Below are 72089 nucleotides of genomic sequence, written 5' to 3' on the forward strand. Positions count from 1 at the left end.
ACCATGTCTGGATTTTCCAGAGGAATTTCAGAGACTTTTGAAGGTGGTGAGTGTGAAAGCATCACACAGTCATGATCACCCCACGCGCCCTCATCTAAGGAATCAGACATTGCAGCCATCATTAACGATGAGGGGTTGGTGATCTTTGCCCTTTTCAGGGTGATGTTAGGAGCTGTGAGAGTATTTGAGCAGTTACTGTGATCACACGAGCTGAGGACAACAAAGAGAGAACAGCATGAGGACAATGTACAGTGAGATGTTGCGTCAACACTATCGGAGCACAGGCAGTAACAACTAAAAATGTAGCTTGAACAGCACGAAGACATGGACCAAAACCGCTAGCATTCACGTCCAACTTAGCTGAATAGTATTGGACTGGACGCAATTGGCCACCATGATCCTGCATCAGACATGCAGTCATGAACCCCGCATGCTCATGCACATATTGGGTGAACGGCAGCTCAGGTTGCGCAAAACCTAAAGCAGGTGCAGATGTAAGAGCAGCTTTAAGGTTGGTAAATGCTGTTTCAGCTGACTCAGAAAACTGAATACTGTCTGTCTCATTTGGAGATCCTTTCAACAAATCATATAGAGGCTGAGCTATTCGGGCATAATCCTCAATCCAGGGGCGACAGTAGTTACACATACCCAGGAATGAGCGGAGCCCTTTCACTGTTGATGGAGCAGTGAACATTTGTACTGCTGCAACCCGATTAGGGAGGATGGATCTCTGTCCTGCTGTTACTGATTGTCCTAGAAACTGTACAGAATTGGTGGCTAGTTGAGCTTTGGCAATGTTAGCTTTATGACCATGTGCACTAAGATGTGTCAGCAGCGCTAGTAACTCTCTGTTATGCACTTCATGATTGGGTGAGACTAAAAGAATGTCATCAATAAATTGGACAAGGCTAGACTCCTTAACTGGACATTCTGGCCCTGACAGGTGACGCCTTAATGCTTGATGATATATTGTTGGGCTATTATGCAGACCCTGTGGCAGACGCGACCACAAATACTGATCACCATCGAAAAAGAAAGCTAACCATGGCTGGCTGTCTGGGTGTAAAGGAACAGACCAAAACCCATTAGCCATATCAATGACTGAAAACACTGTATGTGAAATAGGGATTCCATCAAAAACAGTGCTGGGGTCAGCTACTCGAGGTGGGATGCGATCAATGCATGTATTGGCAACACGATAATCGACTGTCAGACGCCAAAGAGTTTTTGGTGCATTTCCTGTTGCATCTCTCTGGGCCCCGCCTTTCCTGACAGGCCACAAGGGAGAGGAAGAGGAGCTATGTGCCTTAATCAAAATATCTCGGCTTGCCAAATCAGTGATTACAGGCCGAATCCCCTCAATAGCTTCCTGTGAAAGAGGGTACTGTTTGGTCATAGGTGGGGGTTTTCCAGTGAGCCGCACTGGTTCAATGTCCAATAGACCACAATCGTTCTTATCTTTAGCCCAAATAGGGTGATTAGCAATCATGGGATCCATCACCTGAGATGTAAAAACAGAGAGTTTAGGTTCAGCTGCTTCAAAATCCAATTGCATGTGTAAACGTGAGATAACATCAATGCCCAAAATAGGGCAAGTATTAATTTCTGCTACCATTAGAGAGACATCTAGTGACCTAGGGCCAAAACATAAGCAGACAGGCTCTGTTATGTAAGTATGACAGCTTTCCCCAGTCACACCAGCAATGATAGTGTTTGATTTGGTTAAATGAAGACCCAGCTTCTTAGCCATCTCTAATGGAATTATAGAAACTTGTGCACCTGTGTCAATTAAAAAGCTACATTCCACACCATTAACAGTGATCACAACATACAGTCTGTTATCTCGCTCATAGGTAACTGGCTGCAAATAGGCTCTCACAGCTTTCATATCTAAAAAGACTGAGGCGAAGGGGGAGGAGGCAAACCAAGTGACGTTGCCTGGGAAGCACGTTGCAAGATCTGAATGATCTGCCCTGCCACGTCAGGCGAAAGAGCTCCGCCCCTCAAGTCAGGCTGAGAACCTCCAAAGTCAAAAGCACATTTCTGCTTTTTCATGTCTGCCTTTCGCTTCCGGCAAGCCTTGTACCAATGTCCGGGCTTATGACAATAGCGGCAAACATCACGTGGAACAGATTGAGCAGTGTCCACCTCTACAGCAGCTTGCATCAACGCAGACACATGTGTTTTCACATTAGAATCTCTTTCATATGCTGAAAGACTGTCAGAAAGATCATTAAGTGTGGATTTCCGCCACTCAGGTTTCAGAAGCGGCAACACCTTGCGTAACTCAGCACGTAAGCCATCAGCCCACTGCGCAACGGGAATTCGGCTGGCCATCACCTCGTCTGTAGAGCTCAAGCCATTCCCACCATACAACATAAACACATGGGCATAGCGCTGAGTGTATTCAAGGACAGACTCATTTTTTGCCTGCTGACAATCCACAATCCACAACTTTACGCTATTACTCCATGGTAAAGAACCAGGGCCCTCATTTATCAACAGTGCGTAGAAAAGGTTCTATATTTTGTCCAACGAATGAAATTTAGAATGTGCCTAAGTACAAGAAAATCCGCATTTATCAAACGTGCGCACGCAGTTCTTACGCACATGAGTAAGCAATCATTGTTGATAAATACCACATGTGCGTAAGTACCATGCTCGTTCACATTCATGGTCATTAGCATTCGGAAATGCCTCCAATTAACCATATATGGTGACAACACTTCCCTTTAAAAATTATGTGATTGTGTTTTTTCCTCACTGCAATAATGGCAAAGAGAAAAGAAGAGGAACTTCACAAACACAGAATTAGAGATACTTGTAAATGAAGTTGAATCCAACCAACAGATATTGTTTAGTTCATTCGCTGCAGGAGGAATTACAAATAAAAGAAAAAATGCTGCATGGGAGAATGTCACCAATGCAGTTAATTCCGTTGGGTCTGAGGAGAGAACTGTCCCAGAAATAAAAAAAAAAATGGTTTGATATTAAAGTATTGGCTAAAAAACGTGTCACAGCACACAGACGAGAAATGTCTGCAACTGGAGGAGGACAGACAACAACGGAACTTTCCCCATTGGACAACCGCATAGCCTGCATCATCGGAGACACGGCTCTGTCCGGGATTACTAAGGACGGTGACACTGATGCTCTTGCGACAGAACAAACCGGGCCATCTAACACCCAAAGTGAAGATAAAATAAACCAACTGAAATAGGATATTGTGTTTGCATACATTTTATTTCAATTTGTAAACTGTTAATGAAATCATTCATAGGATAAACTCAATTAAATTAATGTGAACATGTGTTTCCTTAATAGCGACACCCGTTGTGCCTGAGGAGCTTGAGGAGCCGGGCCCATCCATTGCCCCTTCCATGCGCCGTGCGCCAAGAGTGCTGAGTGAGGCGGTGCTACAAAATCAAGAGGAAACAACAAAATCCATTAATGACCTAAAGGATCAACTGAGCAACATAACGAATGTATTGATTCAAATCAACGAGTCTCTGAAACAGATTGCCTCTTGCGCAAATACAATTGCTAATAAACCATAAACCGCTGACTAATGTGATTTCAGTTATTTGTTTCCACGAAGCTGCAAAACACAAAATGAAATTGCTGTAATGTTTCTGCACCCGACCAATGGCCAGACTTACCTAAAATGTCTGTATGATCCTCTGTCTTGTCTGAATGCCAGCGGCATAAGGAGGTGGCAGGGGCACTGCATCGGGCATAGGGCCGTCTGGTCTTGGGGGTTCCTGCAGAGGGATACCCTGTCTGATGGCCAAGTTGTGTAGCACACTGCAAGCCATGATGATTTTGCATGCTTTTTCTGGCTGATACTGCAGTGTCCCTCCCGTGCTTGACAGACACAGCCATCGTCCTTTCAGCAGGCCTATTGCGCGCTCAACTGTGCTCCTTGAGCGCGCATGTGCACGGTTGTACGCCTGTCCCTGCTCGGTCCTCGGGTTGGTTAGGGGGGTCATTAGCCATGGCTTTAGCGGGTAACCTTGATCACCTAATGAAATAGTTTTAAGTAATTGTACAAAGCCCTACAATAGCATTTTAAACATGTTGTAGCCTTAAATTCACCAATGAGCCAGCCATCCTCAACAGCGCCTTCTTGAAGACGCACACCCACAGAGCTATTCTGCAGAACGAACGAGTTGTGTGTTCCTCCAGGCCACCGCGCAACGACGTTTAATAACAACAAATTTGCATCACAAATTATTTGCACGTTAACAGAATGAAACCCTTTTCTATTTACAAAATTAAATTCATTGGTTGATGGTGCTTTTATGGCGATGTGGGTGCAGTCTATAGCTCCAATTATGTTTGGGATTCTAGCAATGGCATGAAAGTCCCGTTTTATTGCGGCTTGTTGAGGATTTCGATAAGGGAACTGGATGTAGGTTGGGGCCAAGGAAATAATTGCATCCAACACTGCCGGCATGATCCTACTCACTGATGGCTGGGATATATAACAGATAAACATATAACAGATAAGTATTTCATACTACCTTATAATATATTCACTCGAAACGCGTGTTATATCGTTTTCGTATAAGTTTTAATAGTTTTGCAGCACACCGCTTCTAGCCAGCTTTTCATTAGCATCGCTAGCCCGTTAGCCCGGCTATCACAAGTTTGTTTACGCTCTTTCGCACCGGTTATTTCTATTTTTAGACACCATGTCGGTTGGGTCTCTGCCCCTGTGTGCAGGTGAGGAGACATTGGAGCTGCACTCGGTGGACTTGGAGATGGAGGCCGTGGAGAAGCTGATCCGCGACCTACAGGTGAAGCTGGCCCGGCTACAGCAGCGGAAAGCCACGCTGGAATCGTCGCGGACCGACGCTCACCTGTCCCAGGTAAATTCTCGGCATGAGAATTCTCCGACAACCTCTACTCCGCGTGCTTCTCTGCCCAGGTCCAACGCACCGAGAACGCAGCCTGCCCAGCTTTCCTTCACCCCGGCGCCGGGATACCACGAGGCCTGGAAACTTCAGCAGCGGAAGACGCGCGCCAAGCCCCGGGCAAGGACCTCTCCTCCTCCGCCACCACCCGTCTTCGAGATCTCAACCCGAAACCGCTTCGCTCCTCTCCGTGAGACGGCACACGACGCGCTGGTCATCGGGGACTCCATTGTCCGGCACGTGCGTGCTACCACAGCTAAAGGTAAGGCGTACACGCGCTGTTTACCTGGTGCACGTGTTCTTGATGTTGCTGCACAGGTGCCTGCGGCCCTGAGGAAGAACATTCGAGCTGTGGTTCTCCATGCTGGCACCAACGACATCAGGCTGAGGCAGACGGAGATCCTAAAGAAGGACTTCAGGAGCCTGGTTGAGAAGGTCCGCAGCACATCACCCATGACAAAGATCGTCGTATCTGGACCACTTCCGACATTTCAGAGAGGAATCGAGAGGTTCAGTAGATTATTTGCCTTCAATGAATGGTTACAATCTTGGTGTCAACAACAGAGATTACCCTTTGTTGATAACTGGAATGTTTTCTGGGAGCGTCCTAGGCTCTACCGCACAGATGGCCTGCACCCTAGCAGAGCTGGAGCAGCGGTCCTCTCTGACAACATCTCCAGGACATTACGAACCATCTGACTTGCGGTAAGTCATACCTCAGATTCTTTAGATATCAGCCACAATACAACTCACCATACTAATAGACGCACACACATAGCTTGTACTATAGAAACTGTGTCTATTCCCCGATTAGTGAGAAAAAAGAATAAATTCGTTAAATCCAGCCGAAACAATCTGGTAACCATTAAACCAGAAAAAGGCCAAATAAGTAATCGAAGTCTACCTCTAAAGTTTGGACTTCTCAACATTAGATCCCTTACGCCTAAAGCACTTATTGTTAATGAAATTATATCAGATCATTGCCTTGACGCACTCTGCCTCACTGAAACCTGGCTTAAACCAAATGAATATATTGGTCTGAATGAGTCTACTCCATCAGGATATTTTTATAAGCACGAGCCCCGTCTAATTGGTCGCGGTGGTGGTGTCGCCACTATCTACAAAGATGTACTCACTGTTACTCAGAAAATAAGGCCCAGGTTTAACTCATTTGAAGTGCTCGTCATTAATGTTGCACTTAATGAAATACATAATAAACCCGCGCTATATTTTACTCTGGCCACCGTGTACAGACCCCCAGGGCCATATGCCGATTTTCTAAAAGAATTTGGACATCTGCTATCAGACCTAATTGTTAACTCTGACAAAGTGTTGATAGTAGGTGACTTTAACATTCATGTAGATGATGCTAATGACACTTTAGCCCTCGCAATTATGGACTTACTAAATTCCTTTGGGGTTAAACAAAATATAAATAGATCAACTCACCGCTGTAATCATACACTAGATTTAATTATATCTCATGGTATAGATGTCACTAATATAGAGATTTTAACTCAAAGTGATGATATCACAGATCATCACCTCCTGATATATACTCTACCCGTAGAACAGATTAGCTGTGTCTCTCCACGTTATCGATTTGTTAGAAATATGAATCCGACTACTAAAGACAGATTCACAAGTAATCTACCGGATCTGTCCCAAATTCTTATTAGACCCCTAAATGCAGACGATCTAGACGAAGTGACCAGCAGCATGGGTACTATTTTTACCAGTACATTAGACACTGTTGCTCCCATCAGATTAAAAAAAGTCAGAGATAAAACACTTGCTCCTTGGTACAATAGTCATACTCGCGCCCTAAAGAGAGCAACCCGTAACCTTGAGCGAAAATGGAGAAAAACTAAATTAGAAGTTTTTCGAATTGCGTTTAAAGACAGTATGTGCAGCTATAGACGGGCTCTAAAAACCGCTAGGACTGAGCATCTTAGCCAACTGATAGCAAGAAACCAAAACAATCCCAAGTTCTTATTTAGTACAGTAGCCTGCCTAACAAAACCTAAGATGCCTGCAGAGAGTACTCCACAACATTTTAGTAGTGAAGATTTTATGGACTTCTTTAATGAAAAAATCGATAGCATAAGGAAGAAAATAACAGAGGTTCAACCTCTAATAGCATCTCATGATCTAGTTCAGCCAAGAGCTTCACATTTAGATTTTCAGTGCTTTACAGGTATAGGACAGGAAGAGCTGTATAAACTTATCACCTCAGCTAAATCAACAACGTGCCTGTTAGACCCAATACCAACCAGATTTTTAAAAGAAGTGATGCTTACAGTTGGAGAGCCAATTCTAAACATTATTAATTCTTCATTATATCTAGGTCACGTCCCTAAACCTTTGAAGCTGGCAGTTATTAAGCCGCTTCTTAAAAAATCTAATTTGGACGCGAATGAAATAACAAATTATAGACCGATTTCAAACCTTCCGTTCATATCAAAAATATTAGAAAAAGTAGTATCAGCTCAAATATGCACATTCTTGCAGGAAAACAACATCCTAGAAGAATTTCAGTCAGGTTTCAGGCCACATCATAGTACAGAAACTGCACTAGTTAAGATTGCAAACGACTTGTTTTTAGCTTCAGACCAAGGCTGCATCTCAATATTAGTCTTACTTGATCTAAGTGCTGCATTCGACACCATAGATCATAATATTCTCATAGACCGCCTACAAAATCATATAGGTATTCAGGGGCAGGCATTAAAATGGTTTAGATCATACCTGTCTGATCGATACCATTTTGTAGATCTAAATGGAGTACCGTCTGATGTAATGCCAGTGAAATATGGTGTCCCACAAGGGTCAGTTTTAGGACCTCTCCTGTTCTCAATTTACATGCTTCCCCTGGGAAACATCATTAGAAGGCATGGGATTAGTTTCCATTGTTATGCTGATGATACCCAATTATACATCTCAACAAAACCAGATGAAATACCCAAGTTGTCTAGATTAACAGAGTGTGTCCAGGACATAAAAGATTGGATGACCAATAACTTTCTTTTACTAAATTCAGATAAGACAGAGATATTGCTCATCGGCCCAAAAACCAGCACACAACAGCTTTCACAATTCAGCCTGCGTTTAGAAGGATGTACTGTTACTACTAGCTCAACAGTAAAAGACCTGGGCGTGATATTAGAGAGCAACTTGTCTTTTGAAAATCATATTTCCAATATCACAAAAACAGCCTTTTTCCATCTTAGAAATATTGCCAAACTTAGGAGTATCCTATCCGTATCTGATGCAGAAAAGCTAGTTCATGCATTCATGACCTCCAGACTGGACTATTGTAATGCACTACTAGGTGGTTGTCCTGCATCCTCAATAAACAAGCTACAGTTAGTCCAAAATGCAGCCGCCAGGGTTCTCACTAGATCCAGAAAATATGATCATATAACACCTATATTATCATCCCTGCACTGGCTACCTGTTCAATTTAGAATTAATTACAAAATAGTACTACTTACATACAAGGCTTTAAATGGTTTAGCTCCCTCATACCTAACCAGTCTTTTGATACGCTATAATCCACCACGTCCCTTAAGATCACAAAACTCCGGACTTCTGGTAATTCCCAGAATTTTAAAATCTACAAAAGGGGGCAGGGCATTTTCATATTTGGCTCCAAAGCTTTGGAATAGCCTTCCAGACACTGTTCGGGGAGCAGACACGGTTTCCCAATTCAAAAGTAGGCTCAAGACGTATCTCTTTAATCTGGCATACGCGTAACTCAACCCATAACCTCATACTCCATTACACTTATCCTGAATGGCAACTACGCTAATTCTCTCCATCTTTTCTGTATTTTTCTACCCATCCTGAGACATCTGGAGATTGTGCCAGCTTCAGTAGACAAAGGCCAACCCTGCGAGGTTTCTAAAGCATCTTGAGAAGGACCTGCTCCAGCTAGATTCTGCTTTATGATGGCTGGAGCTACACATCCTGCTCCTGTGCTTCCAGTGATCTGACCCCATCTGCCCTCTGCACCTACTGCTGAACTGAATCTACACAACTTCTGATATATTGAACTTTCACCTGCACAACACACTTGATGTTATTTCTATCTGTTATCACCCAGATGAGGATGGGTTCCCTGTTGAGTCTGGTTCCTCTCAAGGTTTCTTCCTATTGCCATCTCAGGGAGTTTTTCCTTGCCACTGTCGCCGTCACCCTTGGCTTGCTCATCAGAGACATTTCATTCATCATTCATTCATTTAATTATTATCTAGACACATTTTTCTCACACATACACACTTCCAAATATTTTCTTTTCTTTTCTTTCTTAAAAAAAAAAAAAAAAAAAAAAAAATCTTTCATTTTTTTTCTTGTGAAGCTGCTTTGGGACAATGACCATTGTTAAAAGCGCTATATAAATAAAATTGAATTGAATTGAATTGAATATACCACATATGTCTCCAACCTCACGCTGAAATGTGCCAGTAGCTAAAAATCCAAGGGTGGACAGGAGTTGGATGTGCACGGGAATGGCTGTCGTGCGATTTGTTTCTCTCTCCAACACTGGTCCTAAATCACGACACAAATCCAGCAGTACATTTTTCGGAAAGCGGTACCTACTTAGAAGCCACTCTGTGCTCTCGCCAAGCAGATCAGCGCGATCTTGGAAAACGCGCTCTCTACGGAGCGCATTGTTTGCCAAGTCTTCCAATAACGCAAGATAAGCCATTGCACTGAGACAAATATATTTCACATCTGTCTTTTATAGGGTTTGACACCAATTAAGCATCGTGTTTAAAACTAGACAAATTATAAATTGAGTGTTTTAAAGGAAACACAGGACATATGTGGATTGCTTAATGCTTACTTTGACACTCTTAAATGCTTTTTATGTGTAGTGTCGCTATTCTACCACTAGATTATCTGCGTAAGCATGCTCAGAGGTGTGCTTATATTTACACACATTTCTACGTATAAGTACAACTTGGTGAATCCCACACTTTGCGTGAAATTGTTCTTACGTACTCACTACGCACAAATCTGTCCATACGCACCATTGATAAATGAGGGCCCAGGTGATTCACACATTGATACAGTTATTACTCTGGATTGGATGTAGGTCAATTGTGGTTTCTTTGTGGTACTGGCAAACCACAACTTTTACTAGTATGATCATGCATTTTACTGACTAAATGTGGAATAGTTTATCCATGTTTTATAAACTTGTAATATGCTGTTCATACCTAGGCAAGTAGCATGCCTGCAGATCCACACTTTGTCTTTTGCAGTGGAAATTCGTTGAAAGTTGCCCCAACTTGCTTGCACTTACAGTAAAAATGTAGTAAATGTGCAACAATTAGGGTAACATTCAGTGATACAATGTGGAACACACTTAATTTAGTAACATTTGAAACACAGATGATACTACCCAAAAGAGGACCATATCCTGATTCTGTGAAATATGAGCTTCAACATAAGGGAATCTAAACCCATTGTTTTGTGTAAAGCATTATAAGCCTGGCTCTGTAAAAGTTGTACATTTTTTCATTCAGGTGCTTAAATGACTAAAAACTACCCCAACAAATAGCACTTACCAAATTTTTCAGACAGGTCAGAACCATTGTTAGGGTATCAACTGTGATAATGATGCCAACTGCTAAAAAAAATTTTTCTTTGAAGTTTCACATTCAATAAGTAGCCTTCCAAATAAATATTTATAAAACAAAGACATGACAGCTTTTGTAGATAATTTTAAAAAGCTGCCATATACCAACATCTACAGATCATCTGAAGTTATTAAATAAGGTGGATAAAGTGTGACACACAGATGAGGCTGCCCCAAAGAGAAGCACTTATGAATATGCTGTAAAACAGTGCTCCTATTTGAAGTAATCTAATTGTGATTACTATTTAAGATACTATGTTGGAAAATGTTGTCCAAAATTTCATGATTGTATCAACAATTTACTTGAGCTAGATTTCATTTTTTGCAGTGGAAACTTACCAAAGGTCGCCCCAACTTGTTTGCACTTACATTACAAATGAGGTAAATGTGTTACAGTTAGGGTAACATTCAGCAATTCAATGCTGGTCTAACTGAAATGATGTTCCATAGACAGACGAAACTGCCCCAAAGAGTAGCACTTACTGAATCTATGAAATCCGTGCTGCTGTTTGAAGCGATCTCAATCTATTGCTCAATCTTTTGAAGACATCTGAAGTCTGATATTATATACAGTAAGTAGTTTCTTAAAAGGTAAAAGGTCTTCTTTACATTCAGTTGCTTAAATCACTAAAAACTACCCCAACAAATAGCACTTACCAAATGATTCAGACAGGTCAGAACCATTGTTAGGGTATCAATTGTGACCATCAGGCTAACCTACTACTTTGCTCAATGTTCACTTACAATAGTCAGCAATAAAAGCACAATAGAATAGAATCGTTACATACCTCTTTTGTAGAAATTCTTCATTGGGTATCTACAAAAATCTACAGAAGAATTCACAGAAGACGAAAAAGTCCAAGACACAGATGAGAATGCCCCAAAGAGAAGCACTTATGAATCTGCTGTAAATCAGTGCTCCTATTTGAAGTAATCTAATTGTGATTCCTGTTGAAATTACTCAATGTTGGCCAAAATCAAATTGAATTATTAACTGACAAAAAGGACAGTTCTTTGTTCAGGTCAACTCAAATCACCCCAACAAATAGCACTTACCAATTTATTTAGGAAGGTCAGCACCATTGTTGGGGTATCAGTTTTGACAATAAAACAGACTCCTTTGTAGATTCTTTTGCCTGATTTCCCACTAAATTGTGTCAAAATTTACCTGTAGACTTTTTCAAAAACTTTGCCCTGACGCTTAACCAGTTGTATACTATTTCATTCTGAAGAATTATGGCTTACCAATGTTTCATTTAAATGGTCAGGGTCAACCCACATTTTGAGGTGGTTCACAGTCCAACCCACACCATTCACACAATAGAAGTGATGATGGGCTATTACTCCATGGTAAAGAACCAGGTGATTCACACATTGATACAGTTATTACTCTGGTTTGGATGTAGTTCAATTGTGGTTTCTTTGTGGTATTGGCAAACCACAACTTTTACTAGTTTGATCATGCATTTTACTGACTAAATGTGGAATAGTTTAACCATGTTTTATAAACTTGTAATATGCTGTTCAAACCTAGGCAAGTAGCATGCCTGCAGATCCACACTTTGTCTTTTGCAGTGGAAATTCGTTGAAAGTTGCCCCAACTTGCTTGCACTTACAGTAAAAATGTAGTAAATGTGCAACAATTAGGGTAACATTCAGTGATACAATGTAGAACACACTTAATTTAGTAACATTTGAAACACAGATGATACTACCCAAAAGAGGACCATATCCTCATTCTGTGAAATATGAGCTTCAACATAAAGGAATCTAAACCCATTGTTTTGTAAAAGCATTATAAGCCTGGCTCTGTAAAAGTTGTACATTTTTTCATTCAGGTGCTTAAATCACTAAAAACTACCCCAACAAATAGCACTTACCAAATTTTTCAGACAGGTCAGAACCATTGTTAGGGTATCAACTGTGATAATGATGCCAACTGCTAAATAGTTTTTTTTTTTTTGAAGTTTCACATTCAATAAGTAGCCTACCAAATAAATATATATAAAACAAAGACATGACAGCTTTTGTAGATAATTTTAAAAAGCTGTCATATACCAAGATCATCTGAAGTTGTTAAATAAGGTAGATAAAGTGTGACACACAGATGAAACTGCCCCAAAGAGAAGCACTTATGAATATGCTGTAAATCAGTGCTCCTATTTGAAGTAATCTAATTGTGATTACTATTTAAGATACTTTGTTGGAAAATGTTGTCCAAAATTTCATGATTGTATCAGCAATTTACTTGAGCTAGATTTCATTTTTGCAGTGGAAACTCACCAAAGGTCGCCCCAACTTGTTTGCACTTACATTACAAATGAGGTAAACGTGTTACAGTTAGGGTAACATTCAGCAATTCAATGCTGGTCTCACTGAAATGATGTTCCATAGACAGACGAAACTGTCCCAAAGATTAGCACTTACTGAATCTATGAAATCTGTGCTGCTGTTTGAAGCGATCTCAATCTATTGCTCAATCTTTTGAAGACATCTGAAGTCTGATATTATATACAGTAAGTAGTTTCTTAAAAGGTAAAAGGTCTTCTTTACATTCAGTTGCTTAAATCACTAAAAACTACCCCAACAAATAGCACTTACCAAATGATTCAGACAGGTCAGAACCATTGTTAGGGTATCAATTGTGACCATCAGGCTAACCTACTACTTTGCTCAATGTTCACTTACAATAATCAGCAATAAAAGCACAATAGAATAGAATCATTACATACCTCTTTTGTAGAAATTCTTCATTGGGTATCTACAAAAATCTACAGAAGAATTCACAGAAGACGAAAAATTCAATGCTGGTCTCACTGAAATGATGTTCCATAGACAGACGAAACTGTCCCAAAGAGTAGCACTTACTGAATCTATGAAATCTGTGCTGCTGTTTGAAGCGATCTCAATCTATTGCTCAATCTTTTGAAGACATCTGAAGTCTGATATTATATACAGTAAGTAGTTTCTTAAAAGGTAAAAGGTCTTCTTTACATTCAGTTGCTTAAATCACTAAAAACTACCCCAACAAATAGCACTTACCAAATGATTCAGACAGGTCAGAACCATTGTTAGGGTATCAATTGTGACCATCAGGCTAACCTACTACTTTGCTCAATGTTCACTTACAATAATCAGCAATAAAAGCACAATAGAATAGAATCATTACATACCTCTTTTGTAGAAATTCTTCATTGGGTATCTACAAAAATCTACAGAAGAATTCACAGAAGACGAAAAATTCAATGCTGGTCTCACTGAAATGATGTTCCATAGACAGACGAAACTGTCCCAAAGAGTAGCACTTACTGAATCTATGAAATCTGTGCTGCTGTTTGAAGCGATCTCAATCTATTGCTCAATCTTTTGAAGACATCTGAAGTCTGATATTATATACAGTAAGTAGTTTCTTAAAAGGAAAAAGGTCTTCTTTACATTCAGTTGCTTAAATCACTAAAAACTACCCCAACAAGTAGCACTTACCAAATGATTCAGACAGGTCAGAACCATTGTTAGGGTATCAATTGTGACCATCAGGCTAACCTACTACTTTGCTCAATGTTCACTTACAATAATCAGCAATAAAAGCACAATAGAATAGAATCATTACATACCTCTTTTGTAGAAATTCTTCATTGGGTATCTACAAAAATCTACAGAAGAATTCACAGAAGACGAAAAATTCAATGCTGGTCTCACTGAAATGATGTTCCATAGACAGACGAAACTGTCCCAAAGAGTAGCACTTACTGAATCTATGAAATCTGTGCTGCTGTTTGAAGCGATCTCAATCTATTGCTCAATCTTTTGAAGACATCTGAAGTCTGATATTATATACAGTAAGTAGTTTCTTAAAAGGTAAAAGGTCTTCTTTACATTCAGTTGCTTAAATCACTAAAAACTACCCCAACAAATAGCACTTACCAAATGATTCAGACAGGTCAGAACCATTGTTAGGGTATCAATTGTGACCATCAGGCTAACCTACTACTTTGCTCAATGTTCACTTACAATAATCAGCAATAAAAGCACAATAGAATAGAATCATTACATACCTCTTTTGTAGAAATTCTTCATTGGGTATCTACAAAAATCTACAGAAGAATTCACAGAAGACGAAAAAGTCCAAGACACAGATGAGACTGCCCCAAAGAGAAGCACTTATGAATCTGCTGTAAATCAGTGCTCCTATTTGAAGTAATCTAATTGTGATTCCTGTTGAAATTACTCAATGTTGGCCAAAATCAAATTGAATTATTAACTGACAAAAAGGACAGTTCTTTGTTCAGGTCAACTCAAATCACCCCAACAAATAGCACTTACCAATTTATTCCAGAAGGTCAGCACCATTGTTAGGGTATCAGTTTTGACAATAAAACAGACTTCTTTGTAGATTCTTTTGCCTTATTTCCCACTGAATTGTGTCAAAATTTACCTGTAGACTTTTTCAAAACTTTGCCCTGACGCTTAACCAGTTGTATACTATTTGATTCTAAAGAATTATGGCTTACCAATGTTTCATTTAAATGCTAAGGGTCAACCCACATTTTAAGATGGTTCACAGTCCAACCCACACCATTCACACAATAGAAGTGATGATGGGCTATTACTCCATGGTAAAGAACCAGGTGATTCACACATTGATACAGTTATTACTCTGGATTGGATGTAGTTCAATTGTGGTTTCTTTATGGTATTGGCACACCACAACTTTTACCAGTTTGATCATGCATTTTACTGACTAAATGTGGAATAGTTTATCCATGTTTTATAAACTTGTAATATGCTGTTCAAACCTAGGCAAGTAGCATGCCTGCAGATCCACACTTTGTCTTTTGCAGTGGAAATTCGTTGAAAGTAGCCCCAACTTGCTTGCACTTACAGTAAAAATGTAGTAAATGTGCAACAATTAGGGTAACATTCAGTGATACAATGTAGAACACACTTAATTTAGTAACATTTGAAACACAGATGATACTACCCAAAAGAGGACCATATCCTGGTTCTGTGAAATATGAGCTTCAACATAAAGGAATCTAAACCCATTGTTTTGTAAAAGCATTATAAGCCTGGCTCTGTAAAAGTTGTACATTTTTTCATTCAGGTGCTTAAATCACTAAAAACTACCCCAACAAATAGCACTTACCAAATTTTTCAGACAGGTCAGAACCATTGTTAGGGTATCAACTGTGATAATGATGCCAACTGCTAAATAGTTTTTTTTTTTTGAAGTTTCACATTCAATAAGTAGCCTACCAAATAAATATTTATAAAACAAAGACATGACAGCTTTTGTAGATAATTTTAAAAAGCTGTCATATACCAAGATCATCTGAAGTTGTTAAATAAGGTAGATAAAGTGTGACACACAGATGAAACTGCCCCAAAGAGAAGCACTTATGAATATGCTGTAAATCAGTGCTCCTATTTGAAGTAATCTAATTGTGATTACTATTTAAGATACTTTGTTGGAAAATGTTGTCCAAAATTTCATGATTGTATCAGCAATTTACTTGAGCTAGATTTCATTTTTGCAGTGGAAACTCACCAAAGGTCGCCCCAACTTGTTTGCACTTACATTACAAATGAGGTAAACGTGTTACAGTTAGGGTAACATTCAGCAATTCAATGCTGGTCTCACTGAAATGATGTTCCATAGACAGACGAAACTGTCCCAAAGAGTAGCACTTACTGAATCTATGAAATCTGTGCTGCTGTTTGAAGCGATCTCAATCTATTGCTCAATCTTTTGAAGACATCTGAAGTCTGATATTATATACAGTAAGTAGTTTCTTAAAAGGAAAAAGGTCTTCTTTACATTCAGTTGCTTAAATCACTAAAAACTACCCCAACAAGTAGCACTTACCAAATGATTCAGACAGGTCAGAACCATTGTTAGGGTATCAATTGTGACCATCAGGCTAACCTACTACTTTGCTCAATGTTCACTTACAATAATCAGCAATAAAAGCACAATAGAATAGAATCATTACATACCTCTTTTGTAGAAATTCTTCATTGGGTATCTACAAAAATCTACAGAAGAATTCACAGAAGACGAAAAAGTCCAAGACACAGATGAGACTGCCCCAAAGAGAAGCACTTATGAATCTGCTGTAAATCAGTGCTCCTATTTGAAGTAATCTAATTGTGATTCCTGTTGAAATTACTCAATGTTGGCCAAAATCAAATTGAATTATTAACTGACAAAAAGGACGGTTCTTTGTTCAGGTCAACTCAAATCACCCCAACAAATAGCACTTACCAATTTATTCCAGAAGGTCAGCACCATTGTTAGGGTATCAGTTTTGACAATAAAACAGACTCCTTTGTAGATTCTTTTGCCTTATTTCCCACTGAATTGTGTCAAAATTTACCTGTAGACTTTTTCAAAACTTTGCCCTGACGCTTAACTAGTTGTATACTATTTGATTCTGAAGAATTATGGCTAAGCAATGTTTCATTTAAATGCTCAGGGTCAACCCACATTTTGAGGTTGTTCACAGTCCAACCCACACCATTCACACAATAGAAGTGATGATGGGCTATTACTCCATGGTAAGGAACCAGGTGATTCACACATTGATACAGTTATTACTCTGGATTGGATGAAGTTCAATTGTGGTTTCTTTGTGGTATTGGCACACCACAACTTTTACTAGTTTGATCATGCATTTTACTGACTAAATGTGGAATAGTTTATCCATGTTTTATAAACTTGTAATATGCTGTTAAAACTTAGGCAAGTAGCATGCCTGCAGATCCACACTTTGTCTTTTGCAGTGGAAATTCGTTGAAAGTTGCCCCAACTTGCTTGCACTTACAGTAAAAATGTAGTAAATGTGCAACAATTAGGGTAACATTCAGTGATACAATGTAGAACACACTTAATTTAGTAACATTTGAAACACAGATGATACTACCCAAAAGAGGAGAATATCCTGATTCTGTGAAATATGAGCTTCAACATAAAGGAATCTAAACCCATTGTTTTGTAAAAGCATTATAAGCCTGGCTCTGTAAAAGTTGTACATTTTTTCATTCAGGTGCTTAAATCACTAAAAACTACCCCAACAAATAGCACTTACCAAATTTTTCAGACAGGTCAGAACCATTGTTAGGGTATCAACTGTGATAATGATGCCAACTGCTAAATAGTTTTTTTTTTTGAAGTTTCACATTCAATAAGTAGCCTACCAAATAAATATATATAATACAAAGACATGACAGCTTTTGTAGATAATTTTAAAAAGCTGTCATATACCAAGATCATCTGAAGTTGTTAAATAAGGTAGATAAAGTGTGACACACAGATGAAACTGCCCCAAAGAGAAGCACTTATGAATATGCTGTAAATCAGTGCTCCTATTTGAAGTAATCTAATTGTGATTACTATTTAAGATACTTTGTTGGAAAATGTTGTCCAAAATTTCATGATTGTATCAGCAATTTACTTGAGCTAGATTTCATTTTTGCAGTGGAAACTCACCAAAGGTCGCCCCAACTTGTTTGCACTTACATTACAAATGAGGTAAACGTGTTACAGTTAGGGTAACATTCAGCAATTCAATGCTGGTCTCACTGAAATGATGTTCCATAGACAGACGAAACTGTCCCAAAGATTAGCACTTACTGAATCTATGAAATCTGTGCTGCTGTTTGAAGCGATCTCAATCTATTGCTCAATCTTTTGAAGACATCTGAAGTCTGATATTATATACAGTAAGTAGTTTCTTAAAAGGTAAAAGGTCTTCTTTACATTCAGTTGCTTAAATCACTAAAAACTACCCCAACAAATAGCACTTACCAAATGATTCAGACAGGTCAGAACCATTGTTAGGGTATCAATTGTGACCATCAGGCTAACCTACTACTTTGCTCAATGTTCACTTACAATAATCAGCAATAAAAGCACAATAGAATAGAATCATTACATACCTCTTTTGTAGAAATTCTTCATTGGGTATCTACAAAAATCTACAGAAGAATTCACAGAAGACGAAAAATTCAATGCTGGTCTCACTGAAATGATGTTCCATAGACAGACGAAACTGTCCCAAAGAGTAGCACTTACTGAATCTATGAAATCTGTGCTGCTGTTTGAAGCGATCTCAATCTATTGCTCAATCTTTTGAAGACATCTGAAGTCTGATATTATATACAGTAAGTAGTTTCTTAAAAGGTAAAAGGTCTTCTTTACATTCAGTTGCTTAAATCACTAAAAACTACCCCAACAAATAGCACTTACCAAATGATTCAGACAGGTCAGAACCATTGTTAGGGTATCAATTGTGACCATCAGGCTAACCTACTACTTTGCTCAATGTTCACTTACAATAATCAGCAATAAAAGCACAATAGAATAGAATCATTACATACCTCTTTTGTAGAAATTCTTCATTGGGTATCTACAAAAATCTACAGAAGAATTCACAGAAGACGAAAAATTCAATGCTGGTCTCACTGAAATGATGTTCCATAGACAGACGAAACTGTCCCAAAGAGTAGCACTTACTGAATCTATGAAATCTGTGCTGCTGTTTGAAGCGATCTCAATCTATTGCTCAATCTTTTGAAGACATCTGAAGTCTGATATTATATACAGTAAGTAGTTTCTTAAAAGGAAAAAGGTCTTCTTTACATTCAGTTGCTTAAATCACTAAAAACTACCCCAACAAGTAGCACTTACCAAATGATTCAGACAGGTCAGAACCATTGTTAGGGTATCAATTGTGACCATCAGGCTAACCTACTACTTTGCTCAATGTTCACTTACAATAATCAGCAATAAAAGCACAATAGAATAGAATCATTACATACCTCTTTTGTAGAAATTCTTCATTGGGTATCTACAAAAATCTACAGAAGAATTCACAGAAGACGAAAAATTCAATGCTGGTCTCACTGAAATGATGTTCCATAGACAGACGAAACTGTCCCAAAGAGTAGCACTTACTGAATCTATGAAATCTGTGCTGCTGTTTGAAGCGATCTCAATCTATTGCTCAATCTTTTGAAGACATCTGAAGTCTGATATTATATACAGTAAGTAGTTTCTTAAAAGGTAAAAGGTCTTCTTTACATTCAGTTGCTTAAATCACTAAAAACTACCCCAACAAATAGCACTTACCAAATGATTCAGACAGGTCAGAACCATTGTTAGGGTATCAATTGTGACCATCAGGCTAACCTACTACTTTGCTCAATGTTCACTTACAATAATCAGCAATAAAAGCACAATAGAATAGAATCATTACATACCTCTTTTGTAGAAATTCTTCATTGGGTATCTACAAAAATCTACAGAAGAATTCACAGAAGACGAAAAAGTCCAAGACACAGATGAGACTGCCCCAAAGAGAAGCACTTATGAATCTGCTGTAAATCAGTGCTCCTATTTGAAGTAATCTAATTGTGATTCCTGTTGAAATTACTCAATGTTGGCCAAAATCAAATTGAATTATTAACTGACAAAAAGGACAGTTCTTTGTTCAGGTCAACTCAAATCACCCCAACAAATAGCACTTACCAATTTATTCCAGAAGGTCAGCACCATTGTTAGGGTATCAGTTTTGACAATAAAACAGACTTCTTTGTAGATTCTTTTGCCTTATTTCCCACTGAATTGTGTCAAAATTTACCTGTAGACTTTTTCAAAACTTTGCCCTGACGCTTAACCAGTTGTATACTATTTGATTCTAAAGAATTATGGCTTACCAATGTTTCATTTAAATGCTAAGGGTCAACCCACATTTTAAGATGGTTCACAGTCCAACCCACACCATTCACACAATAGAAGTGATGATGGGCTATTACTCCATGGTAAAGAACCAGGTGATTCACACATTGATACAGTTATTACTCTGGATTGGATGTAGTTCAATTGTGGTTTCTTTATGGTATTGGCAAACCACAACTTTTACCAGTTTGATCATGCATTTTACTGACTAAATGTGGAATAGTTTATCCATGTTTTATAAACTTGTAATATGCTGTTCAAACTTAGGCAAGTAGCATGCCTGCAGATCCACACTTTGTCTTTTGCAGTGGAAATTCGTTGAAAGTAGCCCCAACTTGCTTGCACTTACAGTAAAAATGTAGTAAATGTGCAACAATTAGGGTAACATTCAGTGATACAATGTAGAACACACTTAATTTAGTAACATTTGAAACACAGATGATACTACCCAAAAGAGGACCATATCCTGGTTCTGTGAAATATGAGCTTCAACATAAAGGAATCTAAACCCATTGTTTTGTAAAAGCATTATAAGCCTGGCTCTGTAAAAGTTGTACATTTTTTCATTCAGGTGCTTAAATCACTAAAAACTACCCCAACAAATAGCACTTACCAAATTTTTCAGACAGGTCAGAACCATTGTTACGGTATCAACTGTGATAATGATGCCAACTGCTAAAAACTTTTTTTTTTTCTATGAAGTTTCACATTCAATAAGTAGCCTTCCAAATAAATATTTATAAAACAAAGACATGACAGCTTTTGTAGATAATTTTAAAAAGCTGTCATATACCAAGATCATCTGAAGTTGTTAAATAAGGTAGATAAAGTGTGACACACAGATGAAACTGCCCCAAAGAGAAGCACTTATGAATATGCTGTAAATCAGTGCTCCTATTTGAAGTAATCTAATTGTGATTACTATTTAAGATACTTTGTTGGAAAATGTTGTCCAAAATTTCATGATTGTATCAGCAATTTACTTGAGCTAGATTTCATTTTTGCAGTGGAAACTCACCAAAGGTCGCCCCAACTTGTTTGCACTTACATTACAAATGAGGTAAACGTGTTACAGTTAGGGTAACATTCAGCAATTCAATGCTGGTCTCACTGAAATGATGTTCCATAGACAGACGAAACTGTCCCAAAGAGTAGCACTTACTGAATCTATGAAATCTGTGCTGCTGTTTGAAGCGATCTCAATCTATTGCTCAATCTTTTGAAGACATCTGAAGTCTGATATTATATACAGTAAGTAGTTTCTTAAAAGGAAAAAGGTCTTCTTTACATTCAGTTGCTTAAATCACTAAAAACTACCCCAACAAGTAGCACTTACCAAATGATTCAGACAGGTCAGAACCATTGTTAGGGTATCAATTGTGACCATCAGGCTAACCTACTACTTTGCTCAATGTTCACTTACAATAATCAGCAATAAAAGCACAATAGAATAGAATCATTACATACCTCTTTTGTAGAAATTCTTCATTGGGTATCTACAAAAATCTACAGAAGAATTCACAGAAGACGAAAAATTCAATGCTGGTCTCACTGAAATTCTCGCCAAGCAGATCAGCGCGATCTTGGAAAACGCGCTCTCTACGGAGCGCATTGTTTGCCAAGTCTTCCAATAACGCAAGATAAGCCATTGCACTGAGACAAATATATTTCACATCTGTCTTTTATAGGGTTTGACACCAATTAAGCATCGTGTTTAAAACTAGACAAATTATAAATTGAGTGTTTTAAAGGAAACACAGGACATATGTGGATTGCTTAATGCTTACTTTGACACTCTTAAATGCTTTTTATGTGTAGTGTCGCTATTCTACCACTAGATTATCTGCGTAAGCATGCTCAGAGGTGTGCTTATATTTACACACATTTCTACGTATAAGTACAACTTGGTGAATCCCACACTTTGCGTGAAATTGTTCTTACGCACTCACTACGCACAAATCTGTCCATACGCACCATTGATAAATGAGGGCCCAGGGCCCAAATGGGGCCCAAGTAGCATGCCTGCAGATCCACACTTTGTCTTTTGCAGTGGAAATTCGTTGAAAGTTGCCCCAACTTGCTTGCACTTACAGTAAAAATGTAGTAAACGTGTTACAGTTAGGGTAACATTCAGCAATTCAATGCTGGTCTCACTGAAATGATGTTCCATAGACAGACGAAACTGTCCCAAAGAGTAGCACTTACTGAATCTATGAAATCTGTGCTGCTGTTTGAAGCGATCTCAATCTATTGCTCAATCTTTTGAAGACATCTGAAGTCTGATATTATATACAGTAAGTAGTTTCTTAAAAGGAAAAAGGTCTTCTTTACATTCAGTTGCTTAAATCACTAAAAACTACCCCAACAAGTAGCACTTACCAAATGATTCAGACAGGTCAGAACCATTGTTAGGGTATCAATTGTGACCATCAGGCTAACCTACTACTTTGCTCAATGTTCACTTACAATAATCAGCAATAAAAGCACAATAGAATAGAATCATTACATACCTCTTTTGTAGAAATTCTTCATTGGGTATCTACAAAAATCTACAGAAGAATTCACAGAAGACGAAAAATTCAATGCTGGTCTCACTGAAATGATGTTCCATAGACAGACGAAACTGTCCCAAAGAGTAGCACTTACTGAATCTATGAAATCTGTGCTGCTGTTTGAAGCGATCTCAATCTATTGCTCAATCTTTTGAAGACATCTGAAGTCTGATATTATATACAGTAAGTAGTTTCTTAAAAGGAAAAAGGTCTTCTTTACATTCAGTTGCTTAAATCACTAAAAACTACCCCAACAAATAGCACTTACCAAATGATTCAGACAGGTCAGAACCATTGTTAGGGTATCAATTGTGACCATCAGGCTAACCTACTACTTTGCTCAATGTTCACTTACAATAATCAGCAATAAAAGCACAATAGAATAGAATCATTACATACCTCTTTTGTAGAAATTCTTCATTGGGTATCTACAAAAATCTACAGAAGAATTCACAGAAGACGAAAAAGTCCAAGACACAGATGAGACTGCCCCAAAGAGAAGCACTTATGAATCTGCTGTAAATCAGTGCTCCTATTTGAAGTAATCTAATTGTGATTCCTGTTGAAATTACTCAATGTTGGCCAAAATCAAATTGAATTATTAACTGACAAAAAGGACAGTTCTTTGTTCAGGTCAACTCAAATCACCCCAACAAATAGCACTTACCAATTTATTCCAGAAGGTCAGCACCATTGTTAGGGTATCAGTTTTGACAATAAAACAGACTTCTTTGTAGATTCTTTTGCCTTATTTCCCACTGAATTGTGTCAAAATTTACCTGTAGACTTTTTCAAAACTTTGCCCTGACGCTTAACCAGTTGTATACTATTTGATTCTAAAGAATTATGGCTTACCAATGTTTCATTTAAATGCTAAGGGTCAACCCACATTTTAAGATGGTTCACAGTCCAACCCACACCATTCACACAATAGAAGTGATGATGGGCTATTACTCCATGGTAAAGAACCAGGTGATTCACACATTGATACAGTTATTACTCTGGATTGGATGTAGTTCAATTGTGGTTTCTTTATGGTATTGGCAAACCACAACTTTTACCAGTTTGATCATGCATTTTACTGACTAAATGTGGAATAGTTTATCCATGTTTTATAAACTTGTAATATGCTGTTCAAACTTAGGCAAGTAGCATGCCTGCAGATCCACACTTTGTCTTTTGCAGTGGAAATTCGTTGAAAGTAGCCCCAACTTGCTTGCACTTACAGTAAAAATGTAGTAAATGTGCAACAATTAGGGTAACATTCAGTGATACAATGTAGAACACACTTAATTTAGTAACATTTGAAACACAGATGATACTACCCAAAAGAGGACCATATCCTGGTTCTGTGAAATATGAGCTTCAACATAAAGGAATCTAAACCCATTGTTTTGTAAAAGCATTATAAGCCTGGCTCTGTAAAAGTTGTACATTTTTTCATTCAGGTGCTTAAATCACTAAAAACTACCCCAACAAATAGCACTTACCAAATTTTTCAGACAGGTCAGAACCATTGTTAGGGTATCAACTGTGATAATGATGCCAACTGCTAAATAGTTTTTTTTTTTTTTGAAGTTTCACATTCAATAAGTAGCCTACCAAATAAATATATATAATACAAAGACATGACAGCTTTTGTAGATAATTTTAAAAAGCTGTCATATACCAAGATCATCTGAAGTTGTTAAATAAGGTAGATAAAGTGTGACACACAGATGAAACTGCCCCAAAGAGAAGCACTTATGAATATGCTGTAAATCAGTGCTCCTATTTGAAGTAATCTAATTGTGATTACTATTTAAGATACTTTGTTGGAAAATGTTGTCCAAAATTTCATGATTGTATCAGCAATTTACTTGAGCTAGATTTCATTTTTGCAGTGGAAACTCACCAAAGGTCGCCCCAACTTGTTTGCACTTACATTACAAATGAGGTAAACGTGTTACAGTTAGGGTAACATTCAGCAATTCAATGCTGGTCTCACTGAAATGATGTTCCATAGACAGACGAAACTGTCCCAAAGAGTAGCACTTACTGAATCTATGAAATCTGTGCTGCTGTTTGAAGCGATCTCAATCTATTGCTCAATCTTTTGAAGACATCTGAAGTCTGATATTATATACAGTAAGTAGTTTCTTAAAAGGAAAAAGGTCTTCTTTACATTCAGTTGCTTAAATCACTAAAAACTACCCCAACAAGTAGCACTTACCAAATGATTCAGACAGGTCAGAACCATTGTTAGGGTATCAATTGTGACCATCAGGCTAACCTACTACTTTGCTCAATGTTCACTTACAATAATCAGCAATAAAAGCACAATAGAATAGAATCATTACATACCTCTTTTGTAGAAATTCTTCATTGGGTATCTACAAAAATCTACAGAAGAATTCACAGAAGACGAAAAATTCAATGCTGGTCTCACTGAAATTCTCGCCAAGCAGATCAGCGCGATCTTGGAAAACGCGCTCTCTACGGAGCGCATTGTTTGCCAAGTCTTCCAATAACGCAAGATAAGCCATTGCACTGAGACAAATATATTTCACATCTGTCTTTTATAGGGTTTGACACCAATTAAGCATCGTGTTTAAAACTAGACAAATTATAAATTGAGTGTTTTAAAGGAAACACAGGACATATGTGGATTGCTTAATGCTTACTTTGACACTCTTAAATGCTTTTTATGTGTAGTGTCGCTATTCTACCACTAGATTATCTGCGTAAGCATGCTCAGAGGTGTGCTTATATTTACACACATTTCTACGTATAAGTACAACTTGGTGAATCCCACACTTTGCGTGAAATTGTTCTTACGCACTCACTACGCACAAATCTGTCCATACGCACCATTGATAAATGAGGGCCCAGGGCCCAAATGGGGCCCAAGTAGCATGCCTGCAGATCCACACTTTGTCTTTTGCAGTGGAAATTCGTTGAAAGTTGCCCCAACTTGCTTGCACTTACAGTAAAAATGTAGTAAATGTGCAACAATTAGGGTAACATTCAGTGATACAATGTAGAACACACTTAATTTAGTAACATTTGAAACACAGATGATACTACCCAAAAGAGGACCATATCCTGATTCTTTGAAATATGAGCTTCAACATAAAGGAATCTAAACCCATTGTTTTGTGTAAAGCATTTACCTTTTACCTGGCTCTGTAAAAGTTGTACATTTTTTGATTCAGGTGCTTAAATCACTAAAAACTACCCCAACAAATAGCACTTACCAAATTTTTCAGACAGGTCAGAACCATTGTTAGGGTATTAACTGAGATAATGATACCAACTGCTAAAAACTTTTAATTTTTTATGAAGTTTCGCGTTCAATGAGTAGCCTACCAAATAAATATTTATAAAACAAAGACATGACAGCTTTTGTAGATAATTTTAAAAAGCTGTCATATACCAAGATCTACAGATCATCTGAAGTTGTTAAATAAGGTAGATAAAGTGTGACACACAGATGAGACTGCCCCAAAGAGAAGCACTTATGAATATGCTGTAAATCAGTGCTCCTATTTGAAGTGATCTAATTGTGATTACTATTTAAGATACTTTGTTGGAAAATGTTGTCCAAAATTTCATGATTGTATCAGCAATTTACTTGAGCTAGATTTCATTTTTGCAGTGGAAACTCACCAAAGGTCGCCCCAACTTGTTTGCACTTACATTACAAATGAGGTAAACGTGTTACAGTTAGGGTAACATTCAGCAATTCAATGCTGGTCTCACTGAAATGATGTTCCATAGACAGACGAAACTGTCCCAAAGAGTAGCACTTACTGAATCTATGAAATCTGTGCTGCTGTTTGAAGCGATCTCAATCTATTGCTCAATCTTTTGAAGACATCTGAAGTCTGATATTATATACAGTAAGTAGTTTCTTAAAAGGAAAAAGGTCTTCTTTACATTCAGTTGCTTAAATCACTAAAAACTACCCCAACAAATAGCACTTACCAAATGATTCAGACAGGTCAGAACCATTGTTAGGGAATCAATTGTGACCATCAGGCTAACCTACTACTTTGCTCAATGTTCACTTACAATAATCAGCAATAAAAGCACAATAGAATAGAATCATTACATACCTCTTTTGTAGAAATTCTTCATTGGGTATCTACAAAAATCTACAGAAGAATTCACAGAAGACGAAAAAGTCCAAGACACAGATGAGACTGCCCCAAAGAGAAGCACTTATGAATCTGCTGTAAATCAGTGCTCCTATTTGAAGTAATCTAATTGTGATTCCTGTTGAAATTACTCAATGTTGGCCAAAATCAAATTGAATTATTAACTGACAAAAAGGACGGTTCTTTGTTCAGGTCAACTCAAATCACCCCAACAAATAGCACTTACCAATTTATTCCAGAAGGTCAGCACCATTGTTAGGGTATCAGTTTTGACAATAAAACAGACTCCTTTGTAGATTCTTTTGCCTTATTTCCCACTGAATTGTGTCAAAATTTACCTGTAGACTTTTTCAAAACTTTGCCCTGACGCTTAACTAGTTGTATACTATTTGATTCTGAAGAATTATGGCTAAGCAATGTTTCATTTAAATGCTCAGGGTCAACCCACATTTTGAGGTGGTTCACAGTCCAACCCACACCATTCACACAATAGAAGTGATGATAGGCTATTACTCCATGGTAAAGAACCAGGTGATTCACACATTGATACAGTTATTACTCTGGATTGGATGTAGTTCAATTGTGGTTTCTTTATGGTATTAGCACACCGCAACTTTTACCAGTTTGATCATGCATTTTACTGACTAAATGTGGAATAGTTTATCCATGTTTAATAAACTTGTAATATGCTGTTCAAACCTAGGCAAGTAGCATGCCTGCAGATCCATACTTTGTCTTTTGCAGTGGAAATTCGTTGAAAGTTGCCCCAACTTGCTTGCACTTACAGTAAAAATGTAGTAAATGTGCAACAATTAGGGTAACATTCAGTGATACAATGTAGAACACACTTAATTTAGTAACATTTGAAACACAGATGATACTACCCAAAAGAGGACCATATCCTGATTCTTTGAAATATGAGCTTCAACATAAAGGAATCTAAACCCATTGTTTTGTGTAAAGCATTTACCTTTTACCTGGCTCTGTAAAAGTTGTACATTTTTTGATTCAGGTGCTTAAATCACTAAAAACTACCCCAACAAATAGCACTTACCAAATTTTTCAGACAGGTCAGAACCATTGTTAGGGTATTAACTGAGATAATGATACCAACTGCTAAAAACTTTTAATTTTTTATGAAGTTTCGCGTTCAATGAGTAGCCTACCAAATAAATATTTATAAAACAAAGACATGACAGCTTTTGTAGATAATTTTAAAAAGCTGTCATATACCAAGATCTACAGATCATCTGAAGTTGTTAAATAAGGTAGATAAAGTGTGACACACAGATGAGACTGCCCCAAAGAGAAGCACTTATGAATATGCTGTAAATCAGTGCTCCTATTTGAAGTAATCTAATTGTGATTACTATTTAAGATACTTTGTTGGAAAATGTTGTCCAAAATTTCATGATTGTATCAGCAATTTACTTGAGCTAGATTTCTTTTTTGCAGTGGAAACTCACCAAAGGTCGCCCCAACTTGTTTGCACTTACATTACAAATGAGGTAAACGTGTTACAGTTAGGGTAACATTCAGCAATTCAATGCTGGTCTCACTGAAATGATGTTCCATAGACAGACGAAACTGTCCCAAAGAGTAGCACTTACTGAATCTATGAAATCTGTGCTGCTGTTTGAAGCGATCTCAATCTATTGCTCAATCTTTTGAAGACATCTGAAGTCTGATATTATATACAGTAAGTAGTTTCTTAAAAGGAAAAAGGTCTTCTTTACATTCAGTTGCTTAAATCACTAAAAACTACCCCAACAAATAGCACTTACCAAATGATTCAGACAGGTCAGAACCATTGTTAGGGAATCAATTGTGACCATCAGGCTAACCTACTACTTTGCTCAATGTTCACTTACAATAATCAGCAATAAAAGCACAATAGAATAGAATCATTACATACCTCTTTTGTAGAAATTCTTCATTGGGTATCTACAAAAATCTACAGAAGAATTCACAGAAGACGAAAAAGTCCAAGACACAGATGAGACTGCCCCAAAGAGAAGCACTTATGAATCTGCTGTAAATCAGTGCTCCTATTTGAAGTAATCTAATTGTGATTCCTGTTGAAATTACTCAATGTTGGCCAAAATCAAATTGAATTATTAACTGACAAAAAGGACGGTTCTTTGTTCAGGTCAACTCAAATCACCCCAACAAATAGCACTTACCAATTTATTCCAGAAGGTCAGCACCATTGTTAGGGTATCAGTTTTGACAATAAAACAGACTCCTTTGTAGATTCTTTTGCCTTATTTCCCACTGAATTGTGTCAAAATTTACCAGTAGACTTTGTCAAAAACTTTGCCCTGACGCTTAACCAGTTGTATACTACTTCATTCTGAAGAATTATGGCTTAGCAATGTTTCATTTAAATGCTCAGGGTCAACCCACATTTTGAGGTGGTTCACAGTCCAACCCACACCATTCACACAATAGAAGTGATGATAGGCTATTACTCCATGGTAAGGAACCAGGTGATTCACACATTGATACAGTTATTACTCTGGATTGGATGTAGTTCAATTGTGGTTTCTTTATGGTATTAGCACACCGCAACTTTTACCAGTTTGATCATGCATTTTACTGACTAAATGTGGAATAGTTTATCCATGTTTAATAAACTTGTAATATGCTGTTCAAACCTAGGCAAGTAGCATGCCTGCAGATCCACACTTTGTCTTTTGCAGTGGAAATTCGTTGAAAGTTGCCCCAACTTGCTTGCACTTACAGTAAAAATGTAGTAAATGTGCAACAATTAGGGTAACATTCAGTGATACAATGTAGAACACACTTAATTTAGTAACATTTGAAACACAGATGATACTACCCAAAAGAGGACCATATCCCGATTCTGTGAAATATGAGCTTCAACATAAAGGAATCTAAACCCATTGTTTTGTGTAAAGCATTATAAGCCTGGCTCTGTAAAAGTTGTACATTTTTTCATTCAGGTGCTTAAATCACTAAAAACTACCCCAACAAATAGCACTTACCAAATTTTTCAGACAGGTCAGAACCATTGTTAGGGTATCAACTGTGATAATGTTGCCAACTGCTAAAAACTTTCACATTCAATAAGTAGCCTTCCAAATAAATATTTATAAAACAAAGACATGACAGCTTTTGTAGATAATTTTAAAAAGCTGTCATATACCAAGATCATCTGAAGTTGTTAAATAAGGTAGATAAAGTGTGACACACAGATGAGACTGCCCCAAAGAGAAGCACTTATGAATATGCTGTAAATCAGTGATCCTATTTGAAGTAATCTAATTGTGATTACTATTTAAGTTACTATAATGGAAAATGTTGTCCAAAATTTCATGATTGTATCAGCAATTTACTTGAGCTAGATTTCATTTTTGCATTGGAAACTCACCAAAGGTCGCCCCAACTTGTTTGCACTTACATTACAAATGAGGTAAATGTGTTACAGTTAGGGTAACATTCAGCAATTCAATGCTGGTCTCACTGAAATAATGTTCCATAGACAGACGAAACTGCCCCAAAGAGTAGCACTTACTGAATCTATGAAATCCGTGCTGCTGTTTGAAGCGATCTCAATCTATTGCTCAATCTTTTGAAGACATCTGAAGTCTGATATTATATACAGTAAGTAGTTTCTTAAAAGGTAAAAGGTCTTCTTTACATTCAGTTGCTTAAATCACTAAAAACTACCCCAACAAATAGCACTTACCAAATGATTCAGACAGGTCAGAACCATTGTTAGGGTATCAATTGTGACCATCAGGCTAACCTACTACTTTGCTCAATGTTCACTTACAATAATCAGCAATAAAAGCACAATAGAATAGAATCATTACATACCTCTTTTGTAGAAATTCTTCATTGGGTATCTACAAAAATCTACAGAAGAATTCACAGAAGACGAAAAAGTCCAAGACACAGATGAGACTGCCCCAAAGAGAAGCACTTATGAATCTGCTGTAAATCAGTGCTCCTATTTGAAGTAATCTAATTGTGATTCCTGTTGAAATTACTCAATGTTGGCCAAAATCAAATTGAATTATTAACTGACAAAAAGGACGGTTCTTTGTTCAGGTCAACTCAAATCACCCCAACAAATAGCACTTACCAATTTATTCCAGAAGGTCAGCACCATTGTTAGGGTATCAGTTTTGACAATAAAACAGACTCCTTTGTAGATTCTTTTGCCTTATTTCCCACTGAATTGTGTCAAAATTTACCTGTAGACTTTTTCAAAACTTTGCCCTGACGCTTAACTAGTTGTATACTATTTGATTCTGAAGAATTATGGCTAAGCAATGTTTCATTTAAATGCTCAGGGTCAACCCACATTTTGAGGTTGTTCACAGTCCAACCCACACCATTCACACAATAGAAGTGATGATGGGCTATTACTCCATGGTAAGGAACCAGGTGATTCACACATTGATACAGTTATTACTCTGGATTGGATGAAGTTCAATTGTGGTTTCTTTGTGGTATTGGCACACCACAACTTTTACTAGTTTGATCATGCATTTTACTGACTAAATGTGGAATAGTTTATCCATGTTTTATAAACTTGTAATATGCTGTTAAAACTTAGGCAAGTAGCATGCCTGCAGATCCACACTTTGTCTTTTGCAGTGGAAATTCGTTGAAAGTTGCCCCAACTTGCTTGCACTTACAGTAAAAATGTAGTAAATGTGCAACAATTAGGGTAACATTCAGTGATACAATGTAGAACACACTTAATTTAGTAACATTTGAAACACAGATGATACTACCCAAAAGAGGAGAATATCCTGATTCTGTGAAATATGAGCTTCAACATAAAGGAATCTAAACACATTGTTTTGTAAAAGCATTATAAGCCTGGCTCTGTAAAAGTTGTACATTATTTGATTCAGGTGCTTAAATCACTAAAAACTACCCCAACAAATAACACTTACCAAATTTTTCAGACAGGTCAGAACCATTGTTACGGTATCAACTGTGATAATGATGCCAACTGCTAAAAACTTTTTTTTTTTCTATGAAGTTTCACATTCAATAAGTAGCCTTCCAAATAAATATTTATAAAACAAAGACATGACAGCTTTTGTAGATAATTTTAAAAAGCTGTCATATACCAAGATCATCTGAAGTTGTTAAATAAGGTAGATAAAGTGTGACACACAGATGAAACTGCCCCAAAGAGAAGCACTTATGAATATGCTGTAAATCAGTGCTCCTATTTGAAGTAATCTAATTGTGATTACTATTTAAGATACTTTGTTGGAAAATGTTGTCCAAAATTTCATGATTGTATCAGCAATTTACTTGAGCTAGATTTCATTTTTGCAGTGGAAACTCACCAAAGGTCGCCCCAACTTGTTTGCACTTACATTACAAATGAGGTAAACGTGTTACAGTTAGGGTAACATTCAGCAATTCAATGCTGGTCTCACTGAAATGATGTTCCATAGACAGACGAAACTGTCCCAAAGAGTAGCACTTACTGAATCTATGAAATCTGTGCTGCTGTTTGAAGCGATCTCAATCTATTGCTCAATCTTTTGAAGACATCTGAAGTCTGATATTATATACAGTAAGTAGTTTCTTAAAAGGAAAAAGGTCTTCTTTACATTCAGTTGCTTAAATCACTAAAAACTACCCCAACAAGTAGCACTTACCAAATTTTTCAGACAGGTCAGAACCATTGTTAGGGTATCAATTGTGACCATCAGGCTAACCTACTACTTTGCTCAATGTTCACTTACAATAATCAGCAATAAAAGCACAATAGAATAGAATCATTACATACCTCTTTTGTAGAAATTCTTCATTGGGTATCTACAAAAATCTACAGAAGAATTCACAGAAGACGAAAAAGTCCAAGACACAGATGAGACTGCCCCAAAGAGAAGCACTTATGAATCTGCTGTAAATCAGTGCTCCTATTTGAAGTAATCTAATTGTGATTCCTGTTGTAATTACTCAATGTTGGCCAAAATCAAATTGAATTATTAACTGACAAAAAGGACAGTTCTTTGTTCAGGTCAACTCAAATCACCCCAACAAATAGCACTTACCAATTTATTCCAGAAGGTCAGCACCATTGTTAGGGTATCAGTTTTGACAATAAAACAGACTTCTTTGTAGATTCTTTTGCCTTATTTCCCACTGAATTGTGTCAAAATTTACCTGTAGACTTTTTCAAAACTTTGCCCTGATGCTTAACCAGTTTTCTACTATTTGATTCTGAAGAATTATGGCTTACCAATGTTTCATTTAAATGCTCAGGGTCAACCCACATTTTGAGATGGTTCACAGTCCAACCCACACCATTCACACAATAGAAGTGATGATGGGCTATTACTCCATGGTAAAGAACCAGGTGATTCACACATTGATACAGTTATTACTCTGGATTGGATGTAGTTCAATTGTGGTTTCTTTATGGTATTGGCACACCACAACTTTTACCAGTTTGATCATGCATTTTACTGACTAAATGTGGAATAGTTTATCCATGTTTTATAAACTTGTAATATGCTGTTCAAACTTAGGCAAGTAGCATGCCTGCAGATCCACACATTGTCTTTTGCAGTGGAAATTCGTTGAAAGTTGCCCCAACTTGCTTGCACTTACAGTAAAAATGTAGTAAATGTGCAACAATTAGGGTAACATTCAGTGATACAATGTAGAACACACTTAATTTAGTAACATTTAAAACACAGATGATACTACCCAAAAGAGGACCATATCCTGATTCTGTGAAATATGAGCTTCAACATAAAGGAATCTAAACCCATTGTTTTGTGTAAAGCATTATAAGCCTGGCTCTGTAAAAGTTGTACATTTTTTCATTCAGGTGCTTAAATCACTAAAAACTACCCCAACAAATAGCACTTACCAAATTTTTCAGACAGGTCAGAACCATTGTTAGGGTATCAACTGTGATAATATTGCCAACTGCTAAAAAGTTTTATTTTTCTAAGAAGTTTCACGTTCAATGAGTAGCCTACCAAATAAATATATATATATATAATACAAAGACATGACAGCTTTTGTAGATAATTTTAAAAAGCTGTCATATACCAACATCTACAGATCATCTGAAGTTGTTAAATAAGGTAGATAAAGTGTGACACACAGATGAGACTGCCCCAAAGAGAAGCACTTATGAATATGCTGTAAATCAGTGCTCCTATTTGAAGTAATCTAATTGTGATTACTATTTAAGATACTTTGTTGGAAAATGTTGTCCAAAATTTCATGATTGTATCAGCAATATACTTGAGCTAGATTTCATTTTTGCAGTGGAAACTCACCAAAGGTCGCCCCAACTTGTTTGCACTTACATTACAAATGAGGTAAATGTGTTACAGTTAGGGTAACATTCAGCAATTCAATGCTGGTCTAACTGAAATGATGTTCCATAGACAGACGAAACTGCCCCAAAGAGTAGCACTTACTGAATCTATGAAATCCGTGCTGCTGTTTGAAGCGATCTCAATCTATTGCTCAATCTTTTGAAGACATCTGAAGTCTGATATTATATACAGTAAGTAGTTTCTTAAAAGGTAAAAGGTCTTCTTTGCATTTAGTTGGTTAAATCACTAAAAACTACCCCAACAAATAGCACTTACCAAATGATTCAGACAGGTCAGAACCATTGTTAGGGTATCAATTGTGACCATCAGGCTAACCTACTACTTTGCTCAATGTTCACTTACAATAATCAGCAATAAAAGCATAATAGAATAGAATCATTACATACCTCTTTTGTAGATATTCTTCATTGGGTATCTACAAAAATCTACAGAAGAATTCACAGAAGACGAAAAAGTCCAAGACACAGATGAGACTGCCCCAAAGAGAAGCACTTATGAATCTGCTGTAAATCAGTGCTTCTATTTGAAGTAATCTAATTGTGATTCCTGTTGAAATTACTCAATGTTGGCCAAAATCAAATTGAATTATTAACTGACAAAAAGGACAGTTCTTTGTTCAGGTCAACTCAAATCACCCCAACAAATAGCACTTACCAATTTATTCCAGAAGGTCAGCACCATTGTTAGGGTATCAGTTTTGACAATAAAACAGACTTCTTTGTAGATTCTTTTGCCTTATTTCCCACTGAATTGTGTCAAAATTTACCTGTAGACTTTTTCAAAACTTTGCCCTGACGCTTAACCAGTTGTATACTATTTGATTCTGAAGAATTATGGCTAAGCAATGTTTCATTTAAATGCTCAGGGTCAACCCACATTTTGAGGTGGTTCACAGTCCAACCCACACCATTCACACAATAGAAGTGATGATGGGCTATTACTCCATGGTAAAGAACCAGGTGATTCACACATTGATACAGTTATTACTCTGGATTGGATGTAGTTCAAATGTGGTTTCTTTATGGTATTGGCAAACCACAACTTTTACCAGTTTGATCATGCATTTTACTGACTAAATGTGGAATAGTTTATCCATGTTTTATAAACTTGTAATATGCTGTTCAAACCTAGGCAAGTAGCATGCCTGCAGATCCATACTTTGTCTTTTGCAGTGGAAATTCGTTGAAAGTTGCCCCAACTTGCTTGCACTTACAGTAAAAATGTATTAAATGTGCAACAATTAGGGTAACATTCAGTGATACAATGTAGAACACACTTAATTTAGTAACATTTGAAACACAGATGATACTACCCAAAAGAGGACCATATCCTGATTCTGTGAAATATGAGCTTCAACATAAAGGAATCTAAACCCATTGTTTTGTGTAAAGCATTATAAGCCTGGCTCTGTAAAAGTTGTACATTTTTTCATTCAGGTGCTTAAATCACTAAAAACTACCCCAACAAATAGCACTTACCAAATTTTTCAGACAGGTCAGAACCATTGTTAGGGTATCAACTGTGATAATGTTGCCAACTGCTAAAAACTTTCACATTCAATAAGTAGCCTTCCAAATAAATATTTATAAAACAAAGACATGACAGCTTTTGTAGATAATTTTAAAAAACTGTCATATACCAAGATCTACAGATCATCTGAAGTTGTTAAATAAGGTAGATAAAGTGTGACACACAGATGAGACTGCCCCAAAGAGAAGCACTTATGAATATGCTGTAAATCAGTGCTCCTATTTGAAGTGATCTAATTGTGATTACTATTTAAGATACTTTGTTGGAAAATGTTGTCCAAAATTTCATGATTGTATCAGCAATTTACTTGAGCTAGATTTCATTTTTGCAGTGGAAACTCACCAAAGGTCGCCCCAACTTGTTTGCACTTACATTACAAATGAGGTAAATGTGTTACAGTTAGGGTAACATTCAGCAATTCAATGCTGGTCTAACTGAAATGATGTTCCATAGACAGACGAAACTGCCCCAAAGAGTAGCACTTACTGAATCTATGAAATCCGTGCTGCTGTTTGAAGCGATCTCAATCTATTGCTCAATCTTTTGAAGACATCTGAAGTCTGATATTATATACAGTAAGTAGTTTCTTAAAAGGTAAAAGGTCTTCTTTACATTCAGTTGCTTAAATCACTAAAAACTACCCCAACAAATAGCACTTACCAAATGATTCAGACAGGTCAGAACCATTGTTAGGGTATCAATTGTGACCATCAGGCTAACCTACTACTTTGCTCAATGTTCACTTACAATAATCAGCAATAAAAGCACAATACAATAGAATCATTACATACCTCTTTTGTAGAAATTCTTAATTGGGTATTTACAAAAATCTACAGAAGAATTCACAGAAGACGAAAAAGTCCAAGACACAGATGAGACTGCCCCAAAGAGAAGCACTTATGAATCTGCTGTAAATCAGTGCTCCTATTTGAAGTAATCTAATTGTGATTCCTGTTGAAATTACTCAATGTTGGCCAAAATCAAATTGAATTATTAACTGACAAAAAGGACAGTTCTTTGTTCAGGTCAACTCAAATCACCCCAACAAATAGCACTTACCAATTTATTCCAGAAGGTCAGCACCATTGTTAGGGTATCAGTTTTGACAATAAAACAGACTTCTTTGTAGATTCTTTTGCCTTATTTCCCACTGAATTGTGTCAAAATTTACCTGTAGACTTTTTCAAAACTTTGCCCTGACGCTTAACCAGTTGTATACTATTTGATTCTAAAGAATTATGGCTTACCAATGTTTCATTTAAATGCTAAGGGTCAACCCACATTTTAAGATGGTTCACAGTCCAACCCACACCATTCACACAATAGAAGTGATGATGGGCTATTACTCCATGGTAAAGAACCAGGTGATTCACACATTGATACAGTTATTACTCTGGATTGGATGTAGTTCAATTGTGGTTTCTTTATGGTATTGGCACACCACAACTTTTACCAGTTTGATCATGCATTTTACTGACTAAATGTGGAATAGTTTATCCATGTTTTATAAACTTGTAATATGCTGTTCAAACCTAGGCAAGTAGCATGCCTGCAGATCCACACTTTGTCTTTTGCAGTGGAAATTCGTTGAAAGTTGCCCCAACTTGCTTGCACTTACAGTAAAAATGTAGTAAATGTGCAACAATTAGGGTAACATTCAGTGATACAATGTAGAACACACTTAATTTAGTAACATTTGAAACACAGATGATACTACCCAAAAGAGGACCATATCCTGATTCTGTGAAATATGAGCTTCGACATAAAGGAATCTAAACCCATTGTTTTGTGTAAAGCATTATAAGCCTGGCTCTGTAAAAGTTGTACATTTTTTCATTCAGGTGCTTAAATCACTAAAAACTACCCCAACAAATAGCACTTACCAAATTTTTCAGACAGGTCAGAACCATTGTTAGGGTATCAACTGTGATAATGATGCCAACTGCTAAAAACTTTTTTTTCCTATGAAGTTTCACATTCAATAAGTAGCCTACCAAATAAATATATATATATAATACAAAGACATGACAGCTTTTGTAGATAATTTTAAAAAGCTGTCATATACCAACATCTACAGATCATCTGAAGTTGTTAAATAAGGTAGATAAAGTGTGACACACAGATGAGACTGCCCCAAAGAGAAGCACTTATGAATATGCTGTAAATCAGTGCTCCTATTTGAAGTAATCTAATTGTGATTACTATTTAAGATACTTTGTTGGAAAATGTTGTCCAAAATTTCATGATTGTATCAGCAATATACTTGAGCTAGATTTCATATTTGCAGTGGAAACTCACCAAAGGTCGCCCCAACTTGTTTGCACTTACATTACAAATGAGGTAAATGTGTTACAGTTAGGGTAACATTCAGCAATTCAATGCTGGTCTCACTGAAATGATGTTCCATAGACAGACGAAACTGCCCCAAAGAGTAGCACTTACTGAATCTATGAAATCCGTGCTGCTGTTTGAAGCGATCTCAATCTATTGCTCAATCTTTTGAAGACATCTGAAGTCTGATATTATATACAGTAAGTAGTTTCTTAAAAGGTAAAAGGTCTTCTTTGCATTTAGTTGGTTAAATCACTAAAAACTACCCCAACAAATAGCACTTACCAAATGATTCAGACAGGTCAGAACCATTGTTAGGGTATCAATTGTGACCATCAGGCTAACCTACTACTTTGCTCAATGTTCACTTACAATAATCAGCAATAAAAGCACAATAGAATAGAATCATTACATACCTCTTTTGTAGATATTCTTCATTGGGTATCTACAAAAATCTACAGAAGAATTCACAGAAGACGAAAAAGTCCAAGACACAGATGAGACTGCCCCAAAGAGAAGCACTTATGAATCTGCTGTAAATCAGTGCTTCTATTTGAAGTAATCTAATTGTGATTCCTGTTGAAATTACTCAATGTTGACCAAAATCAAATTGAATTATTAACTGACAAAAAGGACAGTTCTTTGTTCAGGTCAACTCAAATCACCCCAACAAATAGCACTTACCAATGTATTTTAGAAGGTCAGCACCATTGTTGGGGTATCAGTTTTGACAATAAAACAGACTCCTTTGTAGATTCTTTTGCCTTATTTCCCACTCAATTGTGTCAAAATTTACCAGTAGACTTTGTCAAAAACTTTGCCCTGACCCTTAACCAGTTGTATACTATTTCATTCTGAAGAATTATGACTTACCAATGTTTCATTTAAATGCTCAGGGTCAACCCACATTTTGAGGTGGTTCACAGTCCAACCCACACCATTCACACAATAGAAGTGATGATGGGCTATTACTCCATGGTAAGGAACCAGGTGATTCACACATTGATACAGTTATTACTCTGGATTGGATGTAGTTCAATTGTGGTTTCTTTGTGGTATTGGCACACCACAACTTTTACTAGTTTGATCATGCATTTTACTGACTAAATGTGGAATAGTTTATCCATGTTTTATAAACTTGTAATATGCTGTTCAAACCTAGGCAAGTAGCATGCCTGCAGATCCACACTTTGTCTTTTGCAGTGGAAATTCGTTGAAAGTTGCCCCAACTTGCTTGCACTTACAGTAAAAATGTAGTAAATGTGCAACAATTAGGGTAACATTCAGTGATACAATGTAGAACACACTTAATTTAGTAACATTTGAAACACAGATGATACTACCCAAAAGAGGACCATATCCTGATTCTGTGAAATATGAGCTTCGACATAAAGGAATCTAAACCCATTGTTTTGTGTAAAGCATTATAAGCCTGGCTCTGTAAAAGTTGTACATTTTTTCATTCAGGTGCTTAAATCACTAAAAACTACCCCAACAAATAGCACTTACCAAATTTTTCAGACAGGTCAGAACCATTGTTAGGGTATCAACTGTGATAATGATGCCAACTGCTAAAAAGTTATATTTTCCTATGAAGCTTCACATTCAATGAGTAGCCTACCAAATAAATATATATATAATACAAAGACATGACAGCTTTTGTAGATAATTTTAAAAAGCTGTCATATACCAACATCTACAGAACATCTGAAGTTGTTAAATAAGGTAGATAAAGTGTGACTCACAGATGAGACTGCCCCAAAGAGAAGCACTTATGAATATGCTGTAAATCAGTGCTCCTATTTGAAGTAATCTAATTGTGATTACTATTTAAGATACTTTGTTGGAAAATGTTGTGCAAAATTTCATAAATTGTATCAGCAATTTACTTGAGCTAGATTTCATTTTTGCAGTGGAAACTCACCAAAGGTCGCCCCAACTTGTTTGCACTTACATTACAAATGAGGTAAATGTGTTACAGTTAGGGTAACATTCAGCAATTCAATGCTGGTCTCACTGAAATGATGTTCCATAGACAGACGAAACTGCCCCAAAGAGTAGCACTTACTGAATCTATGAAATCTGTGCTGCTGTTTGAAGCGATCTCAATCTATTGCTCAATCTTTTGAAGACATCTGAAGTCTGATATTATATACAGAAAGTAGTTTCTTAAAAGGTAAAAGGTCTTCTTTACATTCAGTTGCTTAAATCACTAAAAACTACCCCAACAAATAGCACTTACCAAATAATTCAGACAGGTCAGAACCATTGTTAGGGTATCAATTGTGACCATCAGGCTAACCTACTACTTTGCTCAATGTTCACTTACAATAATCAGCAATAAAAGCCCAATAGAATAGAATCATTACATACCTCTTTTGTAGAAATTCTTCATTGGGTATCTACAAAAATCTACAGAAGAATTCACAGAAGACGAAAAAGTCCAAGACACAGATGAGACTGCCCCAAAGAGAAGCACTTATGAATCTGCTGTAAATCAGTGCTCCTATTTGAAGTAATCTAATTGTGATTCCTGTTGAAATTGCTCAATGTTGGCCAAAATCAAATTGAATTATTAACTGACAAAAAGGACGGTTCTTTGTTCAGGTCAACTCAAATCACCCCAACAAATAGCACTTACCAATTTATTTTAGAAGGTCAGCACCATTGTTGGGGTATCAGTTTTGACAATAAAACAGACTCCTTTGTAGATTCTTTTGCCTTATTTCCCACTGAATTGTGTCAAAATTTACCTGTAGACTTTGTCAAAAACTTTGCCCTGACCCTTAACCAGTTGTATACTATTTCATTCTGAAGAATTATGGCTTACCAATGTTTCATTTAAATGCTCAGGGTCAACCCATATTTTGAGGTTGTTTACAGTCCAACCCACACCATTCACACAATAGAAGTGATGATGGGCTATTACTCCATGGTAAGGAACCTGTAAGGGTCCTCCACTAGAGGTCACTGTTTTTAGTTTGTAGTTTTTGTTGGCCGACTCAGTTTCCCAGCAGGCACCTCGGTCAGGTGATGCAGTGCACACCTGAACCGAGGTAGCCATCAACCAATCTATAAATAGCTGTTTAGACTGGGAAACTGGGTCGAGCATTTTTGGGTATTACCACTGTCACATGTGTGGGCTTTTGTTCTGTTTAGTTTTATGTTTAGTTTGTACTTTGATTTTAGTTGTGTTGACTTGGGCTCTCTTACCGGCAATGTCTCTGTGTATGTTTTGTGTGTCTGTGTTAGTGGAGCTGATTCAGTCCTGTCCTCCTGTGTTCTTGTGGTTAGCTAGAGCAGGTAAGTAGTTAGGTGTGTGTGGGGCTAGGAGCGTGCTTAGCTAAGATCTATATTGTGTTACAGTAACTAGCATGCTTCTAGCCTTAACCCCTTTGTGTCTCTAGCTGTCCTGTGTTTCCTCTACCCCTAGTGTTCCAGTGTGCCTAGGTTTAGAGTGCTGTCCCTCCTGGCTTGGGAGTAACGACTAGCTTGTGAGTGCTGCCTCCCTTAGTCTTGGAGGGCTGCCTCGCCTAGCCACTGGGTATCCTTGTCTGTGTTTCTGAGCCCCTATTCCCTAGTGTGTTTTAGCTATTAGGTAAGTATAGCTTAGTGCATGTTGGGGCTGAAGACATGCTTAGCTAGGTGTATGTGTAGCTAACTGCCATGGTTAAGCAGTGCTTAACCATGTTTAGCTAGAAGCCATGCCTAGCTGATTGCCATGTCTTTAGCCCTTGTCCTGTCCCTCTCTTGGTCTCTCGTCTCGTCGTTACGTGTCTCCTGTCCTCTCCAGTGTCTCCTGTCCTCTCCAGTGTCTCCTGTCCTCTCCAGTGTCTCTAGTGTCTCCCGTTCTCCCTAGTGTCTCGTTTCAGCTCCACACCTCGTTTATGTCCTGTTGTGTTTGTCCCCCTGTTATGTGTCTCGCCGCAGGGCGTGTTATGTGTCTCGCCGCAGGGCGTGTTATGTGTCTCGCCGCAGGGCGTGTTATGTGTCTCGCCGCAGGGCGTGTTATGTGTCTCGCCGCAGGGCGTGTTATGTGTCTCGCCGCAGGGCGTGTTATGTGTCTCGCCGCAGGGCGTGTTATGTGTCTCGCCGCAGGGCGTGTTATGTGTCTCGCCGCAGGGCGTGTTATGTGTCTCGCCGCAGGGCGTGTTATGTGTCTCGCCGCAGGGCGTGTTATGTGTCTCGCCGCAGGGCGTGTTATGTGTCTCGCCCTGTCTGTGTCTTACCAGAGAGCCCCTGTCAGCACAAAGTTAAGTATCGTTTAAGTTTGTTTCTTTGTTTGTATCTTTATTTATATTTTGTTTAATTATTATTAAAAAGACTCTTTTTTTGATTACACCACCCCTCTGCCTCTATGCCTGCTCCTTCCGCCCACGGCGTTCAACACCTGCCAATACACCCAGATCGTGACAGAATGCTCGACCCACCAAGGCATAGCAGAGGGGGCTGGGACTAAAGCGGCAGCCTCACGTGGAGGCCACAGCTGCAGCACCCTTCAGGCCTCACGTGGAGGCCACAGCTGCAGCACCCTTCAGGCCTCACGTGGAGGCCACAGCTGCAGCACCCTTCAGGCCTCACGTGGAGGCCACAGCTGCAGCACCCTTCAGGCCTCACGTGGAGGCCACCGCTGCAGCACCCTTCAGGCCTCACGTGGAGGCCACCGCTGCAGCACCCTTCAGGCCTCACGTGGAGGCCACCGCTGCAGCACCCTTCAGGCCTCACGTGGAGGCCACCGCTGCAGCACCCTTCAGGCCTCACGGGGAGGCCACCGCTGCAGCACCCTTCAGGCCTCACGGGGAGGCCACCGCTGCAGCACGCTTCGCGCCTCACGGGGAGGCCACCGCTGCAGCACGCTTCGCGCCTCACGGGGAGGCCACCGCTGCAGCACGCTTCGCGCCTCACGGGGAGGCCACCGCTGCAGCACGCTTCGCGCCTCACGGGGAGGCCACCGCTGCAGCACGCTTCGCGCCTCACGGGGAGGCCACCGCTGCAGCACGCTTCGCGCCTCACGGGGAGGCCACCGCTGCAGCACGCTTCGCGCCTCACGGGGAGGCCACCGCTGCAGCACGCTTCGCGCCTCACGGGGAGGCCACCGCTGCAGCACGCTTCGCGCCTCACGGGGAGGCCACCGCTGCAGCACGCTTCGCGCCTCACGGGGAGGCCACCGCTGCAGCACCCTTCGCGCCTCACGGGGAGGCCACCGCTGCAGCACCCTTCGCGCCTCACGGGGAGGCCACCGCTGCAGGACCCTTCGCGCCTCACGGGGAGGCCACCGCTGCAGCACCCTTCGCGCCTCACGGGGAGGCCACCGCTGCAGCACCCTTCGCGCCTCACGGGGAGGCCACCGCTGCAGCACCCGCCGAGCGCCTCGAGGAGGTCCCAGCAACACCAGCAGGCCTCATGTGGAGGCCCCCACCTTCGTCCAGTAGCCCTTATTCAAGGCTCACCGCCTTCGGAGCGACACCCCAGCACAGCGTCCAGCACCCGGCTTCGATGTCGGGCACCCACCGCTGCACGGCGGAGGAAAAGCCAGTACTGCATCGGCTGCCCGGATTGGGGGACAACACAGCACTGTCTTCAGGGGCTCTACTTTTCAGAGCAATACAGTGCTGCCCCCTCCGCCCGGCCTACAACAGCGATCCGGTGCTGCCTCCGCCACACAGTTGACTATGGGAGCTAGCCCGTCGGGGTCGGGTGAAGGGACACCAGGGAAGTGCCCTGGGACCACCAATAGCGCTCCGGAGGAGCGGTTTAAGGGGGGGGGTACTGTAAGGGTCCTCCACTAGAGGTCACTGTTTTTAGTTTGTAGTTTTTGTTGGCCGACTCAGTTTCCCAGCAGGCACCTCGGTCAGGTGATGCAGTGCACACCTGAACCGAGGTAGCCATCAACCAATCTATAAATAGCTGTTTAGACTGGGAAACTGGGTCGAGCATTTTTGGGTATTACCACTGTCACATGTGTGGGCTTTTGTTCTGTTTAGTTTTATGTTTAGTTTGTACTTTGATTTTAGTTGTGTTGACTTGGGCTCTCTTACCGGCAATGTCTCTGTGTATGTTTTGTGTGTCTGTGTTAGTGGAGCTGATTCAGTCCTGTCCTCCTGTGTTCTTGTGGTTAGCTAGAGCAGGTAAGTAGTTAGGTGTGTGTGGGGCTAGGAGCGTGCTTAGCTAAGATCTATATTGTGTTACAGTAACTAGCATGCTTCTAGCCTTAACCCCTTTGTGTCTCTAGCTGTCCTGTGTTTCCTCTACCCCTAGTGTTCCAGTGTGCCTAGGTTTAGAGTGCTGTCCCTCCTGGCTTGGGAGTAACGACTAGCTTGTGAGTGCTGCCTCCCTTAGTCTTGGAGGGCTGCCTCGCCTAGCCACTGGGTATCCTTGTCTGTGTTTCTGAGCCCCTATTCCCTAGTGTGTTTTAGCTATTAGGTAAGTATAGCTTAGTGCATGTTGGGGCTGAAGACATGCTTAGCTAGGTGTATGTGTAGCTAACTGCCATGGTTAAGCAGTGCTTAACCATGTTTAGCTAGAAGCCATGCCTAGCTGATTGCCATGTCTTTAGCCCTTGTCCTGTCCCTCTCTTGGTCTCTCGTCTCGTCGTTACGTGTCTCCTGTCCTCTCCAGTGTCTCCTGTCCTCTCCAGTGTCTCCTGTCCTCTCCAGTGTCTCTAGTGTCTCCCGTTCTCCCTAGTGTCTCGTTTCAGCTCCACACCTCGTTTATGTCCTGTTGTGTTTGTCCCCCTGTTATGTGTCTCGCCGCAGGGCGTGTTATGTGTCTCGCCGCAGGGCGTGTTATGTGTCTCGCCGCAGGGCGTGTTATGTGTCTCGCCGCAGGGCGTGTTATGTGTCTCGCCGCAGGGCGTGTTATGTGTCTCGCCGCAGGGCGTGTTATGTGTCTCGCCGCAGGGCGTGTTATGTGTCTCGCCGCAGGGCGTGTTATGTGTCTCGCCGCAGGGCGTGTTATGTGTCTCGCCGCAGGGCGTGTTATGTGTCTCGCCGCAGGGCGTGTTATGTGTCTCGCCGCAGGGCGTGTTATGTGTCTCGCCGCAGGGCGTGTTATGTGTCTCGCCGCAGGGCGTGTTATGTGTCTCGCCGCAGGGCGTGTTATGTGTCTCGCCGCGGGGCGTGTTATGTGTCTCGCCGCAGGGCGTGTTATGTGTCTCGCCGCAGGGCGTGTTATGTGTCTCGCCGCAGGGCGTGTTATGTGTCTCGCCCTGTCTGTGTCTTACCAGAGAGCCCCTGTCAGCACAAAGTTAAGTATCGTTTAAGTTTGTTTCTTTGTTTGTATCTTTATTTATATTTTGTTTAATTATTATTAAAAAGACTCTTTTTTTGATTACACCACCCCTCTGCCTCTATGCCTGCTCCTTCCGCCCACGGCGTTCAACACCTGCCAATACACCCAGATCGTGACAGAACCAGGTGATTCACACATTGATTCAGTTATTACTCTGGATTGGATGTAGTTCAATTGTGGTTTCTTTGTGGTATTGGCAAACCACAACTTTTACTAGTTTGATCATGCATTTTACTGACTAAATGTGGAATAGTTTATCCATGTTTTATAAACTTGTAATATGCTGTTCAAACCTAGTCAAGTAGCATGCCTGCAGATCCACACTTTGTCTTTTGCAGTGGAAATTCGTTGAAAGTTGCCCCAACTTGCTTGCACTTACAGTAAAAATGTAGTAAATGTGCAACAATTAGGGTAACATTCAGTGATACAATGTAGAACACACTTAATTTAGTAACATTTGAAACACAGATGATACTACCCAATAGAGGACCATATCCTGATTCTGTGGAATATGAGCTTCAACATAAAGGAATCTAAACCCATTGTTTTGTGTAAAGCATTATAAGCCTGGCTCTGTAAAAGTTTTAGATTTTTTCATTCAGGTGCTTAAATCACTAAAAACTACCCCAACAAATAGCACTTACAAAATTTTACAGACAGGTCAGAACCATTGTTAGGGTATCAACTGTGATAATGATGCCAACTGCTAAAAAGTTATATTTTTCTATGAAGCTTCACGTTCAATGAGTAGCCTACCAAATAAATATATATATATATATATATAATACAAAGACATGACAGCTTTTGTAGATAATTTTGTCATAAAGCTGTCATATACCAAAATCTACAGAACATCTGAAGTTGTTAATTAAGGTAGATAAAGTGTGACTCACAGATGAGACTGCCCCAAAGGGTATCTACAAAAATCTACAGAAGAATTCACAGATGATGAAAAAGTCCAAGACACAGATGAGACTGCCCCAAAGAGAAGCACTTATGAATCTGCTGTAAATCAGTGCTCCTATTTGAAGTAATCTAATTGTGATTCCTGTTGAAATTGCTCAATGTTGGCCAAAATTAAATTGAATTATTAACTGACAAAAAGGACGGTTCTTTGTTCAGGTCAACTCAAATCACCCCAACAAATAGCACTTACCAATTTATTTTAGAAGGTCAGCACCATTGTTGGGGTATCAGTTTTGACAATAAAACAGACTCCTTTGTAGATTCTTTTGCCTTATTTCCCACTGAATTGTGTCAAAATTTACCAGTAGACTTTGTCAAAAACTTTGCCCTGACCCTTAACCAGTTGTATACTATTTCATTCTGAAGAATTATGGCTTACCAATGTTTCATTTAAATGCTCAGGGTCAACCCACATTTTGAGGTTGTTCACAGTCCAACCCACACCATTCACACAATAGAAGTGATGATGGGCTATTACTCCATGGTAAGGAACCAGGTGATTCACACATTGATACAGTTATTACTCTGGATTGGATGTAGTTCAATTGTGGTTTCTTTGTGGTATTGGCACACCACAACTTTTACTAGTTTGATCATGCATTTTACTGACTAAATGTGGAAGAGTTTATCCATGTTTTATAAACTTGTAATATGCTGTTCAAACCTAGGCAAGTAGCATGCCTGCAGATCCACACTTTGTCTTTTGCAGTGGAAATTCGTTGAAAGTTGCCCCAACTTGCTTGCACTTACAGTAAAAATGTAGTAAATGTGCAACAATTAGGGTAACATTCAGTGATACAATGTAGAACACACTTAATTTAGTAACATTTGAAACACAGATGATACTACCCAAAAGAGGACCATATCCTGATTCTGTGAAATATGAGCTTCAACATAAAGGAATCTAAACCCATTGTTTTGTGTAAAGCATTATAAGCCTGGCTCTGTAAAAGTTGTAGATTTTTTCATTCAGGTGCTTAAATCACTAAAAACTACCCCAACAAATAGCACTTACCAAATTTTACAGACATGTCAGAACCATTGTTAGGGTATCAACTGTGATAATGATGCCAACTGCTAAAAAGTTATATTTTTCTATGAAGCTTCACGTTCAATGAGTAGCCTACCAAATAAATATATATATATATATATATATATATATATAATACAAAGACATGACAGCTTTTGTAGATAATTTTAAAAAGCTGTCATATACCAACATCTACAGAACATCTGAAGTTGTTAAATAAGGTAGATAAAGTGTGACTCACAGATGAGACTGCCCCAAAGAGAAGCACTTATGAATATGCTGTAAATCAGTGCTCCTATTTGAAGTAATCTAATTGTGATTACTATTTAAGATACTTTGTTGGAAGATGTTGTCCAAAATTTCATAAATTGTATCAGCAATTTACTTGAGCTAGATTTCATTTTTGCAGTGGAAACTCACCAAAGGTCGCCCCAACTTGTTTGCACTTACATTACAAATGAGGTAAATGTGTTACAGTTAGCGTAACATTCAGCAATTCAATGCTGGTCTCACTGAAATGATGTTCCATAGACAGACGAAACTGCCCCAAAGAGTAGCACTTACTGAATCTATGAAATCTGTGCTGCTGTTTGAAGCGATCTCAATCTATTGCTCAATCTTTTGAAGACATCTGAAGTCTGATATTATATACAGTAAGTAGTTTCTTAAAAGGTAAAAGGTCTTCTTTACATTCAGTTGCTTAAATCACTAAAAACTACCCCAACAAATAGCACTTACCAAATAATTCAGACAGGTCAGAACCATTGTTAGGGTATCAATTGTGACCATCAGGCTAACCTACTACTTTGCTCAATGTTCACTTACAATAATCAGCAATAAAAGCACAATAGAATAGAATCATTACATACCTCTTTTGTAGAAATTCTTCATTGGGTAACTTGTCATATGCTGTTCAAACCTAGGCAAGTAGCATGCCTGCAGATCCACACTTTGTCTTTTGCAGTGGAAATTCGTTGAAAGTTGCCCCAACTTGCTTGCACTTACAGTAAAAATGTAGTAAATGTGCAACAATTAGGGTAACATTCAGTGATACAATGTAGAACACACTTAATTTAGTAACATTTGAAACACAGATGATACTACCCAAAAGAGGACCATATCCTGATTCTGTGAAATATGAGCTTCAACATAAAGGAATCTAAACCCATTGTTTTGATTACATGTATGTTATAATACAAAGACATGACAGCTTTTGTAGATAATTTTGTCATAAAGCTGTCATATACCAACATCTACAGAACATCTGAAGTTGTTAATTAAGGTAGATAAAGTGTGACTCACAGATGAGACTGCCCCAAAGAGAAGCACTTATGAATATGCTGTAAATCAGTGCTCCTATTTGAAGTAATCTAATTGTGATTACTATTTAAGATACTTTGTTGGAAAATGTTGTCCAAAATTTCATGATTGTATCAGCAATTTACTTGAGCTAGATTTCATTTTTGCAGTGGAAACTTACCAAAGGTCGCCCCAACTTGTTTGCACTTACATTACAAATGAGGTAAATGTGTTACAGTTAGGGAAACATTCAGCAATTCAATGCTGGTCTCACTGAAATGATGTTCCATAGACAGACGAAACTGCCCCAAAGAGTAGCACTTACTGAATCTATGAAATCTGTGCTGCTGTTTGAAGCGATCTCAATCTATTGCTCAATCTTTTGAAGACATCTGAAGTCTGATATTATATACAGTAAGTAGTTTCTTAAAAGGTAAAAGGTCTTCTTTACATTCAGTTGCTTAAATCACTAAAAACTACCCCAACAAATAGCACTTACCAAATAATTCAGACAGGTCAGAACCATTGTTAGGGTATCAATTGTGCCATTAGGCTAACCTACTACTTTGCTCAATGTTCACTTACAATAATCAGCAATAAAAGCACAATAGAATAGAATCATTACATACCTCTTTTGTAGAAATTCTTCATTGGGTATCTACAAAAATCTACAGAAGAATTCACAGAAGACGAAAAAGTCCAAGACACAGATGAGACTGCCCCAAAGAGAAGCATTTATGAATCTGCTGTAAATCAGTGCTCCTATTTGAAGTAATCTAATTGTGATTCCTGTTGAAATTGCTCAATGTTGGCCAAAATTAAATTGAATTATTAACTGACAAAAAGGACGGTTCTTTGTTCAGGTCAACTCAAATCACCCCAACAAATAGCACTTACCAATTTATTTTAGAAGGTCAGCACCATTGTTGGGGTATCAGTTTTGACAATAAAACAGACTCCTTTGTAGATTCTTTTGCCTTATTTCCCACTGAATTGTGTCAAAATGTACCAGTAGACTTTGTCAAAAACTTTGCCCTGACCCTTAACCAGTTGTATACTATTTCATTCTGAAGAATTATGGCTTACCAATGTTTCATTTAAATGCTCAGGGTCAACCCACATTTTGAGGTTGTTCACAGTCCAACCCACACCATTCACACAATAGAAGTGATGATGGGCTATTACTCCATGGTAAGGAACCAGGTGATTCACACATTGATACAGTTATTACTCTGGATTGGATGTAGTTCAATTGTGGTTTCTTTGTGGTATTGGCACACCACAACTTTTACTAGTTTGATCATGCATTTTACTGACTAAATGTGGAAGAGTTTATCCATGTTTTATAAACTTGTAATATGCTGTTCAAACCTAGGCAAGTAGCATGCCTGCAGATCCACACTTTGTCTTTTGCAGTGGAAATTCGTTGAAAGTTGCCCCAACTTGCTTGCACTTACAGTAAAAATGTAGTAAATGTGCAACAATTAGGGTAACATTCAGTGATACAATGTAGAACACACTTAATTTAGTAACATTTGAAACACAGATGATACTACCCAAAAGAGGACCATATCCTGATTCTGTGAAATATGAGCTTCAACATAAAGGAATCTAAACCCATTGTTTTGTGTAAAGCATTATAAGCCTGGCTCTGTAAAAGTTGTAAATTTTTTCATTCAGGTGCTTAAATCACTAAAAACTACCCCAACAAATAGCACTTACCAAATTTTACAGACAGGTCAGAACCATTGTTAGGGTATTGTTACGTCCCACACAGTGTCTAGGGGATGAAGAAACGTAGCATTATGTGAATGAGCTTTTACTGTATGTCGGGGGTCCTGCCGTCGTACCACACGGACAACAATTATCTTTATAGTCTTTTTTTATTGTAACAAAGTAATCAAACAAGGATGGGAACATAAGTTCAGGAGCAGCCAGGCAAGAAAACAACAAACAAAAATTCTCCTCTAACTTAGGAGTGGATCAGCTTAATAATCTCACAAAACAAAAGCAAATCAACAACAGAAATATACACTCACTCCCTGACTAACTGAAGAAAAACAGGAGAAAAATGGGGGGGTTACAATAAATAAAAAGGCCAGGCACCTCCCTACGGTTCCCCTGTACAAAAGGATAAATCTGCAACACTCAAAGCCACAATGCTTAAGGTTGGAGGTTAAGTTTGTTAATTCACTGTTAACCTTTACACATTCAGCAACAATCACAATCTCAGCAACAATCACAATCTCAGCCACTAATAAAAACAGCTAAAACAGGAGAAGAGATGGAAAATAAAGTACAACCGGTTATGATGGTCAAGCTCAACAACAAATTGTACTAAACAGGACACCCGACAGCTCTGGAGAATTTCCTCGTCTGCTGACTGTTGAGAACTGCCTTTAAGCCGTTTCCTTCCTTGGTCTTAACCTTCTGCAGCTGGAGCTGCAATCAGCTCCCTGGTAGAGTGAGAAAGAGAGAAAGACAAAAAAAAACCTGGAGAGCAGAAGACAGGGCTTTGAGAACAACTACACCAGACAATAATAAATGAATTAATACGTTCTTGGACGTAACACCCCCATCCATAAGTACCATAAACAGTACTCACTAAAGTGTTTGTAATTAAAATAAACTACTTTTACAACCATCTTTAAATGTACCATTTACATCTCAGTTATCCCTACTGTAAACTCTGGAAAGTGCGTCAGCTACAACATTTTCCACCCCCCTTCGATGCTGGATGTCTAAATTATACTCCTGAATAATGAGAGACCAGCGCATCAGCCGTTGATTAGAATTCTGCATTCTACCCAGGAATATTAAGGGGTTGTGATCGGTATAGACCACCACTGGATTAGAGCTACCACCCAGGTAAACTTCAAAATGTTGCAGTGCTAAGAGTAAGGCCAAAGCTTCTTTCTCAATAGTACTGTACTTCATTTGACACCTTGTAAACTTCTTGGAGAAGTAACTCACAGGATGCTCCACACCAGTTACATCCTCCTGTAACAAAACAGCACCCGCACCCGACGAACTTGCATCCACCTGCAGCTTGAAGGGTAAAGAGAAGTTAGGAGCAGAGAGAACTGGGGCATGACACAGCAAGTCTTTTGCAGCATTAAAAGCGTAGTTACAATCCTGACTCCACCCAAACTTCTTAGAGGTACTGAGCAGATCAGTCAACGGGGCAACTACGGTAGCAAAGTTTTTGCAGAAGCCTCGATAATACCCAGTCATACCTAAAAACCTTCTCAGTTCTCTTTTATTGGTGGGAGAGGGAAAGTTCAGTATGGCAACAACTTTTTCTTCAACAGGCCTTACTGATCCTTGACCAACTCTTTTACCAAGGTAAGTAACCACTGCTTTGGCAAATTCACACTTCATTAAGTTCAAAGTCAAAGATGCATCTGATAATCTGTTAAAAACTTGATTCAGACTGCTCAAATGGCTCTCCCAACTGTCTGAATAGATCACCACATCATCTAAGTAAGCCTCACAATTAGTCATCCCTAACAACACTCTGTGCATTAGACGTTGAAAGGTGGCTGGTGCATTTCGCATTCCGAACGCCATAACAGAATACTGCAGGAAGTTATCAGGGGTGACAAAAGCAGAGATTTCTGAGGCACGAGGAGTAAGAGGCACTTGCCAGTATCCCTTTAAGAGGTCTAACTTTGTGACATATCGAGCTGAACCAACTCTATCTACGCAGTCTTCTACTCGAGGAAGAGGGAAAGAGTCGGGCTTAGTGACACTATTCACTTTGCGATAGTCTGTGCAAAAACGATAAGAGAGGTTAGACTTCGGAACGAACAGGCACGGTGAGCTCCAGGGGCTCTGACTGGGTGTAGCAAAACCATGCTGCAACAAATACTCAATCTCTGACTTCATTATCTCTCGTTTATGAGGATTGACACGATATGGATGCTGCTTAATAGGTGGAGAATCACCAACATCAATGTCATGTGTGAGGATGGTAGTCTGGCGTGGAACATCAGAAAACAAATGGTCATACTTCCTGATTAACTGAACTATATCAGCACGTTGGTTCTCAGGTAAGTGGGCAAGGTACGAGTCCAAGTCACTCAGTACCGCAGAGTTGTTAAGACTGATACAGCTCATACGTTCTTCATTTCCCACCAGGTTATCCTCCTGAGGGCAACATGCAGAAGACAGTACAGTAACTGCAGACACAGAATCACACACAGGAGTTTCTTTTGCAGCGTCACTCTTGACGTAAGCTTTCAGCATATTTAAATGACACACTCTACTCTTTTTCTTACGATCTGGAGTCACGATTACATAGTCAGTGTCTGTAAGTTTTTTCTCCACAGCATAAGGGCCTTGGAATTTAGCCTGTAACGCTGACCCCGGAACAGGAAGTAAGACTAAAACCAGTTCACCAGGTTGAAAACTGCGTTTGACACAGGTCTTATCATGCCGTAGTTTCATCTTGGACTGAACTGTTGCCAGATGGGACTTAGCTATCTCACAAGCCTTATGAAGACGTTCACGGAAAGCACTTACATAGTCTAAAATATTACTAGACACTGGGTCTTTTAACAGCCACTGCTCACTCAGCAATTTCAAGGGTCCACGGACCGTGTGACCAAAAACAAGTTCAGCTGGGCTGAACCCCAGTGACTCTTGCACCGTTTCTCTTACTGCAAACATTAACATTGGTAAACCCTCAACCCAGTCTTTGCCCGTACTTAAACAATATGCACGCAACATTGACTTTAGGGTTTGATGAAAACGTTCCAGAGCACCCTGAGACTCAGGATGGTAAGCACTGGACATCTTGTGAGCAACACCTAACTCCTTCAAAATTTGAGCAAAGACTTTTGAGGTGAAATTAGTACCTTGATCTGTTTGAACCACTCTGGGCAATCCAAACGTTGAACAAAACCTCACCACCTCTTTAACTATTGCATGGGCCTTGAGAGTGCGAAGAGGGACAGCTTCTGGAAAACGAGTGGCAGTACACATCAGCGTTAGAATGTATTGGTGCCCTGATTTAGATTTTGGTAGTGGACCAACACAATCCAGAATCAAACGTTCAAAAGGCTCACTCATTACCGGAATTGGATGTAGGGGAGCAGAAGGTATGGTCTGATTCGGCTTACCAGCAAGCTGACAGACATGGCAAGATCTGCAAAAGTTGGAAACACTAGACTTCAGCCCAGGCCAAAAGAAGTATCGGGAAATTTGTTTGTAGGTTTTGTTAACCCCAAGATGACCAGAGAGAGGGTGTTCATGGGCCAGCTGCAATACCTGGGAACGACAATCAGAAGGAACAACAATTTGATGGATAGTCAAAGCTTTATCAGCCCCATGCGGCCTCCAATGACGCATCAAAACCCCGTCTTCCCAAACTAAAGCTATTCTAGCATCAGGCAGGTCATCTGACTGAACAGCTGCTTCGACATAGGAGGCTAGAGATTTGTCAGACTTCTGAGCGGCACTTAACTGTTCTCTGCTAAACTTTAAAGCATCCGCTTTTAAATCAGTGTTAACAGAGACATCAGGAGCTACTGGTGGGTCAATGGATAGAGTACACTCCACTGGGTCTTTTGCTGGGCTCAAAAACGAGTCAGCAAGATTGACCTCCTCCTCCCACTTCTGTGCCTGAGCACGGGTTACTGCGCAAGCAGGGAACACAGAAGGAAAACAAACGGCGACGTCAGAGTCAGAGGGCTCTGGTGTATCTACAACAATAGGAAATGAGAAGACCTTACCACCTGCCAAGTCATTCCCAAGGATAAGGCTTACTCCTTCCACAGGCAGCTCGGATCGCACCCCAAGAAGAACAGTACCTGTAACTAGATCAGACGCGAGATGAACCACATGCACTGGCACCCTTACACATCCTAACTCAATTCCCCTGACCAAAACATCAGTACCGGAGTACGTTTCTGCTGAGAATGGCAAAATGTCTGCTAGAATGAACGATTGGCTTGCTCCTGTATCTCTCAGTATCAAGACAGACTTACGTGGGGTGTCGGCACCAAGAGCAACAGAACCAGTAAGAAGAAAAGGTTCATACCCTGTACTCTTAGTTGGCACAGAAGTTTCAGGAGCGACAACAGTTTGGGCAAAACCTACACTTTTAGATTTTCTAGTCATACTTTTTTGTTTCCATGCTCTACATTCGGAAATGAAATGCCCTGGATCTAAACAGTAGAAACACACGCGTTTGGTACTAAAGGATTTTGCATCAGCCTTACGACCCTTGTCTGCAACTTCTCTGGACACATTAGGAGTTTCCTTCTCTGCATACCGCTCCGCATACAGTCTTCTAGACTAACGTGAAGATGGGAACATGGTCCTATGCGTAAGTACAAACTCATCTGCTATTACAGCAGCTTCAGAAAGCGTGACTACCTTTTGCTCATTCAAGTGGACAACTAAAGACTCAGGTGCACAGTTTTTAAAGTCCTCAAGTAAAACAAGTTCCTGTAACTGCTCAAAACTAGTCACTTTATTTGCGAAACACCACTTCTCAAAAAGGGATTTCTTCTCTCGTGCAAACTCTACATATGTCTGTTTGGCTGTTTTCATTACATTTCGGAACCGCTGGCGGTACGCTTCGGGAACCAACTCATAAGCTCTCAATACTGCAGCTTTAGCAATCTCATAATCAAGAGACTGCTCAATTGGAAGAGAAGAGCAGACTTCCTGGGCCTTACCAGCTAAATTACACTGGAGCAAAAGCCCCCACATGTCTTTTGGCCATTCTAACTTAGCAGCAATTCGTTCAAAAGCAATGAAGTATGAATCCACCTCCGACTCTCTGAAAGGAGGAACTAATTTTACATACTTCACAACGTCAAAGTTTGGCTGACCACTACTTACGGTATCAAGGTTAACTGTACTAGAGTGTGACTGGTCATGCTGAAACATTGGTGAGGAAGGAACCCTAGTGCGTGGGCGAGGAACAGGAGGCATTCTGCTTAAAGCAGCTGCTTCCAACTCAAGTGTTTTAAGCTTAATGTCTCTATTTGCCTCAATCTCACGAGTACGGAGCTGTACCACTTTAATATCATGTTCTTGCCTTTTAAGCTCCAAGTCAAGCTCTTTTAACTTAATTGCAGTCAGTGGATCTAATTGAGACACAGCAGGAACAAGAATGCCTGAAGCAGAAGTTTCTTCTCCTACTACATCTTCAACAGGCAAAACACCTGTACTCACTAAATCATTATATAACTCCTGTTTGATAACCGCTTTCACAGCCCCCCTAGTTACCTTGACATTGAAAAACTCCGCAATTAACAACAAGTCTTTCTTCTTGCATCGATTAAAAACTTCAATTGTTGGTGAAAGAGTAAATGCCACAAGATCAAAATCCATTTCACACACTCTGCCCTCACCTTCAAAAAAAATGAAAGCAGCCAAAAAAAAGTAATCAAATTTAGACCAGCTACAAAAATTTTTTATGTGATTCTGTCGTTTGGCAGAATGGTCAAATGCACCCCTAAAAAAAATGTAGGAAGTGTCACAACATCAAGAAATTAGTAAAAGTACTAGCTCTTAACTGAGCAATAAAGTTTGAAAGGGACGAGCCCCCAAATAATGTTACGTCCCACACAGTGTCTAGGGGATGAAGAAACGTAGCATTATGTGAATGAGCTTTTACTGTATGTCGGGGGTCCTGCCGTCGTACCACACAGACAACAATTATCTTTATAGTCTTTTTTTATTGTAACAAAGTAATCAAACAAGGATGGGAACATAAGTTCAGGAGCAGCCAGGCAAGAAAACAACAAACAAAAATTCCCCTCTAACTTAGGAGTGGATCAGCTTAATAATCTCACAAAACAAAAGCAAATCAACAACAGAAATATACACTCACTCCCTGACTAACTGAAGAAAAACAGGAGAAAAATGGGGGGGTTACAATAAATAAAAAGGCCAGGCACCTCCCTACGGTTCCCCTGTACAAAAGGATAAATCTGCAACACTCAAAGCCACAATGCTTAAGGTTGGAGGTTAAGTTTGTTAATTCACTGTTAACCTTTACACATTCAGCAACAATCACAATCTCAGCAACAATCACAATCTCAGCCACTAATAAAAACAGCTAAAACAGGAGAAGAGGTGGAAAATAAAGTACAACCGGTTATGATGGTCAAGCTCAACAACAAATTGTACTAAACAGGACACCCGACAGCTCTGGAGAATTTCCTCGTCTGCTGACTGTTGAGAACTGCCTTTAAGCCGTTTCCTTCCTTGGTCTTAACCTTCTGCAGCTGGAGCTGCAATCAGCTCCCTGGTAGAGTGAGAAAGAGAGAGAGACAAAAAAAAACCTGGAGAGCAGAAGACAGGGCTTTGAGAACAACTACACCAGACAATAATAAATGAATTAATACGTCCTTGGACGTAACAGTATCAACTGTGATAATGATGCCAACTGCTAAAAAGTTATATTTTTCTATGAAGCTTCACGTTCAATGAGTAGCCTACCAAATAAATATATATATATATAATACAAAGACATGACAGCTTTTGTAGATAATTTTGTCATAAAGCTGTCATATACCAACATCTACAGAACATCTGAAGTTGTTAATTAAGGTAGATAAAGTGTGACTCACAGATGATACTGCCCCAAAGGGTATCCACAAAAATCTACAGAAGAATTCACAGATGACGAAAAAGTCCAAGACACAGATGAGACTGCCCCAAAGAGAAGCACTTATGAATCTGCTGTAAATCAGTGCTCCTATTTGAAGTAATCTAATTGTGATTCCTGTTGAAATTGCTCAATGTTGGCCAAAATTAAATTGAATTATTAACTGACAAAAAGGACGGTTCTTTGTTCAGGTCAACTCAAATCACCCCAACAAATAGCACTTACCAATTTATTTTAGAAGGTCGGCACCATTGTTGGGGTATCAGTTTTGACAATAAAACAGACTCCTTTGTAGATTCTTTTGCCTTATTTCCCACTGAATTGTGTCAAAATTTACTAGTAGACTTTGTCAAAAACTTTGCCCTGACCCATAACCAGTTGTATACTATTTCATTCTGAAGAATTATGGCTTACCAATGTTTCATTTAAATGCTCAGGGTCAACCCACATTTAGAGGTTGTTCACAGTCCAACCCACACCATTCACACAATAGAAGTGATGATGGGCTATTACTCCATGGTAAGGAACCAGGTGATTCACACATTGATACAGTTATTACTCTGGATTGGATGTAGTTCAATTGTGGTTTCTTTGTGGTATTGGCACACCACAACTTTTACTAGTTTGATCATGCATTTTACTGACTAAATGTGGAATAGTTTATCCATGTTTTATAAACTTGTAATATGCTGTTCATACCTAGGCAAGTAGCATGCCTGCAGATCCACACTTTGTCTTTTGCAGTGGAAATTCGTTGAAAGTTGCCCCAACTTGTTTGCACTTACAGTAAAAATGTAGTAAATGTGCAACAATTAGGGTAACATTCAGTGATACAATGTAGAACACACTTAATTTAGTAACATTTGAATCACAGATGATACTACCCAAAAGAGGACCATATCCTGATTCTGTGAAATATGAGCTTCAACATAAAGGAATCTAAACCCATTGTTTTGTGTAAAGCATTATAAGCCTGGCTCTGTAAAAGTTGTAAATTTTTTCATTCAGGTGCTTAAATCACTAAAAACTACCCCAACAAATAGCACTTACCAAATTTTACAGACAGGTCAGAACCATTGTTAGGGTATCAACTGTGATAATGATGCCAACTGCTAAAAAGTTATATTTTTCTATGAAGTTTCACGTTCAATGAGTAGCCTACCAAATAAATATATATATATATAATACAAAGACATGACAGCTTTTGTAGATAATTTTGTCATAAAGCTGTCATATACCAACATCTACAGATCATCTGAAGTTGTTAATTAAGGTAGATAAAGTGTGACTCACAGATGAGACTGCCCCAAAGAGAAGCACTTATGAATATGCTGTAAATCAGTGCTCCTATTTGAAGTAATCTAATTGTGATTACTATTTAAGATACTTTGTTGGAAAATGTTGTCCAAAATTTCATGATTGTATCAGCAATTTACTTGAGCTAGATTTCATTTTTGCAGTGGAAACTTACCAAAGGTCGCCCCAACTTGTTTGCACTTACATTACAAATGAGGTAAATGTGTTACAGTTAGGGAAACATTCAGCAATTCAATGCTGGTCTCACTGAAATGATGTTCCATAGACAGACGAAACTGCCCCAAAGAGTAGCACTTACTGAATCTATGAAATCTGTGCTGCTGTTTGAAGCGATCTCAATCTATTGCTCAATCTTTTGAAGACATCTGAAGTCTGATATTATATACAGTAAGTAGTTTCTTAAAAGGTAAAAGGTCTTCTTTACATTCAGTTGCTTAAATCACTAAAAACTACCCCAACAAATAGCACTTACCAAATAATTCAGACAGGTCAGAACCATTGTTAGGGTATCAATTGTGACCATCAGGCTAACCTACTACTTTGCTCAATGTTCACTTACAATAATCAGCAATAAAAGCACAATAGAATAGAATCATTACATACCTCTTTTGTAGAAATTCTTCATTGGGTATCTACAAAAATCTACAGAAGAATTCACAGAAGACGAAAAAGTCCAAGACACAGATGAGACTGCCCCAAAGAGAAGCACTTATGAATCTGCTGTAAATCAGTGCTCCTATTTGAAGTAATCTAATTGTGATTCCTGTTGAAATTGCTCAATGTTGGCCAAAATTAAATTGAATTATTAACTGACAAAAAGGACGGTTCTTTGTTCAGGTCAACTCAAATCACCCCAACAAATAGCACTTACCAATTTATTTTAGAAGGTCGGCACCATTGTTGGGGTATCAGTTTTGACAATAAAACAGACTCCTTTGTAGAATCTTTTGCCTTATTTCCCACTGAATTGTGTCAAAATTTACCAGTAGACTTTGTCAAAAACTTTGCCCTGACCCTTAACCAGTTGTATACTATTTCATTCTGAAGAATTATGGCTTACCAATGTTTCATTTAAATGCTCAGGGTCAACCCACATTTTGAGGTTGTTCACAGTCCAACCCACACCATTCACACAATAGAAGTGATGATGGGCTATTACTCCATGGTAAGGAACCAGGTGATTCACACATTGATACAGTTATTACTCTGGATTGGATGTAGTTCAATTGTGGTTTCTTTGTGGTATTGGCACACCACAACTTTTACTAGTTTGATCATGCATTTTACTGACTAAATGTGGAATAGTTTATCCATGTTTTATAAACTTGTAATATGCTGTTCAAACCTAGGCAAGTAGCATGCCTGCAGATCCACACTTTGTCTTTTGCAGTGGAAATTCGTTGAAAGTTGCCCCAACTTGCTTGCACTTACAGTAAAAATGTAGTAAATGTGCAACAATTAGGGTAACATTCAGTGATACAATGTAGAACACACTTAATTTAGTAACATTTGAAACACAGATGATACTACCCAAAAGAGGACCATATCCTGATTCTGTGAAATATGAGCTTCAACATAAAGGAATCTAAACCCATTGTTTTGTGTAAAGCATTATAAGCCTGGCTCTGTAAAAGTTTTAGATTTTTTCATTCAGGTGCTTAAATCACTAAAAACTACCCCAACAAATAGCACTTACCAAATTTTACAGACAGGTCAGAACCATTGTTAGGGTATCAACTGTGATAATGATGCCAACTGCTAAAAAGTTATATTTTTCTATGAAGTTTCACGTTCAATGAGTAGCCTACCAAATAAATATATATATATATAATACAAAGACATGACAGCTTTTGTAGATAATTTTGTCATAAAGCTGTCATATACCAACATCTACAGATCATCTGAAGTTGTTAATTAAGGTAGATAAAGTGTGACTCACAGATGAGACTGCCCCAAAGAGAAGCACTTATGAATATGCTGTAAATCAGTGCTCCTATTTGAAGTAATCTAATTGTGATTACTATTTAAGATACTTTGTTGGAAAATGTTGTCCAAAATTTCATGATTGTATCAGCAATTTACTTGATCTAGATTTCATTTTTGCAGTGGAAACTTACCAAAGGTCGCCCCAACTTGTTTGCACTTACATTACAAATGAGGTAAATGTGTTACAGTTAGGGAAACATTCAGCAATTCAATGCTGGTCTCACTGAAATGATGTTCCATAGACAGACGAAACTGCCCCAAAGAGTAGCACTTACTGAATCTATGAAATCTGTGCTGCTGTTTGAAGCGATCTCAATCTATTGCTCAATCTTTTGAAGACATCTGAAGTCTGATATTATATACAGTAAGTAGTTTCTTAAAAGGTAAAAGGTCTTCTTTACATTCAGTTGCTTAAATCACTAAAAACTACCCCAACAAATAGCACTTACCAAATAATTCAGACAGGTCAGAACCATTGTTAGGGTATCAATTGTGACCATCAGGCTAACCTACTACTTTGCTCAATGTTCACTTACAATAATCAGCAATAAAAGCACAATAGAATAGAATCATTACATACCTCTTTTGTAGAAATTCTTCATTGGGTATCTACAAAAATCTACAGAAGAATTCACAGAAGACGAAAAAGTCCAAGACACAGATGAGACTGCCCCAAAGAGAAGCACTTATGAATCTGCTGTAAATCAGTGCTCCTATTTGAAGTAATCTAATTGTGATTCCTGTTGAAATTGCTCAATGTTGGCCAAAATTAAATTGAATTATTAACTGACAAAAAGGACGGTTCTTTGTTCAGGTCAACTCAAATCACCCCAACAAATAGCACTTACCAATTTATTTTAGAAGGTCGGCACCATTGTTGGGGTATCAGTTTTGACAATAAAACAGACTCCTTTGTAGAATCTTTTGCCTTATTTCCCACTGAATTGTGTCAAAATTTACCAGTAGACTTTGTCAAAAACTTTGCCCTGACCCTTAACCAGTTGTATACTATTTCATTCTGAAGAATTATGGCTTACCAATGTTTCATTTAAATGCTCAGGGTCAACCCACATTTTGAGGTTGTTCACAGTCCAACCCACACCATTCACACAATAGAAGTGATGATGGGCTATTACTCCATGGTAAGGAACCAGGTGATTCACACATTGATACAGTTATTACTCTGGATTGGATGTAGTTCAATTGTGGTTTCTTTGTGGTATTGGCACACCACAACTTTTACTAGTTTGATCATGCATTTTATTGACTAAATGTGGAATAGTTTATCCATGTTTTATAAACTTGTAATATGCTGTTCAAACCTAGGCAAGTAGCATGCCTGCAGATCCACACTTTGTCTTTTGCAGTGGAAATTCGTTGAAAGTTGCCCCAACTTGCTTGCACTTACAGTAAAAATGTAGTAAATGTGCAACAATTAGGGTAACATTCAGTGATACAATGTAGAACACACTTAATTTAGTAACATTTGAAACACAGATGATATTACCCAAAAGAGGACCATATCCCGATTCTGTGAAATATGAGCTTCAACATAAAGGAATCTAAACCCATTGTTTTGTGTAAAGCATTATAAGCCTGGCTCTGTAAAAGTTTTAGATTTTTTAATTCAGGTGCTTAAATCACTAAAAACTACCCCAACAAATAGCACTTACCAAATTTTACAGACAGGTCAGAACCATTGTTAGGGTATCAACTGTGATAATGATGCCAACTGCTAAAAAGTTATATTTTTCTATGAAGTTTCACGTTAAATGAGTAGCCTACCAAATAAATATATATATATATATATAATACAAAGACATGACAGCTTTTGTAGATAATTTTGTCATAAAGCTGTCATATACCAACATCTACAGATCATCTGAAGTTGTTAATTAAGGTAGATAAAGTGTGACTCACAGATGAGACTGCCCCAAAGAGAAGCACTTATGAATATGCTGTAAATCAGTGCTCCTATTTGAAGTAATCTAATTGTGATTACTATTTAAGATACTTTGTTGGAAAATGTTGTCCAAAATTTCATGATTGTATCAGCAATTTACTTGAGCTAGATTTCATTTTTGCAGTGGAAACTTACCAAAGGTCGCCCCAACTTGTTTGCACTTACATTACAAATGAGGTAAATGTGTTACAGTTAGGGAAACATTCAGCAATTCAATGCTGGTCTCACTGAAATGATGTTCCATAGACAGACGAAACTGCCCCAAAGAGTAGCACTTACTGAATCTATGAAATCTGTGCTGCTGTTTGAAGCGATCTCAATCTATTGCTCAATCTTTTGAAGACATCTGAAGTCTGATATTATATACAGTAAGTAGTTTCTTAAAAGGTAAAAGGTCTTCTTTACATTCAGTTGCTTAAATCACTAAAAACTACCCCAACAAATAGCACTTACCAAATAATTCAGACAGGTCAGAACCATTGTTAGGGTATCAATTGTGACCATCAGGCTAACCTACTACTTTGCTCAATGTTCACTTACAATAATCAGCAATAAAAGCACAATAGAATAGAATCATTACATACCTCTTTTGTAGAAATTCTTCATTGGGTATCTACAAAAATCTACGGAAGAATTCACAGAAGACGAAAAAGTCCAAGACACAGATGAGACTGCCCCAAAGAGAAGCACTTATGAATCTGCTGTAAATCAGTGCTCCTATTTGAAGTAATCTAATTGTGATTCCTGTTGAAATTGCTCAATGTTGGCCAAAATTAAATTGAATTATTAACTGACAAAAAGGACGGTTCTTTGTTCAGGTCAACTCAAATCACCCCAACAAATAGCACTTACCAATTTATTTTAGAAGGTCGGCACCATTGTTGGGGTATCAGTTTTGACAATAAAACAGACTCCTTTGTAGATTCTTTTGCCTTATTTCCCACTGAATTGTGTCAAAATTTACCAGTAGACTTTGTCAAAAACTTTGCCCTGACCCTTAACCAGTTGTATACTATTTCATTCTGAAGAATTATGGCTTACCAATGTTTCATTTAAATGCTCAGGGTCCACCCACATTTTGAGGTGGTTCACAGTCCAACCCACACCATTCACACAATAGAAGTGATGATGGGCTATTACTCCATGGTAAGGAACCAGGTGATTCACACATTGATACAGTTATTACTCTGGATTGGATGTAGTTCAATTGTGGTTTCTTTGTGGTATTGGCACACCACAACTTTTACTAGTTTGATCATGCATTTTACTGACTAAATGTGGAATAGTTTATCCATGTTTTATAAACTTGTAATATGCTGTTCAAACCTAGGCAAGTAGCATGCCTGCAGATCCACACTTTGTCTTTTGCAGTGGAAATTCGTTGAAAGTTGCCCCAACTTGCTTGCACTTACAGTAAAAATGTAGTAAATGTGCAACAATTAGGGTAACATTCAGTGATACAATGTAGAACACACTTAATTTAGTAACATTTGAAACACAGATGATACTACCCAAAAGAGGACCATATCCTGATTCTGTGAAATATGAGCTTCAACATAAAGGAATCTAAACCCATTGTTTTGTGTAAAGCATTATAAGCCTGGCTCTGTAAAAGTTTTACATTTTTTCATTCAGGTGCTTAAATCACTAAAAACTACCCCAACAAATAGCACTTACCAAATTTTACAGACAGGTCAGAACCATTGTTAGGGTATCAACTGTGATAATGATGCCAACTGCTAAAAAGTTATATTTTTCTATGAAGTTTCACGTTAAATGAGTAGCCTACCAAATAAATATATATATATATATAATACAAAGACATGACAGCTTTTGTAGATAATTTTGTCATAAAGCTGTCATATACCAACATCTACAGATCATCTGAAGTTGTTAATTAAGGTAGATAAAGTGTGACTCACAGATGAGACTGCCCCAAAGAGAAGCACTTATGAATATGCTGTAAATCAGTGCTCCTATTTGAAGTAATCTAATTGTGATTACTATTTAAGATACTTTGTTGGAAAATGTTGTCCAAAATTTCATGATTGTATCAGCAATTTACTTGATCTAGATTTCATTTTTGCAGTGGAAACTTACCAAAGGTCGCCCCAACTTGTTTGCACTTACATTACAAATGAGGTAAATGTGTTACAGTTAGGGAAACATTCAGCAATTCAATGCTGGTCTCACTGAAATGATGTTCCATAGACAGACGAAACTGCCCCAAAGAGTAGCACTTACTGAATCTATGAAATCTGTGCTGCTGTTTGAAGCGATCTCAATCTATTGCTCAATCTTTTGAAGACATCTGAAGTCTGATATTATATACAGTAAGTAGTTTCTTAAAAGGTAAAAGGTCTTCTTTACATTCAGTTGCTTAAATCACTAAAAACTACCCCAACAAATAGCACTTACCAAATAATTCAGACAGGTCAGAACCATTGTTAGGGTATCAATTGTGACCATCAGGCTAACCTACTACTTTGCTCAATGTTCACTTACAATAATCAGCAATAAAAGCACAATAGAATAGAATCATTACATACCTCTTTTGTAGAAATTCTTCATTGGGTATCTACAAAAATCTACGGAAGAATTCACAGAAGACGAAAAAGTCCAAGACACAGATGAGACTGCCCCAAAGAGAAGCACTTATGAATCTGCTGTAAATCAGTGCTCCTATTTGAAGTAATCTAATTGTGATTCCTGTTGAAATTGCTCAATGTTGGCCAAAATTAAATTGAATTATTAACTGACAAAAAGGACGGTTCTTTGTTCAGGTCAACTCAAATCACCCCAACAAATAGCACTTACCAATTTATTTTAGAAGGTCGGCACCATTGTTGGGGTATCAGTTTTGACAATAAAACAGACTCCTTTGTAGATTCTTTTGCCTTATTTCCCACTGAATTGTGTCAAAATTTACCAGTAGACTTTGTCAAAAACTTTGCCCTGACCCTTAACCAGTTGTATACTATTTCATTCTGAAGAATTATGGCTTACCAATGTTTCATTTAAATGCTCAGGGTCCACCCACATTTTGAGGTGGTTCACAGTCCAACCCACACCATTCACACAATAGAAGTGATGATGGGCTATTACTCCATGGTAAGGAACCAGGTGATTCACACATTGATACAGTTATTACTCTGGATTGGATGTAGTTCAATTGTGGTTTCTTTGTGGTATTGGCACACCACAACTTTTACTAGTTTGATCATGCATTTTACTGACTAAATGTGGAATAGTTTATCCATGTTTTATAAACTTGTAATATGCTGTTCAAACCTAGGCAAGTAGCATGCCTGCAGATCCACACTTTGTCTTTTGCAGTGGAAATTCGTTGAAAGTTGCCCCAACTTGCTTGCACTTACAGTAAAAATGTAGTAAATGTGCAACAATTAGGGTAACATTCAGTGATACAATGTAGAACACACTTAATTTAGTAACATTTGAAACACAGATGATACTACCCAAAAGAGGACCATATCCTGATTCTGTGAAATATGAGCTTCAACATAAAGGAATCTAAACCCATTGTTTTGTGTAAAGCATTATAAGCCTGGCTCTGTAAAAGTTTTACATTTTTTCATTCAGGTGCTTAAATCACTAAAAACTACCCCAACAAATAGCACTTACCAAATTTTACAGACAGGTCAGAACCATTGTTAGGGTATCAACTGTGATAATGATGCCAACTGCTAAAAAGTTATATTTTTCTATGAAGTTTCACGTTAAATGAGTAGCCTACCAAATAAATATATATATATATATAATACAAAGACATGACAGCTTTTGTAGATAATTTTGTCATAAAGCTGTCATATACCAACATCTACAGATCATCTGAAGTTGTTAATTAAGGTAGATAAAGTGTGACTCACAGATGAGACTGCCCCAAAGAGAAGCACTTATGAATATGCTGTAAATCAGTGCTCCTATTTGAAGTAATCTAATTGTGATTACTATTTAAGATACTTTGTTGGAAAATGTTGTCCAAAATTTCATGATTGTATCAGCAATTTACTTGATCTAGATTTCATTTTTGCAGTGGAAACTTACCAAAGGTCGCCCCAACTTGTTTGCACTTACATTACAAATGAGGTAAATGTGTTACAGTTAGGGAAACATTCAGCAATTCAATGCTGGTCTCACTGAAATGATGTTCCATAGACAGACGAAACTGCCCCAAAGAGTAGCACTTACTGAATCTATGAAATCTGTGCTGCTGTTTGAAGCGATCTCAATCTATTGCTCAATCTTTTGAAGACATCTGAAGTCTGATATTATATACAGTAAGTAGTTTCTTAAAAGGTAAAAGGTCTTCTTTACATTCAGTTGCTTAAATCACTAAAAACTACCCCAACAAATAGCACTTACCAAATAATTCAGACAGGTCAGAACCATTGTTAGGGTATCAATTGTGACCATCAGGCTAACCTACTACTTTGCTCAATGTTCACTTACAATAATCAGCAATAAAAGCACAATAGAATAGAATCATTACATACCTCTTTTGTAGAAATTCTTCATTGGGTATCTACAAAAATCTACGGAAGAATTCACAGAAGACGAAAAAGTCCAAGACACAGATGAGACTGCCCCAAAGAGAAGCACTTATGAATCTGCTGTAAATCAGTGCTCCTATTTGAAGTAATCTAATTGTGATTCCTGTTGAAATTGCTCAATGTTGGCCAAAATTAAATTGAATTATTAACTGACAAAAAGGACGGTTCTTTGTTCAGGTCAACTCAAATCACCCCAACAAATAGCACTTACCAATTTATTTTAGAAGGTCGGCACCATTGTTGGGGTATCAGTTTTGACAATAAAACAGACTCCTTTGTAGATTCTTTTGCCTTATTTCCCACTGAATTGTGTCAAAATTTACCAGTAGACTTTGTCAAAAACTTTGCCCTGACCCTTAACCAGTTGTATACTATTTCATTCTGAAGAATTATGGCTTACCAATGTTTCATTTAAATGCTCAGGGTCCACCCACATTTTGAGGTGGTTCACAGTCCAACCCACACCATTCACACAATAGAAGTGATGATGGGCTATTACTCCATGGTAAGGAACCAGGTGATTCACACATTGATACAGTTATTACTCTGGATTGGATGTAGTTCAATTGTGGTTTCTTTGTGGTATTGGCACACCACAACTTTTACTAGTTTGATCATGCATTTTACTGACTAAATGTGGAATAGTTTATCCATGTTTTATAAACTTGTAATATGCTGTTCAAACCTAGGCAAGTAGCATGCCTGCAGATCCACACTTTGTCTTTTGCAGTGGAAATTCGTTGAAAGTTGCCCCAACTTGCTTGCACTTACAGTAAAAATGTAGTAAATGTGCAACAATTAGGGTAACATTCAGTGATACAATGTAGAACACACTTAATTTAGTAACATTTGAAACACAGATGATACTACCCAAAAGAGGACCATATCCTGATTCTGTGAAATATGAGCTTCAACATAAAGGAATCTAAACCCATTGTTTTGTGTAAAGCATTATAAGCCTGGCTCTGTAAAAGTTTTAGATTTTTTCATTCAGGTGCTTAAATCACTAAAAACTACCCCAACAAATAGCACTTACCAAATTTTACAGACAGGTCAGAACCATTGTTAGGGTATCAACTGTGATAATGATGCCAACTGCTAAAAAGTTTTATTTTTCTATGAAGTTTCACGTTCAATGAGTAGCCTACCAAATAAATATATATATATATAATACAAAGACATGACAGCTTTTGTAGATAATTTTGTCATAAAGCTGTCATATACCAACATCTACAGATCATCTGAAGTTGTTAATTAAGGTAGATAAAGTGTGACTCACAGATGAGACTGCCCCAAAGAGAAGCACTTATGAATATGCTGTAAATCAGTGCTCCTATTTGAAGTAATCTAATTGTGATTACTATTTAAGATACTTTGTTGGAAAATGTTGTCCAAAATTTCATGATTGTATCAGCAATTTACTTGATCTAGATTTCATTTTTGCAGTGGAAACTTACCAAAGGTCGCCCCAACTTGTTTGCACTTACATTACAAATGAGGTAAATGTGTTACAGTTAGGGAAACATTCAGCAATTCAATGCTGGTCTCACTGAAATGATGTTCCATAGACAGACGAAACTGCCCCAAAGAGTAGCACTTACTGAATCTATGAAATCTGTGCTGCTGTTTGAAGCGATCTCAATCTATTGCTCAATCTTTTGAAGACATCTGAAGTCTGATATTATATACAGTAAGTAGTTTCTTAAAAGGTAAAAGGTCTTCTTTACATTCAGTTGCTTAAATCACTAAAAACTACCCCAACAAATAGCACTTACCAAATAATTCAGACAGGTCAGAACCATTGTTAGGGTATCAATTGTGACCATCAGGCTAACCTACTACTTTGCTCAATGTTCACTTACAATAATCAGCAATAAAAGCACAATAGAATAGAATCATTACATACCTCTTTTGTAGAAATTCTTCATTGGGTATCTACAAAAATCTACAGAAGAATTCACAGAAGACGAAAAAGTCCAAGACACAGATGAGACTGCCCCAAAGAGAAGCACTTATGAATCTGCTGTAAATCAGTGCTCCTATTTGAAGTAATCTAATTGTGATTCCTGTTGAAATTGCTCAATGTTGGCCAAAATTAAATTGAATTATTAACTGACAAAAAGGACGGTTCTTTGTTCAGGTCAACTCAAATCACCCCAACAAATAGCACTTACCAATTTATTTTAGAAGGTCGGCACCATTGTTGGGGTATCAGTTTTGACAATAAAACAGACTCCTTTGTAGAATCTTTTGCCTTATTTCCCACTGAATTGTGTCAAAATTTACCAGTAGACTTTGTCAAAAACTTTGCCCTGACCCTTAACCAGTTGTATACTATTTCATTCTGAAGAATTATGGCTTACCAATGTTTCATTTAAATGCTCAGGGTCAACCCACATTTTGAGGTTGTTCACAGTCCAACCCACACCATTCACACAATAGAAGTGATGATGGGCTATTACTCCATGGTAAGGAACCAGGTGATTCACACATTGATACAGTTATTACTCTGGATTGGATGTAGTTCAATTGTGGTTTCTTTGTGGTATTGGCACACCACAACTTTTACTAGTTTGATCATGCATTTTACTGACTAAATGTGGAATAGTTTATCCATGTTTTATAAACTTGTAATATGCTGTTCAAACCTAGGCAAGTAGCATGCCTGCAGATCCACACTTTGTCTTTTGCAGTGGAAATTCGTTGAAAGTTGCCCCAACTTGCTTGCACTTACAGTAAAAATGTAGTAAATGTGCAACAATTAGGGTAACATTCAGTGATACAATGTAGAACACACTTAATTTAGTAACATTTGAAACACAGATGATACTACCCAAAAGAGGACCATATCCTGATTCTGTGAAATATGAGCTTCAACATAAAGGAATCTAAACCCATTGTTTTGTGTAAAGCATTATAAGCCTGGCTCTGTAAAAGTTTTACATTTTTTCATTCAGGTGCTTAAATCACTAAAAACTACCCCAACAAATAGCACTTACCAAATTTTACAGACAGGTCAGAACCATTGTTAGGGTATCAACTGTGATAATGATGCCAACTGCTAAAAAGTTATATTTTTCTATGAAGTTTCACGTTCAATGAGTAGCCTACCAAATAAATATATATATATATATAATACAAAGACATGACAGCTTTTGTAGATAATTTTGTCATAAAGCTGTCATATACCAACATCTACAGATCATCTGAAGTTGTTAATTAAGGTAGATAAAGTGTGACTCACAGATGAGACTGCCCCAAAGAGAAGCACTTATGAATATGCTGTAAATCAGTGCTCCTATTTGAAGTAATCTAATTGTGATTACTATTTAAGATACTTTGTTGGAAAATGTTGTCCAAAATTTCATGATTGTATCAGCAATTTACTTGAGCTAGATTTCATTTTTGCAGTGGAAACTTACCAAAGGTCGCCCCAACTTGTTTGCACTTACATTACAAATGAGGTAAATGTGTTACAGTTAGGGAAACATTCAGCAATTCAATGCTGGTCTCACTGAAATGATGTTCCATAGACAGACGAAACTGCCCCAAAGAGTAGCACTTACTGAATCTATGAAATCTGTGCTGCTGTTTGAAGCGATCTCAATCTATTGCTCAATCTTTTGAAGACATCTGAAGTCTGATATTATATACAGTAAGTAGTTTCTTAAAAGGTAAAAGGTCTTCTTTACATTCAGTTGCTTAAATCACTAAAAACTACCCCAACAAATAGCACTTACCAAATAATTCAGACAGGTCAGAACCATTGTTAGGGTATCAATTGTGACCATCAGGCTAACCTACTACTTTGCTCAATGTTCACTTACAATAATCAGCAATAAAAGCACAATAGAATAGAATCATTACATACCTCTTTTGTAGAAATTCTTCATTGGGTATCTACAAAAATCTACGGAAGAATTCACAGAAGACGAAAAAGTCCAAGACACAGATGAGACTGCCCCAAAGAGAAGCACTTATGAATCTGCTGTAAATCAGTGCTCCTATTTGAAGTAATCTAATTGTGATTCCTGTTGAAATTGCTCAATGTTGGCCAAAATTAAATTGAATTATTAACTGACAAAAAGGACGGTTCTTTGTTCAGGTCAACTCAAATCACCCCAACAAATAGCACTTACCAATTTATTTTAGAAGGTCGGCACCATTGTTGGGGTATCAGTTTTGACAATAAAACAGACTCCTTTGTAGATTCTTTTGCCTTATTTCCCACTGAATTGTGTCAAAATTTACCAGTAGACTTTGTCAAAAACTTTGCCCTGACCCTTAACCAGTTGTATACTATTTCATTCTGAAGAATTATGGCTTACCAATGTTTCATTTAAATGCTCAGGGTCCACCCACATTTTGAGGTGGTTCACAGTCCAACCCACACCATTCACACAATAGAAGTGATGATGGGCTATTACTCCATGGTAAGGAACCAGGTGATTCACACATTGATACAGTTATTACTCTGGATTGGATGTAGTTCAATTGTGGTTTCTTTGTGGTATTGGCACACCACAACTTTTACTAGTTTGATCATGCATTTTACTGACTAAATGTGGAATAGTTTATCCATGTTTTATAAACTTGTAATATGCTGTTCAAACCTAGGCAAGTAGCATGCCTGCAGATCCACACTTTGTCTTTTGCAGTGGAAATTCGTTGAAAGTTGCCCCAACTTGCTTGCACTTACAGTAAAAATGTAGTAAATGTGCAACAATTAGGGTAACATTCAGTGATACAATGTAGAACACACTTAATTTAGTAACATTTGAAACACAGATGATACTACCCAAAAGAGGACCATATCCTGATTC

The sequence above is a fragment of the Clarias gariepinus genome, chromosome 14 (assembly GCF_024256425.1).
Source record: "Clarias gariepinus isolate MV-2021 ecotype Netherlands chromosome 14, CGAR_prim_01v2, whole genome shotgun sequence".
NCBI lineage: Eukaryota > Metazoa > Chordata > Actinopteri > Siluriformes > Clariidae > Clarias > Clarias gariepinus.